The 72,089-nt window shown below is 33.0% G+C and overlaps 1 pseudogene; it reads right to left on the bottom strand.

Annotated features, from left to right (window-relative positions):
• Positions 1 to 34,319: 34,319 nt before the first annotated feature.
• LOC149572596 (BTB/POZ domain-containing protein At5g48130-like) lies at positions 34,320 to 70,837 on the bottom strand (annotated as a pseudogene).
• Positions 70,838 to 72,089: the final 1,252 nt, after the last annotated feature.

Here is a 72,089-nt window from a genome sequence, read left to right as displayed (position 1 = left end):
TCACATTAAAATTAATCAAAGTAATTTGCAATCTTGAATTTTACAACACATTTCTCACTTACCCATAACTTACTCTCATCCTTGATCCATGAAACATGAAACATGATAGGGTTTAGGGTGTCTCAACCTCTATAACTGTAACTTTGTACCCAACTCCTCTGATGCCAAATTCACTGAACTACCATTTTCAACAATCGCTTTGCAATATTTTTTTTTCCATCTTACATCTGCTCTTGAAAAGACTTCTCCTCAGGATAGGCTCTTCATCAATTGTTTTATTACACAATTTTTTTCTTACCTTTAGGTTTTCTCCAACCTTAGGTCCACTTCGTGAACCCTCAAGATCTCCTTGAATCACAATAGTTATGTTACCATTTTCACTCTCATGGGAGTCTTTACATTTAAAGGATCTATTCCCTTCTTTTCCATATCTAAAATAATTACCATGAAAACCACCACTAGGGTAATAATTACCTCTTCCTCGATAAGAACTAGTACCTCTTCAATAAGAATTACTACCTTTCCACTTGGTCTTGACTTTATCCTCACTATTCCATTCAGATTTCTCTTTATCTTTCATGGAGTTGTTAGATCTACCACTATCTCAATAAGATCTACCTCTAACTCTCTAGAATCTACCACCTCTACCTCTCTATTTTTGCTCATGATTATTTGTCAAGATATTCTCATCTCTCAAGGCATATTGATATTCTTCTTCCAATTATCCAATTTTAAAAACTTACTTCATCTTGAATTCCAAATCTCAATATGTTTTGTTAGCTTGCAACTTTCTCAACCTCATCATCCTCATGTCCAAATATGATGTCTAATATATGGAATTCCTTAATGTACTTCCTCACAGTCATTTTCTTTTGTCTCAAATTTTGTATCTTCCTTAACAAGATAACTTGGTAATCAGTAAGAAGGAACTTCTTCTTCACCTTGTTCACCATTTTCAACCATGTCATGATCTTTTCTTTGCCTCTTCTTTGTCTATTAGTTTTCAAATACTCCCACCATAGTGAGACATGGCATTTCAACCTAGTGACTACAATCTTCACCTTCCTATTGTCAAGAATCCTTGCAAACTCGATGAACTTCTCCATGTCAGAGATCCAATCCAAAACAAAATTAGTATCAAAATTTCCATCATAAGGAACAAATTCCATAATGGGATTTGAATGTTCCCTAGATAACACTCTAAAAAAACTTTCCTTATCTTGATCTTCCTTAAGTTCTAGATCAGGGTTTGGTGTCATTTCATCATCACTCACATCATCGAGATGTGCTCCTCTCCTTTGGGTTGTCTCCACAACATCTAATCTAGTTGCAATCTATGTCAAATGTCCAATATGGAATTTTCAACATTTCCTCTACCTTAAACCATTTTCAATAGTTCCTACAAGATCATAACCCCCTACAAGTTATAGGTCAAATCCATAGATCTATCATTCTACAACCAAAATCAATCAAGGTTCTACACAATTTAATCTCCTTAGGGATGAAGATCAAGCTTTCATACCATATAATGCAGGGATGGATGGAAAAATTAGGGCCAAAGGCACATTTAACAATCCAAATATCTTTTGCATGATTTGGTATGGTCTATAATATCTTGGAGATGACTTATTGAGATTTTTTTATAAAGCTACAATCTCAAGAAGACCTAGTCCCCAACTTCAAAATGTCTTTCACTATAGTGTTGGTTCACTTGTTGTTTCATTTGATTCTATGTCATAGCTAAATTATCCTTGAGTCCTGAAAGTACCTAGTGTTGATGAAGCAAGTGGTCCTCTACTAACTAAAATCTTGGTGATACCTTTAATGATGATGTGATGGAAGGAGGATGATATCCATAAAGTGCCAAAAATGGAGACATTTTTTTATGAGCTATGAAAATAAGTATTGTACCACCATTCTACAAGATGTAGCCAATCTACCCATTGAGATTGTTTTTCTAAAGTGAAACAATGTAGATATCCTTCCAAGCATTTATTAACAACCTCAATTTTTCCATCTGATTAAGGATGGTATGAATAACTATGAGCCAATTGAGTACCCAAACAGGAGAACAAATCTTTCCAAAAGTGACTTGTAAAGATAGGATCACCATCAGTAACAATAACCTTAGGTGTACCATGTAGCTTTTGGATATTCTCCAACAAAATTTTTGCCACTATACTTTCTATAAAAGGATGTGATAATGCAATGAAATATGCACATTTAGTGAGGCAATCAACTACTACCATGATGACATTATGATCTTTAGATTTTGGAAGCCCTATGATGAAGTCCATGGATACCTCTTCCCAATGTTGGATAGCAATAGATAATGGTTGCAACAGACCTAGCATCTTAATTGTTTCCTCCTTATTTCTTTGACAAACCCAACATTTAGCCACAAGTTTATTAACATCACCTTTTAGCCCTTCTCATAGAAAATCTTGCTTGACCCGATGATATGTCTTCAAAAATCTTGAATGACCATGAAATGGAGACTCGTGTAATTCTTTGAGAATCTTGTGTTTAAGAGTGGAATTCTTGTAGAGATACAATCACTCTTTATACCAAAGAATATCCCCCTTTAAACAAAACTTATCTGAAATACTAGGTTCACTTTTTCTTTGATGGATGAAATTACTTGTTGCACCATCATTTTTTCCACTCTTCTTTGGCTTCTAGCACCCAATTTTCTTGTAATATTGAAAGGGCACACAATAAAGCTTCATCTTTTTCATGCTTCTTGGAAAGTACATCAGCCACAACATTTTCCTTCCCTTTCTTGTAAAAAATTTCAAAGTCATATCCCAACATCTTAGCGACCCATTTTTGTTTCTCTTCTCATGATAGTCATTTTTTCAAAAAATATTTTAGGCTACCATGATTTGTCTTAACCTTGAAGTGTCGACCTATTAAATGAGGCTTCCTTTTTTTAATTGCATGAAGGATTACTAGCATTTCCTTCTCATAAATAGGTTTGAGTTTATTTTTACCTTTTAATTGATGACACTCAAAAGCAATTGGCCAACCTTCTTGCATGAGAAATTCTCCCATCCCATTTCCAAAAGCATCACATTCCGCAATGAATTCCTTGGTGAAATCTAGAGTGGGAAGCGATGGAGTTGTACACATAGTCTTCTTCAATTTCTTAAATGCTACATTAGTAGATTTATTCCAATGAAAGAATTCTTCAATAATAGAGTGGTAAGAGTTGTTGTTATACCACCATAATTCTTCACAAATCTTCTATAGTACCCTATCAATAGCAAGAAACCCCTCAATTTCTTAATGGTTTTTGGAATAGGCCATTCCATGATAGCCTTCATTTTTTTACGTTCTACCTTTAATCCTTCATGTAAAAATCTATGTCCCAAATACTCCACCTCCTTAAGACCAAAATCACACTTCAATGACATTGCATAGAGTTAATGATCTTTGAGTAATTTCAATGCTTGATCTACATGCTACAAATGTTCTTCACAAGTTTTTCTATAAATTAATATGTCATCAAAGAACACTAACACAAACTTTCTCAATAACTTCTAAAAAATGGAATTCATCAAACTTTGGAATGTAGATGGTGCATTGGTAAGACTGAATGGAATCACCAAAAAATCATAATGACCCTCACAAATTCAAAATGTTGTCTTGCAAAATATCTTCCTCCTTAATCAAAATTTGGTGATAACCTGATCTAAGATCTAACTTGGTGAAATACACACCTCCATTTAATTCATCTAGAAGATCATCAATGACTGGAATAGGAAATTTATCTTTAATTGTGTACATGTTGAGAACTCTATAATCTAGACACATGCACCAAGTTTCATCCTTCATATGCACCATCACAATAGGTGAGGAGTAAGCACTTTGGCTATGCCTGATAATTCTTGCCTCTAGAATTTCCTCAACAACTATTTCTATCTTACTTTTTGTATGTGTGGGTACCTATAAGGCCTAATGTTTGGTGGCTCACTCACTAGAGCTAGTTGTATGGCATGGTCATGATCTCTCTTCGAAGGAAGTTCTTTAGGAATATCTCCAACAATCACTAAGTGACAATTAATTATTTCTTGTAAATATGGATGAGTAAGAGTATTAGATTGAGAGATTTCTAATGAACATAGCTGGGCCACAAATCCATCTACTCCTTTCTATCATGCCAAAATTTTACCAAGGAAAAACACAACAAACAATTTTTTTTTTGAAAGCTAAACTAAAGATAATATGTATTGACCTACACTACATTATGAAAATTCTATTGAACTAAGGGGAGAGTATCAAAATATCAAAACTCATGTTTCTTGAGGATGTTAGAATGTTGCTAATTCCACTGTTGAATGGGAGATAATTAATTTTAGTTGATGTGGGAGGTTTTTGTTTTCTAACATTCACTGAAAATCTAAGTTTTATCATAAGGGCTAGAAGATGTTATCACTTCGAACTCCACATCTTATCCTTGAATTGAGACATTATATATATAAACGTGACATTCAATTTCTATATCAATGAGGTTATAATGATCCAATAGTTTTGGATGCGAATATGTTTATAATTGTTCTAGACATTCTGATTACAAGTTGCCTTACCATATATATGCATAACCTTAACTTGTCACATTCTAGGTCCAAATCTATTCTAGTTAATCATTATGTAGGTACATCTATTTTAAGGAATTTCTTACATTTATCCTGTATGAACTTCTACTAAGTTGATGTCTTTCTATTAGGTATTTTAAGTTGATTTTTTAATTATTTATTTTATTTCACATTGCTATAATGTATTTCTTTCTAATAACCCTTTTACCAATAATTGCTATGTTAATTTTAGTCATTTCTAGCATTGGAACCAACTAGGTGTACATGTGTCTAACAATCCTTTGATTACATCAGAAATAGCTTCTAATCAATCCATACTTACCAACTTATTTAATTATTTATCCATTAACAATTTATCATTTCTTACTATTTATATTCCAAGATTTAGATAACACATTGTATTAACAATAATACCTACTTATTTTTTAAAAATAACTAGGACTTAACTTGGTACTAACCATAACTTGATTTAAAATCTAATTATCATTATTATTTTTAGTAAGTCATCCTAACTATCTTATTATTATTTAAAAACTTTTCAACTACCCATTTCCCACCTAACACTAACTCCTCTACTAATTGAGATGTATTAACTAACCATTACCCAACTAAAAATCACATTTATTATTTAAAATAAAAAACTAAATGATAACTACCAATTTTTTTCCCTAAATTTTAGTCTTTTAATTATCCCTAAATCCTATCCTAACCTCCTCTACCTACTAACCTATCTCACTCCCCTCTTTCCTAACATTATTATGAAATAATAATTTCACATCATTTCTTACTACCCCTACCCACTAGCAATTACCCCTATTCACTTCTTAATACTTTACACTACCTCCAAAGTGCCTACACTTTCTAGGGTGGGTGCATTGTCTTGTCCCCAAGGATGAGGCACCTAAAGGGAGGAGGTTCTAACTCATGTCAAAATAAATTCAAGTCTCGTTTAACTCTTTTCATGCACCCAAAAGTTGTTCTTTAAAAAGGTGAAGCACCTAGGGTGGGTGGGGTACCACTGTCCCATCCCAAACTCAAAACATGACATGCACTTCCCTAAAAAGGTGGTGTGTGACTTATGTGCTTTCACCTTTAGGTAAATCTTTTTTAAAAAAAAAATTGAAGATGGGTATGGGGTGGTTGGCTAGGTAAGGACCTTTTTGGCATTTGGTTTAGTGTTTTATTAATATGCAATGGCTTTAATGTTTGAGGGGTCTTTTCCTAGGGTGGCTTAATCCACTTTCTTTATCATATATGTATATTTTTTTAAAAATAAGTACACTTAGGTCCCCTCAAGGGTCATGTGACCATCTAGAAACCTTTCCTTTATATTATTTTCTTTTGTAAGTTATCACCAACTATGTTTAATAAGTTCATTTAGGAGTAAAGATCCTAGGGAATATTCTCTAGGATTAGCTTATTGGTCTATAATGGGGAATGGAATATTTTTCTACTTCGCATACAATTTCTAGAGAATAATTTGCATCTACATATTTTTTTGCTCATGCATATTTACATTTAAAGCTTCTACTTAGTTATTTTTATTTATTTATTTTTGTTTCTTACTGAAGGTTTTGTGATAAAAACTTTAGTCTAGTCTTTATTTTGTAGCTGATACTAACTTTCTAAATGATTATATCCAATTTTTAGTTTCATTAAAGCCACTTGCAATTGTAGGTAAATAAACTTGAGAAGTAGAGCACTTGATCATGCTAATCACTTGGTTCAATATATAAATTTTATCACTTACATTTGGATAGGATCCTTCATGACATCTAGTACTGCAGTCCTTATAATGAGACTTTAAAGTGCTTATAAACTAAATACCATATGGAAATCCTTTGCATGAACAATCCCAATTGAATGTATTCTCCATCTATGATTCAATAATAAGCATTACTATTTCTTTACATGACACTCCATTTTTTTCTTTCATATTTGATTGTGATGATGGACAACTTTCTCTATTCCAATGCAAACTGAATACATGAGAATGGATTAGAATGTAACTACAAATGTCTATATTCCAATTTCTTCACTTCTTTTAGAAGACTAAATTCATAATAATATACATTTAAATGAACATCTTAATTTACAACACATTACACAATACACAATGGGGTCTTTTATCACACTCAATCCATAACAGATTGAAAGGGAAATGGGCCTTCCAGATAGACTACATATTATAACCTCTTTTGCTTTACCAATGCAAGAGAAAAATCCCTAATTCCTTCCATGAATCCAAAGCACAAAACCTACAACACAACACAAAACTTGGAACCATGGAGGCTCACCTCCCATCCTAGGCTTCCATGAAGCCACCCACTGAGTAGGGTAAACAAGACCCAAACTGAGTTTCATCCCAAACTTAAAAATGCATAAATATCACATTATGGCACTTGAACAATCCCATCCCAAGGGTATTTCACAAAGATTCACCAATGGAACCTTGAACATAGGGTAAAGGTGTGCTTTCAAAAAGGAGACTTGCCATATCATAACATATCTACAATAACCAATTTTCATGCCTTTTAGTGCTTTCACAAATTAACAAATTCCATGCCCTTTCAAGGCTTTCACAAATATCCTCCAACACATACTACCATCAACTATAGCATCATTGTGCAAACCATACTCTATAATCTTCCTTTCTACACCATCATTTCCCTTATCACCCCCAAAGAAACATATGAATGAATATGCCATACAATGGAGCCCATACTCCAAGGTTCTCAACTATATTTCAAGCCCAACTAAGCCCTTCACCCTGGAGTACTCTTACCTTCCCAAAGGGTGAGTGAAGCCCTCACACCCATAACAACATTTGAAACTCAAATCAAAATAAAAGATCAAGAAAGAGAGCCAAGAAAATTTACTTGAACACTATTGACATTAAGTCAAGTTTGTTATTAGTGACAACACTTATTCAGATTTTGTATGGCTACTGAGCTCATTGAATAGTCTACAATGTTTGTCATGTAATTCATTGGTTATCAAGCTTTATAGTTCATACCTAGTAGTTTAGTGGTTACCAAGCTTTACAATTTCTACTGAGTTATCAGTTCATGTGAAGTGAAGTTAGTGTTAATCGAGCGATGTGATGATTAGTGTTTACCGAGTGTAGTCATGGTAAACGAGTAATTTAGTTTCTACCAAGTTACATAGTATCTGCCGAGTCACCAGTGCAGATCGAGTTTGAGACTAATCTAAGATGATTAGTATGGACCAAGCTTCTACTTTTACCAAATGCATGATAATTTCGAGTAATGATAGTGGACATGGTGTATCAGAACTTCACCAAGTTAGTCTTTAGAACCTAAGTGTCTTCATTTGAGCCAACTTTGTAATATTTGTATTAACTTGTATATTGGTTGGCTTTTTAATTTTGAAAATTGGATTGATATATATATATATATATATATATATATATATATATATATGTATGTATGTATGTATGTATGTATGTATGTATGTATGTATGTATGTATGTATGTATGTATGTATATGTATATGTATATGTATATGTATATGTATATGTATATGTATATGTATTGTATCATATCCATATAGATGTATGTATGCATGAATGAAAAATGAGAGTGAAGAATATGTAAGAAGCTTGCGAATGTGAATCAGTAGCAAAGTGTATTATAAGGCCATATCAGCAAAGGAGTAGTAGAGTCATATCTATCACATAAAGATGATTAGTACTTCAAGGAATCTCTATCATCAAATTAGTTGTAAGTTAGAGATCTACTATTTCATTCTAGCAAGTGAACTAGCTCAAAATCCTCTAACAAGGCAAACTTAATAGTCTTTTGTCAAATCTCTTTATCAAGTACATACTTCATTGTATGTTTGTAAAACCTCTAACAAAGTGGGCCTAGCAATCCTAATTGCTCCTAATAGGGTAGAGCATTAGAAGTGATCATTGTAAGCCTTAACAGGCCAACTCTATAGTGTAGTATTGAAGTTTTGTGGGTATCATCCCCACCTTAATTTTACTTTCTATTTAGAAGGTTTTTGGGTCACCAAATTATTGTGTTCATGTGCCACGAATGTTTATGTTTTTAGTTTCTCTTGAATGCAGTTAGATCTAATTTAATGAATTAAATTATTATTGGATTATTGCAATTAAGATCTAAATTTGATAAAAAATTTAAGGTTACTAATTCACCCCTCCCCTCTCAGTAACCTAGCATAGTCTTGAATATTTCCAACAATTAATATTTGAGCTTTATGGTTCTCAAGATAAAGCTTGACAACTTGAGCAAAGATCAAGGACAATGGAAATATTCAAACTTGATAAAGCAATTGAAAATGAAAACCTAGATCTAGAAATGGCCATTGCACAACTCAAGAAAGATAGGGAACAACTTTCCCAACCCCTAAAAAGAAGGAACTTGCAAATCCAATGAATGATCACTAGTATATTGAAGAAAATATTGAAGATCTTTTCCCTTCAAGCAATTCAAATGAAGAAAATGATACAATCAAAGAACTCTTAGAGAAGAATGGTTCCCTACAAGAAGAAATAAGAAAGCTCAAAAGAGAACAAGAAATTCAGTCAGTAAGGCTATGTGAAATTTTGGAGCAAAGGAACAAGATGAAAGAAGAATTGGATGGAAGAAACAATGAGATCAAAAACCAATCCCTTCAACATGAAGATCTTATATATCAAATCTCCAATGAAAATGAAGAAATCATGAGTTAAAAATAGATCAATGAAAGATTGAGGAATGATCTAAATTTAGAAAGACAAATCAATGAAAGAATAAGAAGTGAGCTAAGATCTGAAAAGAAAATTAGTGAAAGATTGAAAAATGACCCAAACACTAAAAAACAAGTCAATGAGAGAATGATGAAATTCCAAGTAGACATGAATCAATTGAATCAACTAAATGAGTAGAATCTCTATAGACAAAAAGGTAAAGAAGGAATTGGATACAAAGAAGAAGGTGAATCCTCCAAACAAGGTGCTTAAAGGAATCAAAGACCTACTTGCAATCATTTTGGTAAGATAGGTCATACATCAAACAAATGTTGGAGTAATGGAAAAGAAAAATTCAATGGTTAATGTTACAATTTCAATCAACATGGTCACAAGGTTAATGAATGTAAAGAGAAACCAAAATTTGAAGGAAAATGTCACAAATGCAAGAAACAAGATCACAAGGTATCAAATTGCATAACCAAGTCACTCAATCTAGTAAAGAAAATTGTGAAAGCTTTGTTTGGTTGGGACTATAACACCTGCTGTAGATGTCATTATTGTGGAGAGTATGGACACATTGGCATGAACTATGTTAAACATCACACAAGGAAGAGAGATACCACGATAAGATGTTTCACTTGTACAAAATTTGGTCATCTAGCTAAAAATTACATGAATACAAGTAGAATTGAAGATGAAAAGAAAGAAAAAGTAGATAACATCAGAAAGAAAATGAGGCAGCAATGGATTCCTAAATCCATTAAAGAAGCCAGTCCAAGAAATGATGGTCATGTCACTCAAGAAGTGGGTGACTCCACCATTTTCAACTAAGTTCTTAAGTAAGAACTAGAACTACATTATCATGATCACATCTAAATAGTTCAAAAATTGAAAGGAATAAAAGATCCAAATCAGTATTCAAGATACAAGGGGATCACATAAGATCAGTATCAGTTATCACCGAGTAAGGTTAGGTCATGGACTCTACCAAGCAAGGTCAAGAGTAACTAGTCACACATGTTTGGTTACCGAGTTATGAAGTATTCATTGAGTGATTGCATAATGATGTCATCACATCTACTTTTGTACCAAGCATTAATGGAAAAATATATGAAAATTTAGGAAATTGAATTCATTTTTCACCAAAATTTTAAAGTGTTATTGCGATCAAGCGATTTTGAGTGAAATTCGTAGTAATTTATTTTTTTGAAAATTTCCATAACCTACCAATTAGCCATGGCAACATCAAGAAGTAGTAGCAAGGCAAAGAAATGGTCAAAAATGTTGGTCTAAGGAGTTAAATGGAAACCACAAGATTTCAAACTTGTACCAACAATTGTGAAAAGCCTCGATCCAAATGGAGCACAATCGCAGATCCCTCCTAAGGTACTACTCATTAATGATAAACGAACTCATTTTAAGTGTGAAATTCAAGAAATTGGAACCCTAGAGATGCATGATGCCCTAGGTGAATTGTGTGTGAATTGTGTTCTTAAACCTGAACATAAGCACTTGGAAGATAAGGGTTTAACCCGCATTCCCCACCTACCCTAAAGTTTCCAAATCAAATGGATTGGATACATCCTAAGCTAAGTTCATAGTGGTCAGTTATGGCTTGAGTAACCAGTTTTGATCATGAAGAAGATGATTCATTGTATCACCAATCTTCCCATGCTCTCTAAAGCCAAAGCTACTAAAACCCTAGGTTAGGCAGAGTTAGAGAAGAAAACCCTAGCTAAGTGGGATGGCAGAGGCATGAAGATTAGTAGTGTAATAGATGCATAACTAAAATTTGGCATACATGTGATAGCACACAAGATCTACAGTTCTAATCATCTAAATAGTGTGTCATGTGCAGTAGTAGACTTAGCATGCAAAGTCATGAAGAACAATTTGTCATATGATCTTGCAGACTTGTTGAAATAGTTCAACAAAAACATGGAAAGTATAAGGATATCCAAGAACAATCCTTGTAAATTTGGTTCATTGTTGACATGTCTATTTTTCTATGTTCAAAAGTTTTTCCCTTCTAAAGGTACAATTGTAGGGAGGAAGGATGTGCTAGTTTTGTATCAGATTAATGAGTATATTGTAAAATGGGTGAGAATTTTGTCAGCATAATGGATAACCACTTTGATGTCTTCAAGGAGAATTTTTATCTATATATTTCATACTTGTTTAATTTTGTTAAAATATATAGAGCATGTAGTCAAGAATGCTACAGTTATGTGGAAGGATATTTATCACTTGCATAAACAAAGTGACTTTCTAGTAGAAGTCAATGATGATGACAGTGTTGACGAGGAAGCATGAACAAACTTTGAGACAATACAGTTTGAAAATGAATAAGTTGAAGAAGATAAAGAGGAAGAAGCTAAGGAACTCAAAGAAGATGATTAGGAGACTAATCCTAAGAAGATAGAAGTAGTAGTGAAAGCCTCACTTCCTCATTCTCCAAGCAAATTAGTAGCTACATTAGGTTCAGAGTCAGTTTCAACAAGTTTGATCATGACCACAGTAGATACATCAAATGTCCAATCACTCTTTGCTCCCTCATAGCTCAATGCATCACCAATGGAAGTGTCTACCAGCTCATCTACTGAACTATAGCCTCCCTCTTCTTTAGTCATTGAGTCAACATCATCAACAGTGAGTATAGCATGTTCTACAATTTTGTGTTCTTCAATAGTAAGTACAGTTCTAGATCCTACAATTTTGTTTTCTATAGCTTTGGATACATCTAAAAGTACATCAATTTTGGATTTAATAAGCATTCTAGCCAGTATTCTATCTATTAGTACTATATCAATTTTTATAGCTAGTCCTACTATCTCTTCTATTGTTTCCATTCCAGATTCTAAGGCATTAAGTACAAAGGTAGTTGAACCTAAGGCTCAACCTAGTACAAGACTTTTGAGTGGAAATGAGATAGAGGAGGATATTGAACTAGATGAGGAGATCAACATTCCAAAGTGGGATTTTGATAATGTCACTACAGATCAAATGCAAATAACTAGTCAACTCCTCCAAAAGAAAGAAAAACAAAAGAAATTGAGAGAGGAAAGAGATAGAGAATATAAAATCATTGAAAGTGCTAAGAATATTTTGATTGAGGTAATGGGTGTTGAAGTTGATACTTCTCAACACATTTTGTTTCAATTAGAAGAGGAAATCTAAAAGTTTAATGAGGACTCTAGTGGTCAAGAAAAATTGATTGAGAAAGAAAAGAAGAAATTTGATAACAAAGTGCTTGAGCACATCGCTCAACAAATTGCTATTAAGAAAGTGGAGCTTTCCTTAATTTTGATCAATCTTGAAAACTCTTGCACAAATGTAACATCACTTTTTGGAAAATTATGCAATGTTACTAAGGTCACAAAGGAAATAAAGAGCAAACTAACAAAGATTGATGAAGTTCTAAAGGCTAGTGCATAGCAGTTGAAACTTGACCCTAGTTTAAGCTTTGCACATAATATGAAAATTAGATTCTTGTTAGATATGTAGGCAAAATTGTTGAGAGAAGAAGGAACGATCCAATCTTCACTGATAGATATTTAGAATATGATCCTTCCCATCATGGACATAATGTAGATGCACATTGTTTACTCAAAAACATTGATCCATGACAACAACTTCTCAATTGTAGATCACATGATAGGACTCTCTACAGAAGTCCAAATTACTCTACATACATGCAAATTTTTGGGAGATAATTGGGATAAGAATTTAGCACTCATACTTAAGGTATATTTAGAGTTTCTTTCTTATATTGGTGTCTTTGTGTAAATAAGTTTTGAATAAATCTTTGGCATTATTGTCAAAAAGGGGGAGAAACATTATATATATATATATGAGAGATAGTATGTATATTGTATGGGGGAGAGTCATGCAAAGAAAAGGAAAGGAATGTATATTGTATATACTTACAAAGATAATTTTTGAAAAATCTCAAGAATAGTATACTAGTACTAAGCTAATATCACGTTGTAATGTATATAAGTTTTGGCTGATAAGTGTTTTTGTCACTAATGCCAAAGGGGGAGATTGTTGAAACTAAGACAAGTTTGTTAATAGTGACAATGCTTATTCAGATTCTATATGGCTATTGAGCTCATTGAATAGTCTGCAATTTTTTCCACGTGATTTAGTGGTTACCAAGCTTTACAGTTTCTACTAAGCTATCAGTTCATGTGAAGAAAAGTTAGTGTTAACCAAGAGATGTGATGATTAGTGTTTACTTAGTGTAGTCATGGTAAACAAGTAATTCAATTTCTACCAAGTTACATAGTATCTACTGAGTCACTAGTGCAAACTGAGTTCAAGACTACTTTGAGATGATTAGTATGGACTGAGCTTCTACTTCTACCAAATGCATGATGATGTCGAGTAATGATAGTGGACATGGTGTATTCAAACTTCACCAAGTTAGTCTTTAGAAGCTGAGTGTCTTCATTTGAGCTGACTTTGTAATTTTGTAAATTGGATTGATATATGTATGTAATGTAATGTATCATATCCATATAGATGTATGTATGCATGAATGAAAGTGAGAGTGAAGAATATGTGAGAAGCATGTGAATGTGAATCAGCAATAAAATGTATTGTAAGGTCATATCAGCAAATTAGTTGTAAGTCAGAGATCTAATATTTCATTCTAACAGGTGAACTAGTCCAAAATACTCTAACAAGGTAGACTTAATAGTCTTTTGTCAAATCTCTTTACCAAGTACATACTTCATTGTATGTTTGTAAAACCTCTAACGAGGTGGACCTAGCAGTCCTAATTTCTCCTAACAAGGTAGATCATCAGAAGTGATCATTGTAAGCCTTAACAGGCCAACTTTATGTTGCAGTATTGAAGTTTTGTGGGTATCATCCCCACCCTAGTTTTACTTTATATTTTCAAGGTTTCTGGGTCACCAAATTATTGTGTTCATTGCATGAATGTTTATGTTTTCAGTTTCTTATGCATGTAGTTAGATCTAATTTAATGAATTAAATGATTATTGGATTATTACAACTAAGATATAAATTTGATAAAGTTTTTAAAGTTACTAATTCACCCCTCCCCTCTCAATAACCTAGCATAGTCTTGAATATTTCCAATAGAACACAATACACATTCTCACCATCACAACACAATATCAAAATCTACAATACCAAGATTCACTATACAATGCATGATCCCATAACAATTGCTCCATGCTTTTAGAGTCATTATGTAATGCTAAAAGAAATAGCATGTTTTTGAAACACTAACTTTGGTCCAAGCTAAAGGCAATGATAGTTGTTGTAGAGCTCCCTTAATCTCTCTCAAAAACCTAATTGTCTCTAAACTTAGAGAGTGGGTGGACACCCCACTGGTTTGTCCAAGACTCCCCAAAAAGTCCTTCCCACTAACTTTTTAAATCAAAAATACCAAGCCACTTCATCTTACAAACTTGTCTCCCTCTAAGTTTTTCTGCATTTGACTTAGTGGAAACATGGGAGAGAACACATGTGACAAATCCATTTTCGAATTGATGGAAGAATGCATGGCTAAAGGGCTGCCCTAGGCTATCTCGTCACTATCATGTTCAAAATTAGATCCCTAACATGTTATACTATCATATGGGTAACTCATTTTCACATAAAAGACACTTTTGGAGCACCTAATGACCACTCAAAACCCTAGCCAAGTCCAAATTCGAATTTCCTTTGATTGTGACCCATCCTACCCCTTGTTAAGTAGGTTTACTTACTCATTAACAAGGTAATTAGTTTTGGGGTAAAATGCCACCATGACCAAAACCCTAGATGACATGTCATTGCACCCAAAATCCACAAGTGTCAAGTGACACATAAAAGTAAATTCCACATCACCATGACATGTCCCTAATGCATCTTTATGATAAACATTTCCACACAAGAAAACTTACATTTACAAAATAAAATAAATCAAAACAAGGCTTTCAAATCTTCCAAAGAATCAACTTGGTTAAACTGTATTCACATAGGTTTGGATCTTGTTTCCCCACAAAATTTTCCATCGTTCTACTTCTTGCACATTAAACTCGAGCATCAATAGTCCAAGGAGGTCATATAAATATATATCATAAATGCATAAAATTTCAAATGTTACATAATCTTATTAACATAAATCAATTAAATTTTTTTTCCCTAATTATTTCAAATAAATCATTCAAAATGTCAAAATATCAAGATCTGCATATCATAAACCATCATAATCAAATCAACATTTATCTCCATATCACATTAAATAATAAATCATCATTATCAAATTAATATTTATCTGCATACAACATTCAATCATAAACGATCATAATCAAATCAACATTTACCTACATATCACATTAAATTATAAATCATCATAATCATCATATCATAATCTAATTCTATCATGTCATAAAGGTGCATCCATATGAATTTGATCATTCCATTCACAATATTAGGTTCAAAGTACATATCGTAGATCCTAAACACTACTATAAATGTCAAAATCAATAGATAGAATAAGTCATTGTCCTTCTAAGTCTCAAATAATGTTAAAATATCTAAAAAAAGAATATCAAAATGCAAGTAACATACCTCCACTTAAACATTACAATTTCACATTACAAGTAATTTTTGAAATTTAGCTTCTATCAAAGCAATTGAAAAATGTTAGAACATTAACGAAATCATTAATTATATCATTTAGGTCTTAATGCACAGACGTAAGTGTGGATCATCAAAATGTAGACATTAAAATAACATAACCCTATAGTCTCAAAAGTATATCAAAACATCAAATTAAGAGTATCATAATGCAAATATGCCATCTATAAGACTATTGGGTGAGGCCTCACACTTTCTTAAGAAACTTTTGCATTTGATGAGAGCTTACCATCTGTGGGGATTTTTCCTTCAATCCGCTTAGCTCCACTACTTTTCCTTTTGATTGAAATCACATGAATAGTTCTTGGAAGTTCATCTCAATTGTTCCCACTATAGTAAGCCATTGTACTCTTGAAACAATAAATGCCACACCCATGGATATCTCATACATTGGGGTATCAAGAAGATAATTTCCCATGGATAATTCGATGCTATGATAGTTCCTTGAAAAAATGACTATCCCCCCATCTACAATCAAAAACTAAAACTTGGGGCTAGATATATAAAAGAATTTAGAAGAGTTGGCAACTTTTCATTGATGCAATTATGAGTACTACCTGAGTCAATCAACATTTTTACTTTATGCTTCTTTAAGAAACACGCTACATTGAGAGTTTGTGGTGTACTAAAACCTAAAAGTGCATGAAAAGAAACTATTGGTTGAGAATCATGTGATTCAACACCTAACTCCCTATTCTCCTCTGATATGGGCTCATCCTCTTCTTCCTCACTTGAACCTTCAATATAGAACAATTTCTTTTCACTGCATTTATATCCTCAACTATATTTGCTATCACAATTGAAACACAATCCTTTTTCTCTTTTTTCCTCAATCTATTGTGGAGTTAACCTAGTAGGTTGAGGAAGATAAGGTGTTGAATAACCTTTTTCTCTTATCACATTAGCCCCTTGCTTTTGGGAATCAAGAACTTATCCTCTATGTTACATGCTAATATAAAAGACTCATTTATTGAGCTAGGACTAAACATGCATACCTCATGTTGAATGTGATAGATGAGACCACCTAAGAATAAATAATTCAAGTTCTCCTCTATAATTGTATCCACTCTCAAGGATAGATTTTAGAATTTTTGAATATAATTCTTAACTGATCTTGTTTATTAAAGCTTAGCAAGTTGGCTAAAGAAGTTTTCTGTCACACTATTGTTATATTGTGCTTGGAGTTCTTCTATAAAAATTGACCATGATATGATGAGACCCTTTTGACTCCTATGAGTACAAATCCAATGATACTAAATGAATTGATCTGGTTCTAGATATAAGGAAGCCATTGTGACCTTTTTTACATATGGAGTTTGATGCAGCTCAAAATTCTCCATTTGATTTATCCATGCTAGAGGAGCCTTGCCATCAAATTTTTGCATATCCACCTTTGGAAAAAAAATTCTAGATCTAATAAGAGTATATCTGAAATATACTTGATTTCTTGACAATTTCTTCCTTGTTCCATTCATATAGGTGCTTAACATGCTTCGTATATCTGAAATATCTCCTTGTAGTTCACACATATCCCTCTTAAACTCTTTCTTGAACTTACTTATTTCCTCGTTGGGATTACTATCCTCTATTGTTTCCCAATCTTGATCCAAAGATTTCTTGATGTGGTAAAATTCTTTTTGTCTCTTGTTGGAGGCCCTGTCATGATGGAAACCGATATTTTTGAAATAAATGACAAAAATGAAATATTAATTCACTAATTTATTTATTTATTTTTTACTATAACTTATTAGGTCCAAGATATCCTTACTTAGGAAAAATCCAAAAAATTGGTAAATTTGCTGCCTTGAAAGTGAATTTTCCTACTTTTGTAATAACTTGCTTTTTTTTGCTTCAATTTCTCCAAGACTTGAACTACATGCTCTTCTACTATGTACTCAAAACTCCAATACAAGTTATACTCCAATTTTATAGGACAAGAGAGATAGGTAGATCTCAATAAATTATGTAGAAATAGTAATTCTGCAATAATTTTCTCAAATTTGTTCCAATTCCTCTGAATTTTGGACTATAACTCCTTTAATATAGTCTTCAAAAACCCTTTAAAAATACTTTAGAAGGTTATGCTCTTCCCAAAATTTCCCCAATGTTGAGAAAAAACTTGCCTCTATGGTGTCAAGATCATGCTGTGATACCACTTGTAATAAAATAACTTGCACAATAGAAGAAGTAATATGAAATATCATATAAATACTTGATAATAACTCAGAGAAATAGGCCACTTTGAGCATGCAACCTCCAAATATCTCCAATGGGAACACACTTCACAATATGATCTTGAAATAAGACTCACAACCTCCTATATATACCTAATTATGCTTAGGTTGGATAGACACAACCCCACATAACAATTAGGTTGACCTACCTACCTAAATAATATTGTAATAATGATAACAAGAATATTTAAGGATTAAGATAGCCAAAAGTTGACTATTTGTAACCCTATATATACCAATATTAAGGGCATCACAAAATTTCTTTGTCATGATTACATCTTTACAATACAAAGATAATAGTATTCCCCTTAAGCCTATCACTCAATTTTTATAGAAATTCAAAGATTTTTCTTTACAATACAATATACAATACAAAATCTACATGACTCAAATAAGTTTGATTGTAACTTTTTCATACCTTGTCTTCTTTATATGTTTCAAATCTCAGAATCTCTTCATTCCCTTATGATCATGTATCCCCCTTGTTTTTGACACTTATGTGTTCTATTTTGTAGCTAGGGTTGTAAGGGTGGAATCAAACCATATTTTTCAATGAATAGTTTGTGAATTTGGTTGGTCATGGGAAGTGCATGATCCCATGTAGTTCTTGTTGATTCTAAAACAAAAATTTTCAACTCCAAATTTTCTACTAAGTCAATCAAGTTGTTAGTAATAAAAAGATTATGATCTCTTTGCACTAGATCATTTGTTGACATGATCTCTCATTGTATATTCTCCAAATGAGGTATCAAAATTGACTATATAGAGATCAATTTGGCTCTCATTTGACTATATCTTATATTTAGCTTAGCCAATCTTCCTTGTGCAAACATGAATCTATTATAATGCATGGAACTTGATTTAGGTAACTAAGAGATATAGCCTCCTGATTTCTTCCTATAATTTTGAATCCTCTATATGTTTCCCTGAAATTCATTTATGAATCTTGGCATGTCATGAAGTATGTTGTACATATTATGTAAAAGTATCTTCAACTCAACTTTTCTAACTACAATAATAGTAGAAACTTTCTCCAATACTCTCTTCTCAAAATTCTTCTTAGACAAGGCCATTAGTTTCTCATTTGCCTCAATATCTTTAGTGATGACCTTTTCAATAATTTGTACCAACTAAGAGATAATGGGGCCATGATCATCAATTGTACAAATATCAAAAGCATCAACAAAGATGTTTTTGATGTCATGCAACACTTTTCATGTTGGAGTTCTCTTTTCATTTCTTCTTGCTTCTTCTTCCTTACTAATATATCATGTAAGATGACATTTTTTTCATAAGTGAGATTGGCTAGATCCCATTTTGGCATATCAATTACTTCATCTAGACTGGTAGTAATATCTTGAAAACTATCCTTAACCTTCTTTCCTTTACTTTTCTTTGAAGTGTTGCTACTCGACACTACTAGAGTAAGAGTATGTGATGGGTTGTCACCACTCGATCCTGCTTGAACTTCAGTGCTCGAAACAAAAATGGTAGCACTTAGCATTATATTATCTATTTCCTCTTGTCTCTGTCTAGTCTCCTTATCTCCATCATCCTTAGGTCCTATGAAATTTTTTCCTTCTTCATCTATAGTAGAAGTTTCTACATTTGTTTCCTTGGCTAGTTCATTTTGCTCTTGCTTCCCCATTTCTTGTCCGTCGACTTCTATGGTCTTTTTCTATTCAACAATTAGAGTGTTAGGTGTGGTACCATAAGTTTCCTTGTGGAATTGGCACACATGAGCTTTCTGCATCAATGTTCATTTTTGCTACTAATTTATCTCGTTCAAATGCTCTTCCATAGGAATTCATTTTTCTATACAACAACCTCAATATTATTTACTAGAATCATGAATGTTCTAAATTTAGGAACAAATTGGTTCCTATGCTTCTCCAAATATGTTGACTTCTATTTATTTGATATTTTACACATAATTTTGGCTAATGTTCCTTCTCTTATTTGTTTCTCTACCTCTAATCCATATTCTCATCTTCTATCTAATCTACTATAGAAATCACTTGGTATCTTCTTTTCCAATTAAGTAGGAGATAGTTTATTATTAACCATCAAATCTATCATGGCCTCCTCTACCTTAATTGTATCAGTATTGCTCAATGTATCATACTTCACAAATCTAAAACTTAATAGATCTACCAAAAGATGTATTAGTACCTAATTGTTCAATTAGCACTTTTATGCTTGATTATAGATCTCCTCTTTCCACTATCTAATCTTCTCTCTGTTATGATATAACTTTTTTTCTACACTTCACTGCTCTACTTAGTCACTCTACCTTATATACTTTCACCATCATTCAAAAACAAAAATAGGTTTTGGATCCTTCTTCTAGAATCAACTAAAGAAGGTTCTAGATCAAGATCATGACCCAAATTTCTACCTTTTTTTGTTTAACCTTTCATTTTTCTAATTTGTTAAACACCTTGCATAGGGATTAATGATCCATTCCAAAATGCATGATCACCTCCTTAAATTACTAATTTTTCATTAAAATATGCATTAAGTTGGTAAAATATGGTTTACCTTAATGTTTGTGCAATTCCAAACAAATATTTCAACACTAGCTTACTAGGAACATGAACCTTTGATGCTTGGTCATGAATAATCTTCATGTTTTACCTCAAATTTTGAATTCTTGACACTCTCTATGCTTGAACTTTTGAATGTTTGTGCAATTCCAAACAAATATATCAACACTGGCTTGCTAGGAACATGAACCTCTGATGCTTGGTCATGACTAATCTTCATGTTTTACCTCAACTTTTGAATGCTTGACACTCTCTATATAGCATGTCTATATTGTGTTCTATCTCACTTGACATACATAAGAATACTCAATGACCACAAACTTTCTTAGCAATAACAATTTCTTGGCCTTGACTGAAATATGAATAAGTCTAAGTACATTGCTCAACCTTAGTGGGATGGTTTAGTTGCAGTGATGACTAATGAACTCTACCAAATAAATGACTAAGTGTTTGATAATAATAGACAACAAATTGTAGGCATTAACAATCTTCTCCTAACATTAGTGTTAAAAACACTTTGTCATGATTCCTCATTACATCCAAACTGAAAATAGTACACCCCATGGACTATGACTTGGTCTTCTTCAATATGTACAACATATACACATGACTACAAAAATTGAGTATCCAATACAAAATTTTCAAATAATCATACCTTTGATACCTATCTATGACATATGTTTTCCCTATAGATATACTCATTCCATATATTCATTCCCCATCATTTTTGTTGCTTATGGTTGCTAGAGTGAAGGGGTCAAACCATATTTGGCCAAAAAATGTTTGAATCTATATAGCCATGGCAAGTGCATTATCCCAACTTGTTCTTAAAAAATTCAAAACTGAAATTTCTAATTTCTAGCTAAGAAAGTAAATTAGACTTTCTATAGTAGAGTGATGATGATATCAATTTTCCATCTCTTTTGAAAATGCTAATTCTCTATTCATCATCTCCAAATGAAATGAATAGAGCTTTATATTGTGTCCATGCTCAAAGAATTTCATATAGTCTTTAGATCTAACTACAATTCTCAATTTGGTCCTGAATATCTTGTGGGAATCTTAGTACATCACATAATGTCTTATACAAAATTTGAATATTCTTCACTACATCTTCTATATTATTTACAATATGAGAAAGTTCAACTTGCCTTATAGCAATTTCTTTTGACACTTTCTCCAAAAATTTCTTCTCAAACTTCTTTTCAAACTAGTGCAATAACTTTTCATTTGCATCAATATCATCATAATTGATCTTCTCTACAACATTTACTAATTGGTTTATGATATGAAATTTCTTGTCAATACCCTTAGTATCACATGCATCAACAAAATTATCTTTTATTTCTTGAAGTACATGTTTCTGTTGATGTTCTCTTCTTAACTCTTATTATCTCATCTTCCTAGCTAGAAGGTTTTGTAATATTTTCATATGCTCATATGTTATGTTATCAGTGTCATATTTTGGAAGTACTATAACCTCATCTAATTTTTTTTATTAAAGAAAGTAGGATTTAATAGGGCCTAAAATGCATACAATATAAAGTTTAGACATAAAGAGAATGTTTAAAGTAGCTACAGAAACTAAAAACATACAAAAGAAACATCTCCCCACATAAAAAGATATGAACTACTAAAAAGCCAAGGAGAGAAGACAAAAATCTAGGCCATCCAAGAAAAACTAGGGTGATCAAGAGATCTCTCTTAGCATTTATGTTGCATTGATTTCAAGCTCCAACAGTCTACCTACCACCTTCTTCATGTCTAAGTGCTCCTTGTCAAGATCCAGGGTATCCTTCTTCTTCATGCTAGATCTAGTGTGCTTCCTTGAGCAGTCATAATGGGTCTTTTCCTTGGTGCTATTGGGGGTCAGGTCCTCTTCCTTTCTAGTTCTTTGCTCCTCCATATTGTTGATGAGAATCATGATATTCTCATTGTCTTCTTTAAGAATATTGTAGCTTTGTTCTACGATGATCCACATAGAGCTCTCCATTATTTGTACCCTATTTTTGGCCACCTCCACTCTTTCATCCTTGCTCTTTACTTTCTTTGATATCCTATTCTTTAGACTATTGTTCTCTCTTTCAAGACTTCACACCCTATACTTGAGGTCTTTGATTTCATGAAAAATCCATTTGGTAGTGCAGAAGCTATCGAAAGCGCTATTCTTAGCATTGTTGATGATGTCCATATCTGGGTGCTCCTTAGCTCTGTCACTAAAAATGATTAGGGCTAGGTCAATTAATTCCTCCATTTGTTTTTTACCTTCATCATCCTCTTTGACTTGTGTTCTAATTAATTATCTATTAATCCCCATCTTGGTAGACGTTGTGTCAAAGTTTCTGACACCACATTTTTGTCTCTTCCCATGATCGTGCATCTATATTGACTAGTTCTAAATTCCTCAAAGCCTTGGTCATGGTCATCCCTATCACATTGTTTGAGATCACCTTCCTCCCCTTCCACCTCAACCCCCTATTTCTCCTTCTTGGCCTTAGGATGTTTCCATTTTTGGTCCCTAGATATATTAATAGAGTCCTCTTTACTTTTTAGAATTTTGATGGTGATGGTTTTCTTTCCCATTTTTCTCTCCAAACCCTCCCCTTCCCTAATCTCCTCCTCACCTTCAACACTATTCTCCCATGTGTCCATGCCTTCAGCCTTTTCATTATAATCCCTCTCAGAGAAGGAATCAAGGTCATGCTTGGGATGACAGATGGTATTCCTTTTATTTTCTAGTCTGATGGTTTGTTTCCCAGAGCCTCTCTATGGAGAATCATCCTTCTCCAAATTAGTGTGCATATCAAGGCTATCTTCTATATCTGATGGCAAATAGTTCTCTTCTGACTCTTCAGAGTCCAATCTACCCTTCTTTCCCTCTATCATTAACTTAATTTGTTTCCCCATTGTCCTAGCTTTAAAGAACTCATAAATTAAAAGCAACAACTGCTCATTGAGAAAAAGATTCCTAGTATGCTTCTCTTGATATTTGTTGATGTTTTCATTCATGGAAGAGTAAAGATAGAAGGGGATAGAAATTTTGGCCATAAAAAAAACCTTCACAGCAGCTTGATGGAGATTGAGAGATAATGGGTTCCTTTCTTCACAAGTTCTTTTTCTCCTCTTGATCCTTAGTGAGTTCCACCACTGCTTGCCCTAAGATTTTTTGGTGTCTTTGAAATTTCATTCCCAGAATGGGAATGCCAGTGACCATGGAGATGACATCCTTAGTCATTGTGAACTCCACCCCATCAATTTTCACAATGTCCTCATTCCATCTTTTAACCATAGCCTTGGTAACCAATTAGGGTTTCCAGCCATGGAGCCTATTGGTGGAGGTCATAATTTGCCCTTTTTTTAGTATGTCCCAAACCTTGGACCACCTACACCATTTATGGGCTTCATCTTTTGGTTCTCACCTATGCCTTTCCCCAATTATGTTTTTCTCAATGCAAGCTAGAAAACCAATTTTGAATCCCTTCAAATCCAAAGAAAAAGAGGTGCTTCTCATTTTATTGAGCAAATTTTCTACCTTATGAACAAACTATCTAAAATCTATCATCAAATTTAGTAGATAGATATGTTCCATGTGAAGTATGAGTGAGATCATACTTCCACTTCACATTTCTACACATTCCCCATAAAGCACTAACTATCATAATAAATTTACACATCAAATATCTGACCACCCCTCGTATCATTTTAGCAATCATAATGTATTTTTAATTATACCCAATCTACCTAGGATCCTTTCTCGTTCAATCATATCATTAATATCTGAAATGAAATTATTACCTTCCATCCACTTAGCCATTTCATTGTACTTGGTTGGCCTCCTGGTACTCATGTGCCACATAGATTTCTTTGAAAGTCTTGGAAGTCACCCTAAAAATGGAAAGCACATGATATAGACATTTTTAGTAGTTGCAGATAGGACTGAGTGAGAAAGTGTATTGTTGGTAGTGTTTTGTTGTGACTAGATTAGTCTTTCATCTCCTGAAAGAACTTGCATTGCCATTGTGTTGTAACCTTTATGTTGAAGATAATACATTGTGTAGGTTTTGGAAGGGTGGGGCTATTTTGTAGAAAGGTTTTTCCCCACTAGCATATCCTTGTGTTTATGTGTTTTCTTTCTCTATCTATTTTCTATATTCATGGTTGACTACAATATTGTTGTTTACATAATATGAAATCTGAAATTGTAAGGATTTAAATAGAATTTGCACAATATTTTCCTTAAGTGATTAGTGGAGGAAGTTTTTTCCACACCTAATTTTCCTTACATTGACTATGGCTAATGGTGATGACTCAACTAAGATTCATAGATACTAGTACATTTGACCCCATTTTTAGACCAAAAATTTTGACCATCTATTAAAATGTTTTAGATTGGTTAGAATATGGAAGGAAAAATATCCTTTTTTATATATCCATGCCTGTGTTGGTCAAAATTTCAACCAAATTGAGCTTAACATGTTAAAATGAAAAAGTGTTTTGGCTTATTTCATTGTTATGTTTAACACAGAGTGTAGGCGGGAGCTGCACAAGCACACAAATTGGTGAATGTGATCGATTATTAATTGCAACATGATCAACTAAATACTTTAACAATATCAAGGTAGGAGCAGACGTGAGAATCAAGGAAGAGGCTTCGATCTTGGGATTATTTTAGACTTTTTCTACATACTGACATCTTGAGCCCTCTATCCCTGTGGGATGATCAAAACCACTAGTTGTTTTGCAAAGGGCATCTAGGTTCTCATTAGCACAAATGGCATTAACAGTTGGCTTCTTTACATGTTCTCTCCACATGTAGGGGAGCTATGTGCTAAGGTCCCCTTAAATCATTACCTTTTTATTTATTTTGGAAGCTTCTTGATAGATTACAAAGGTCATAGGTTGAGTGTTTTTATACAAACTATGCTTGTGGAAGCTAAGGAGACTATAGAGTGAGAAGCCCAGAAGATTAAGAGCATCCTCAACATCTTGTATGCATTCTCTAGCTATTTTAATATTATGGTTTGCAATTTGACTACCTCTCTCTATCTCTAGGGTTTATGGTTTCCCTGACTTATAAATTCTTTTGTACTTATCACATTTTTCTACCATTGTTGTTGTTAATTTAATGCAAGATTCACATAAAAGATATCCCACACTAACCTAGCAAAAAAAATTCTCCAAATTTAATCCTCTTCAACAACTATGTACAAGGAACTTTAGGTTTTCCAATCTCGCAATATTTCAAAAGAATTTTTATCAATGATCATAAACATCAATATGAATATCTAAGACTCTTAGTAAGTTACCAGAGACATACCTCACTCAAACATGATGTAGTAAGAGACAATGGTGAACTTTAAATTGCATCAAATAGAATCTTAAGTTCAAAGAAAATTATTACTTTTTGAAATCATTAAGAATTTCTACAACAAAAAATATTGTCTAAATTTTATGCATAAGGAGTTTGATAAAGAGAGTTAATTTTTTTCTACCAATATCTTTAGAGGAGGAATCTAATATTTATTTTATTAAACTATTTAAACTACCACAAATCATGCACTGATTCATGCATATTCCATCATTATCTCTACATGTTGTGTGATAGGGCTTGTCAGCATTTACTTTTAGCTTGTTTTTATTTGTGAACGTATTCTACTTATTTCTTATACCCATGAATACATGGTTAATCACTAATTCCATGTATAAATATATCTCATTATGCAAACTAATATGGTTAAATATCACTACTTTCATGTATAAATGTATCTCATTATGAAAACTAAGCCATTCAATTTCTCTACCAATACTCAATATGGTATTAGAGCAATGTAGATCTCATGCCTTGCTTGCTATCTTATGATGTGAAGAGATTATTGGCACTAATTGAGACACGAGGGAAGATGCAACATTTTTTTATATGTTACATGGCATAGTTAACCTCAATGCACCCCATTAGGCTTGGCCTTGCACTGAACTTATTGTGTTATTTTCATGTGATGTGATAGAAGGTTTTGTCATTCTAAATGTGGCCCCCACATTCTTCCAATGTGTAGCAAAGTAGTCACTACCCATCACAATAGATAGTTTAGAAATGAGAGACAAGGAATACTTTTGGCAGTATTCAATATGAATTGGCACACTAGCTTTCGTGTTGGCTCTTAGTAAGAGCATTGGAAGAGGTGGTTGCTATTGATTTCTCCTAGGTATCTAAATTTGATGCACCCAAAAAAACTTTATTAGATTCTCTGGCTTGTTCATGTACTCTAATAGAGAAACTACTTTGTACTTGGCTCTTGCTATGCCATTTTGGACCAAATTTTTTTAAGGTTCTAAAGCTCCATGGTCGTATATGTAAGCTTCCAAATCGCTCATTCATTTTTTATTTTTAATAGATTTAGATGTGATTTCTCTTAATGACATTAAATTGTTATGTTTAGTTGTCATCCTTTTCTAGGGCTTAAAGCCCTCAATTTCCCAAGGTGATTTTTTATTAGGCTTGCATTCTGCACCTACTCACAAATATTATTAGCTTTAGTTTATTCTCTCAACCAGTTATGTATGACATTTAAAAACTAGTATAACACCTGACCATAGCCTATGCACCTCTCATTGGGAACCCTGTCAAGTTAGCTTTTCACAAAGCTTGCATATTAGTAGGTCATTAAATTGGATTTTTTTCTTCAAAGTGCCTCAAGAATTTCCAATGGATTGATGATCCTATGTCAATGTCACCTTGAATTATACCTTTCCTCATTTAGTCATGAGAAGAATTCGACACAACCTTTCTCTCTAGGGCTTGGAATTTTTTCATTTCTAATGTTTACCTGTCAACTCTATATCATTTCATAATGATATAATCTATATGCATGTAGCTTTTTGAAAATAAATAAATTCTTTTATTGCAAAATTTGAAAATTATTTTTGTTTGTATTTTAGATTGAATTCATCATTATTACCTCTGAAAGTGTGCTTTCTCATTTTGGCTCGTATTAACTACAAAATTATAATAAATGTGAGTTTCCTTGTAAAATTTGAAATTTAAATAATTTCTACACTTTTTAATATTTATCTGAATGATTTTAACATGTTTAAATTGTGATTGCAAGGGGGAAGCCAAAAAACTTCCAGGATAGAAAACAAGGAGGCTAGGAGGAAGCCATTAAAAAGGTGTGAGTAGTAGGAGAGTTATTTTTATGCTGATTTTGTTTGTTGTCATTTTCTTGATTGTCAATAGTATCAAATTATTACATTTAAAATATCAGTTTCTACATTTTTGAGTTGATGATTATAAATATTGTTTAATCTCATTATAATAACTGTAACGCCCCGCCAAGGATCCCAAAAGAATAAACCTAAAGTTTTACAAATTTTGCCGAACATTTCTTTTTTCTTTCCTAATACATGAAAGATCAACCATTCACATCAAATCATGATAGCAGAAGCATTAACATTTAATCATGTAAAGCATACCTAACAGGTTACATTCCTTAAGGATCCCAAAACGTTGAGTCACATTTAATTAAATCAAACTAAATTTAACAACATCTACTTCTACATTCTTATAAATTATAGAAAGTCTAAGATCAATAATATTCTTTTGTTCTAAATGCATCTTGGCAAATCAATTCTGAATGCTCAATCATCTACTTAACATGTCAAAAGGATATAAAATTGCAAAGATAATGATTCATCAATCTTATTAAATCCATGATACAAGTACATTCAAGTAAATGTAAACAAATAACATGCATGATACATCCATTCATCACTAAGGATATAACAATCATCATAAAAGATAACCATCTATCATAAAAAAACAATTAATCTAAGTGTGTGGTTCCTCCCAACCATCAATAGCATCATTAGACCATTGTGGGCCCTAGCCATCCCTCCGCGCATAACATCCCAAGTCACCGAAGAGATCATCGGTATTACCAAAGTAGGAATGTCACTCCTAAAACATACTACATCATACGCAGAAAGAAATCTAACATGTTACAACATATGCATGAGAAATCTAATCATATTAAATAAAGCATAAGATGATTCTACAAAGTAGATAACATCATTTATCACATGCTAATCATCAATATAAGAAACATGTCATCAATTTACATCCATCATAAGATATAACATTCAAGAACAAAATGAAGGTAAATGCCAGCTAAGATAGCACTGAAGGAGATAAACTCAAGACGAAATCCAAATGTCAAGAGTACATCATCCAAAAATCACCAATTATCATCAATGAAAATCAATATTCACAATAAGCACATTCAACAATAAGTACACCATTAGAGGTACACACAAACTCTACAAAGGAGACTTAGGCTACATTCTAGGGAGTGTCATCACATGGCTACTTGAGTTACCCTGGACTGGTCTCTCAATAGACCCCAGACCCTCAAGCGTTGAGTTACCTTAGACTGGTTACTCTGAACCCCGGACCCTCAACATGGCACATGTGGAACCAAAAAGCCCTCTCATGAAGATGAGACAATCATCCCATCCTTAGTCTATACAAGCACTCAAGGCATGGGTGGTTCAAATATCTCTAACCAAAAAGCCCTCTCATGAAGACGAGGCAATCATCCCATCCTTAGTCTATACAAGCACTCAAGGCATGGGTGGTTCAAATATCTCTAACTTATCTTTTTAGTGTGTTCCCCCCCCCCCCCCCCCCCCCCCATAAATTTAATTACTAGATTATCACTTATTACATAACTTGCATTAGGTTACCTTGGTACTGACCACTTTGGGCCCCGGACCCCTTCTGCAAGCCACTCCCAATGACATGTACCTAGACATCCTCTCTTGGGGAACATAATACACAGTTGTGTCCCATACCACAACCTTCTCAATAATCAAACTCGGTTCCTTAGAAAGCAACTTGAAAATAAGTAGGTTCCTCTACCCAAGTAAACATAAATTCTTTGCAAGGTAAACCTCACAACTATAATTTCCAATATAAACCACATGACATACATAAAAATTATAAAAGATATCTCACAAATACCTCTAGTATATGCTGATGAAACCAAAGAATCATATAAAAGCACCTTAGTTGTATATAAGTGACTGGTAGCAACAAAAGATAACCCTAATGTTCACAATGAACAACTGAAAGGCAGTAAATATCCATCGACTCTTGAAAGTATCTCAAAATAATACTAATTAAGGTTTCCAACAAGATCAACTCAAGCATGTCACAATATGGCATCACCAAGAACGAATCACTCAAGGTGCCTTAGCTTCACACAAGGAACTAGAAACCAATCAATAATCAACATTAAATAATACTCTGTTAACTTCAAAAAGCATCTCCCATTATTCAAATAGTTGGAAAAGGACTTATCAATCTTTAATTAAATAATTTACATTTCTTTAACCTCGATACTATCAATTATCATTTTAGTTAAAACCCATTGCATAACTTACTTTTCAATTAGATTTAATTAATTTAACAATTACATGACTTTGTAATTCCACTTAACATCTAACAATCTACTCTATTCTGATGCATTAATACTCCAAATGGCATAGAGAGAGCTATTGTTTAAATTACTAAAACAATGACTCAATATCATTATCCAATGATTAGTTCAATCATATCATCCCATACAACCCAATATAATTCTTTCAAAATTATTGTATTAATTATCTTAATATAATTTATCATTCCTTACTCTTCAACTATTCTATTATTATGAATAATTCCACAACTTATTAATAAAGAGAATCGAGATTGTGAATAATTAAATGAATTCCCAATAAAATAGTTGTATTACCACTAAGTCAAACAATAAAAGATAGATGTCCTATTCAGCTAATGAAATAAATTGAATTAAATAACAAGAACTATCACTATACCACAAATTTATTTTAATAAAATAGTAACTTAACAAATTATATCAAAATTTACTATAAAGTGAATCATAATAAGTACTATATATTAAAAAAATCTTAAATTAAATTAATATAAAAAAACTACTTATAGGTCAACTTCCAAATGGCGTAGGTCCACCTTAAAACTAAATCACATTGGTGTTATGCTAAGAGTAGATGCCGCAGTTTGAGATAAGCAGGTAACGTGACATTATTCTGCATTGTATAATGGGGAAACTACTCTGTATGGAGACTAAGTCTCTCAGGTCCTTTCATGTGTATTGGAGTGCTTTACCTCTAATATTAGTAATTCATGTGACCCAATCAGTAGTGTTCAAGACTTCAATTTTGGCTTTTAAACCACATCAGATCTTATGGACCACTATGAACTTAGGAACTTCCCTTAATATAATGATGATGATCCAACACCATTCCCATGGTGATAGAGATCAATGATTTTAAATTTTAGTATAATTTCCAAATCAGATCTTACTATGAATTTTACTTACAAACTCCATGAAAATGATACAGCTGGCTGATCCAGCTAGTTCAGAAGTGTAGGGTTTAATGAAGATGCAATGGCTGGAAACTTGACTCCTTAGGATTCAATTAGCCTTCCAAACTACTGTGCCTTGAACCCTAGCACATGGAATGGTATGGAATCGATGTAGATGATTGACACTCCAAATGTTGATTTTTACTGACTAGCATATCTCTTTCTCATAAGGATGTTATTGAGAGAATAGCTATGGTTACATAGTCAATCAAAATCATCTAAGGATAGAACCTAAACCAATCATGCCTTTCAAATAATTTATAACTAAAAAGAAGACAACTAACAGTGGGGATATAGTCCATCGAAAACATCTTATCATATTTGCAGATATTAAAAGACAACAAGTAAACCACTAAAGGTGAGGAAACAGCTGATCAAAATTACATAGATCATCTAGGTTTTATCAATCATTCTTCAAATGATGATAGTGTCCAATATAAGAAGGTAAAATGACTTGATTCTGCATTTTGTATTGGGCCTGACTAGCTACCAAGAATTATCCAAATTTTGATAGATTTCCCACAGTCATGAAAATGCCCGATACTTTCTAAAACCGCTCTCATACCCAAATAGCATATAGATTTATAATAGTTGAAATCCACCTTATGGTTATATGTCGAGCTATTCTAAAACCAATTGCTAGTGTAATTTTTATTTTATTTTTTTGCATATTTGATAGTGAAATGTTATCAGACTGATGGCACATAGGAAGGATAAGGTAATTGAATTCATCCATGGGGAAACATAATGGGATCTTTCTATTTTGCTGAACAAATATCTGCTCAAGGTAACTGTAGGGCAATGAAGCTTCAATGGCTACTGTAGGTAACATATAGAATAAGATTTCCCACACTAGAATTACCTCCAGCCAAATCAAAAATATTTGGTGTACTAAATTTGTTTCATTTACACATTTACATGCTCCTTTCTCAATTCTTAATACAAATTCATATGCCCAGATCCCATTCTATGAACGTATTGTGCATAGGAGGTAGCATTAAATCTATAAACAATCCTAATGTGGAAGTTATAATACTAAGATTTGGCATTAGATTAGACACCAATAAAACCAAGCTTATCACAGATCATTGAAAAATGTGTGCAATATAGATTATGGATCTTCAACTCATGCTAACTCAAGTCGAATATGACTAACCCTGTGTGTGTAGGAAAAAAAACCCAGTGACGCGATGATGGAAAAATTAGGTTTTGAATCATCATTTTTGGCATATCAAAGAAAACAATGACCATAGTCCAACTAAATCGAAAGCTAACTGAATATTCTTATTATTACCCATTGAGATGAGTAACCAATGAAAAATGCAGCATGTCTTTTCAAATCCCAATTAAACTTCACCAATTGAAGGAGTAAAGCATAGCCCACAAAGGATGGGGGAAAAAGTAATAAGGTCATGGACAAGATTCTGGCTCTACCACGATGGAAGACCTGCAATACAAGGAACAAGACACGATCGAATATGGCTTGAAGTAGAGGATAAACAAGGATTAATGCGTTATAATACAAAGGGAGATCCCACTTTATCGAAAGAATTATCTGAAAAATACATTTTGTCAGCACCCAAAACTATGGATTCTTGTAATACATTTTTTTTTCTCTATTTCGAAGTTCACTAAATCCAATGGTATGATTACTTTCTCACACTCTCTATTGTTTTCCCTTAACAAAGAAGTTGGACAGACTATTTTGACTCCAAATTAGAGCCTCTACCACAAATCGATGGAATACATAAGGTATGAAATGAATGCTTTCTCAGGTACCGTAAACAAAGAAATGCCAACCGGTATTGTGAACTTATGGTGATAGTGATACTAATTATAAAATAATAAGCATTGTATCAGAGACACACATCAGACATTGCAAAATAACATGAGATGGAGGTGGAGAAAAACAAACCTGTGCTTGGTTATTACACTAGCAATTCGACCCGTTGTTGCCAGCAAAGAATTATCACCCATTCGACAGGGACTACAACAAACTTTGACTCATCTCCCCATGACAGTGTACGTGTGTATTATTCCTCGAGTGGCTTTCAAAAGGAATCTGGAATCAATCCCATGAATGGGCTTGTGCATTGACTGAGTGTGTCCCTTAAGCATCGAGATATTCTAGATCTACCCTCCACAGATCCCTTCCTAAAGTGACATAATATGCCATCCTTGCAAACCAAGTCTTTTCTTCTTCCTCTAACATTCACAGCTCCTTCAAGAATCAAATCGACCCCCAGCTACTAGGAGTGCTTGTAGAAGCATATGAGGATGTCCATAAACACTAGGAGAGTGTCTATATAAAGGCCTCTAAGATGCATCTAGAATGTGTCTAGAGAGAACAAAGAGATAAGCATTGACAACTCAACGCAAGCCTTATCCCACCTAGAATAAGAATAACAAGGTTGTAGACACCATGTGCTTAATCAGTGCACTAACTCTCGTGTCATAAACAACTCGTGCATAAAAGAGGTGAACATACTCTTAGGTGAATAATTATTAAAATAATTCACATTACTTTATTTAATATTTACTTGACCCTTTTATTAATTTTTTTTTTTTAAAGATCTTGTGCACTTATCATGCAATCATGACATTTAATAAATTAATTTATTTTCCCAATTTATTTTTGAAACTCAATTTAATAAAATATTCATTAACTTAAATAATATTATTTAACATTTATGTAAAAATGAACACTAATCATATTATTATTAAGTTAAATAATTATTATTGTGTTCCAACTTTGAACTTATAATTTTCATCTCCAAACTTAATTCTTTTATTTAATTAATTTCCCAATTAATAAAATAAAATAAAATAATAAAATATCATATTAATTTTCCATTTAATTAAGTCATTAATTAAATCTTTTAATTAGATCTAATTAATAGAAAATACACCAAGGTCTCACAAGGCAAAATATGAAAAGCAATCATAGCGAAATGCAACTAGGGTAGGCACTACAATAACTTTGAGAATGAAGCTCACATTCTATCATAAGGCCTTGTAAGATTTATGATGTTACTGAGCTATGTGGAATTTTATGATGTTACTCAGTTGTATGGAATTTTATGAGGTTACATGTATTTTAGGAATAGGTCACGACCACTCATTTACTTATGGCTTAAAGAAAACTTCTTTCAACAACATTTGGCAGTTAAGCATTTTGCATATGTTTGTCCTCTCAGTCTCTAATATCTGTGAATGCATCTACAAAAAGGCATCAAACCTAGATATATTACTGAAAATTTTCCTCTATGGATAGATTAAGAAGAGCTTGCTCTTCAATGGTATATAATATATATATATATATATATCAACTTATATATTACAAGGGAGGAACGTATATGCATTAGATTTTGTTTCTATTGCTTCAGCTTTTTTTGTAAATCCTATAGTTTCTAGTGGCTTGCTCCATAGAGGATATCCAAGCCAAGTAATGCAAGGACTACATGCAACATATAGTTTCCATCATCAAAGGCAATATATTGAAACCACTAGTTCATACACATAAAACCTTCTTTCAATAACTACATTCAAATCATTCATATAAATATAACTAAAATCTTAAAATATGTAGGCATGTAAAGAACTCTTCTTTGTTGACCTAAATGCAGACGACTCCAGTCTATTCATAATTTCTTGAAACAAAATATGAATCTCAATGATTGTACTTGAAATAGCATTATGGTAAATTAGCATGCATTCATCAATTTCAATCACCTTTGTAATCAAGAACATTATTTTGTTGCTTTAGACAAAAATATTTTATGATTTTCCCTTTCACTGCAATGCATTTGCAAAGAGGCTTTTCATATGATTATCAAACATTTGGGTAGTGTCATCAATGATGAATGTCCTAACAGTTACGATCTACTTTTTCAAATACTAAATTGGATGACATGCAAAGCAACAATATTACTTTTAACCTACCTATTTATTAGATGATCATAATTTATAAATTTCCTTGGATATTCTTATATTTAATGTGACTAGTTTACATGACTAGTGATATTGTGTTTAATAGTCATCATCTTCTCTAAAACAAGATGATACTCTAGTTATGGATTTCCTTCTTAGCTATGGATTTCCTTCTCCATGGGTTTGATTTCTTTTCAAAATCAAGACATTTGATACAAGTGACACCTTCCACAGTATCTTCCCATAGAATAAATCCATCTGCTATAGAGCTAGGAGTAAAATCAATGAATAGGTGAGACAAATTAAAAGTCATGAAAATACAAATAGAGAGTATGGTGAATTTATATATCATTCACAAGGTACTAGAAATTAGATTTCAAGATAACAAATTTTCCTCATGTTAGAAAATATGTTGGAGGCTATGATCCAGAAGCTCCCTAGTATGGGTAGAAATTAAACCATGGAGCATGGAACATCAATATGTAGTAAGGATAATGAACAATGGCCAAAATATAGTTTCAAATGAGATTACCATATATATCTATATTTCTATGTTCAGAGTATACTTGAAATGCCCTGCTAGGGAACCCAATTTACAAATACAAGATTACATCCACTAAATATAGCAATAAATCTCCATATGTTAAGAAAGGATAGAATAACTGTAGCTATGTTCCCTAGCAGGATGTTACAATACTATAGAATTCTTTGGTCACTAGTGCACTAGCATTCACACAACATCATTTGATGTTAATTACAGTCAGAAATTGCATAGAGACCATGACTAGCTACAATGGTTAATCATTATCTAGCTTCATCAAAGAACATTAGGTAAAACTAAAATATCAAATTAAAGAAAGTGTAGTAAACTTTATGTTGAGGTATAATTCAATAGCTTTATAGAGATACTCATTGGAATAGGTAGCAATTTCTATGAGATACTCATCTCACACTTTGGCCACATTACATACAAATAGATTGTTGCTAGTGGAGCTCTGAGAACTAACACTCCCTTTAGTAAAAGGGGTGTAATCAGACTCTTCCCCTACATCACTTTGTCGATACATGAACATGGAAACTATATGTTCCATGCTCTCTAGCTCCAAAATACCCAAATCGTCAATTACATCATCATCATTCTTCAATGGCAATAAGAAATCTGCTATCGTAGCCTAATACAACTAGCTTGAAATTCTATTTTCAAGCTTAAAGGTGCACTCTTTATCTACACTCCATGCAAGGGAATAAAAAAGGAGCTCAAACAGAAAGGTAATAGGTATGATTTTTTTTCCATAGGGAGAAACTTAACCACACAATCCACCTCCACTTTCATCTCACCACTTTTTTCCTTTATCATGTTTAAACCTTGTGTTGGCCTAATTTTTCACAATATAGAAAAAGGTTTGAAATTTTGGTGAAATATCAGTTAGATCATTGCATTTTTTTCAATTAGGGTTTCATTCCTCATAATTTTCATAATTTTAGGTTACCCTAGTCGTGCCCTAATTCATTTTTTGTTGAAATCTATTAAATTCTCAAGGTTTGTCTCTCAACATAGCCATTATAATACCCTAAGTAAACCCTAGGTATCCTTTTTTTATTTTAAACTCGAGCTGAACATTTAAAGTTTCTGAATATTCCCTTATGTTCTTTAGCTTTTGTGCCCTGCATCACTTTTCCTTTTAAGGAGCACTGCTCGATCATGACAAGATCAAGGGCTGTCACTTTTTCATTACGATAAGATGTGAGTGAAGTGACCATTGTGACAGTGTGGATAAATGGAGGCAGTGACCGAAAAATTTTCACGTTGGTTTTTTAATCACGTGTACCTTTTTTTCACTACTTGAGGTAGAAAAGTAACCAAGGATCCCAAAAATATTTCAGGCTCTGATGGTCACATCCTCGTTGTCTAGAAAATCAAGTTTCTTCTTAATAGTGAGGTAGAAACTAACCTGGAAAGCCATGTCATGGTAGTCATCAAACTTCTTGGTGGTCATTAAGAGTCCCAAGTGGCATAATAAATAATGATATCATTGCCATGTCAGAACCATGAAGTGGGTAATTTTGATGTGGCATACTTTTAGTTTCTGGCATCGAGTTTTGTTAAGTTACCAGAGCTCACTACCTCGCTATCAAAAAATCTAGGCATCCCACCATTAGCAACATAGTGAGTTGCTATGAAATGAGCATATGGTGGGACCCAAGCAAAGTGGAAAGGTGACTGGAATTAAAGTATGGTTTTTATTTTGTTAGATGTGCAAGATTTATCACGTCATTAGTCTTCTGGACCTAGGCCCCATTCATAAAATGCAAGAGGGATTCAAATCATTAAATCAAGCTAGGATCAATGATTCTCATTATCTTGCCATAAAAAGATGTGCATTGTTTACTCTATGTGACATAGTGAATATGGGACCCACCTTATCTAAAGAAGTTCATGCAGTTCCTGTACCCTTGGATCGATCTCAGATCAACGGTCATCACTATCTCACTATGAAGAGTTTCTCAGAGGATATGTACAATGAGATAGCAAATATTGGGCACACCACTATTCTTCTAAGCAATGTAGTAACATGCCATCCACAAGATCAGGATCAAATCAATAGTTGTCACTACTTTGCTATGGAAAAGTGCTTGTTCTTTATGTATAGAAAGGTAGCAACCTATGGACACGTGTCCTTAGTTGTGAATGGGTCCAAACGAAGCTTCCATTAGGGAGGGAGCCATATATGTGGTAAGTTCTCATTGGATTGATTGGCCAACTTGTCAAGTGGAATACTTGTAACCTTTTTTCGCATCCCTTGATCGCAGGATTTTTAAAGGTAGATGGCGTAGTTTTAAGCACAAAAGGTGGTGCCACTCTATGTATTTATTAGATATGAAAGCTCCACTTGTGTAAAAAATAGAGTATAACATAGAAGATTTTCTCAATCCCACCTTGTGCAAATAAAGATTTCAAGTCTTTTCTTTGAAGAAGTAATTAATGAGAAGATTGTATTGATTTTGGCAAGGGTGTGAAGTAGTTTGCTCGAGGAGAAGTTTTAAAATTATAGAAAGGAATAAGAAAGAACTTCAAGTAACTATACTATAATTTTTGTTGTGCTCCAGTCCTACAAGATAAAGTCAAAAAATGCCTCCAATGGACTCATCAAATCCTAAGTTGTGGATAGAAGAGGGGTTGCTTAATGAAGGTAATTGGGCCCATGATGCTAATACCTCACAAATTGGTTTAAATTTGTTCAAAAGATGGTTTTCAGAGAGGAAGTTGTTTGTTCTACATGCTAGTATATGTAATTTTGACCAAGGAAGACTAGTAGTCCCAAATATTTTTATGGATTATAATCTCCTTGAAACTATGGCAAAGAGTTGTGATCGAGCCACTAAGGTAGTAAAAAAAGCAAAGGGTGAACTTGGCAAAATTAGAACCCTGTTAGCAATAACATCATTCTCTAAAGAATTATTCAAGAAAGTATACTTCAATACTAGGGTAGTAGAGATATATATAGCCCCATGTAGAGTTTTTGGAGAGGGTGAAGAAGATTTTATACCCATGAGTTTCATGTGTATAATTACTCTTACATTTTGTTAACACATGTCTTTCTTTTCAAAAGGGGGACATATTTTGGTAGAAGAATGGTTTTGAATGAAAATACTATTGAGGAAGCAAAAAATGCCCATTTTGTTATATTTGATAGCCACATTAACTCCAAGCTCAGATGCTTCATACCAAGTGCCAATCCCATAACCCTAGGATACTGATATAAGCAAAAAATAGTGACAAGTAAAAGTGACTCTCACAGTAGAATATAATGATGATGAAACCCATGAGTTGAGGTTAGTTTGTAATCATCATGATAGATTTCATCATTGGTGGGCTTAACAGTTGCATACATGAAGGAATCAGAGTAACAGCCAAATCAGAATGAAGAAATGTAATAGAAAGGGACCCATAAAGGAATATTTGATCTGCATGTCTTTCTGTTATTTGCAACTTTGTCTTTTCTGATAGGTGTATTGAATCTCTTGTGTAAAGGACACCTTTAAATCACATTTTCCTTTTGCTTGTTGCAACTCATGCCTATATAAATGTGTTTTTAGGGCATTCTGAGGAACCAAAAATTTTGTACATTTTCAATTTCTCAAGAAAATACATTCGGTCCAGTCATATGTAGTTGTTTTGAGTTTATTTTTAGTGATGTATTTTTCTGATAACAAATAGAAATGTAGAATTAATATGATCTTCTGGGTTCTTTACTGAGTTTCTATTGGTTATTTTATTAGTTAGCAAAAAGGATAATACAAAGCGATACTTTCACCAAATTTGTGTCACTATTTTATGTCTCCTTTTCATGAGTTTATCAGTTTTGAGATCATTTGGATAATGTTCATTTGATTGAATGCATTCTAGATGGGGTGTATATTGGTTATATTATTGTTTTAATTCAATGAATTATGTAAATACTTCAATAGATCAGTAGAATTCATGAGTTTATGAAGAGGATATCATGTAAGAATAGAAATAGGTGATTATAGTTGATAGATTCAATTACAAGCTAATTGAACAAGGTCTCCTGCCAATAAGTAATTCTTTATGCCCAATGGATAAGTTACTGGTCTTATAAATTAGAGATGATTGAGAATAAATTTTTCCTCTACATGCTAAAACTAGTATAAATTCAAAATCATTCACATTCTATTTTTTTCAAGGTCATAATACTAGTCACCACTCATTTACATTTAGTTTTCTAAGTCATGGGTAGCTACTATTCCCAAAAACACTTGTAACCTCTAGGAGAATTGGGACTAGATTTTCTTATAGGGGATGCATATGGATTTGAAAGCATTAAAGAAATTGGTAAACTATGCATGTGCATGAGGATAGAAGATGAGCATCAAAATGAAATTAAGATAGTTGTAATACATCAGTTTGCATTTGAATCATCCCCAGGTATACCCACCTTGGTTTAGCAGAGCCTAAAGAGTAGGAAACCATCGTTGGTTTTGTTGAAGTTGGGTCTACATGATCTTCTTGTGTAATTTATTATAGGAATTGGCTAATCTTTAGATTATTTGAGTATTATCATTTTGGTATTGAGCATTCTTTTTTTGTTCGGTAGTTTTAAAACACCAAAAAAATGGTGAATCTGTTGGGGAATATACTTTACATGTCATAAAATACTGTATCATTTAAGATCTATGTTTCCCTTAGGTAGAGTCTAAGTTATATGTTTTATTGAGAGCTTTTCCGTGATCTCGAGGGTTATTCACATTTTGTTTGTGGAATTTAGTGAAAAATTTGTGATCCATTCAAAAAAAATCCCATTCTGATAGGGTGGGTGGTGACTCATAAGGTTTTAACTAGTGTCACTATTTAGAAGATTTTTTATCACAAAATCATGGAAAACAAAAGAAATACATGGGAAAATGTGAGGAAAAACCCGAGAATCAAATTACAAACTGATCTCCCTCCTAGGGGAAGATAGAATTAGGCTGTGAAAATATCTTAGATGTATAGAGAAGACCATCCTTGAGAGCAAAAAATAAGGGGAGAGAATGTTCATTTCTCTACTATGGAAAGGGAAACATCTTGACAAAGTTCTAGATCCCATCATGGACTATCTGGTGATGATTTTTTTAGCACACCCAAAGTGATATGCCAAGAAATTGTAGAGATGCATAATACACCTAGTTTAGACAAAAGGAATATCAATAATATTTTTTCAAAGAAGTACAAACCCATTCTTGTCTAACTATTCTCAAGGAGAAGTAGCACCAAAAAATCTAGATCCTGAAAGTTTCAATGATGAAAAAACTGCTAGTTCTAAGTTCACTATCCCAGATCCTAATGAGATTGAAGTCCTAAGAATGCAACTTGTTGAGAAAGAAGTCATAAATAAAAAATTACAAAAGGAAAGGGAGGAAAAGATTACAAAAGACTTTGAGGAAAAATAGACACTGCTGAGGAAAATTGCTACCCTAAAGAAGAAAAATGAAATAACAGCTAATGCATGGCAACCAGAGATTATAGGTCAAGTTGAACAGCTAAAGATGTAGGAACAAAAGCTATTGTAGGCTTAGAAATTAAAATTAGAAGGACCTATAATACAAAAAATTAAAAATTATAGTGCTCTAGAAGCTAACAACAACAAAGAAAAAGATGTGGGGCAAGTTGTTGAGGCTAGAGATAAGGGGAAACAAAATGAGATTGGTGCTAAGAATAATGAACCATCAAAGATTGTTTAGATCCATGATCCCATGTCACTTTCAGACATTGAGTTGGAGAAGAAAAGGAAGGAAAAGGATGCTGTAGTAAAGAGATGAGAAATTGCAAAAAATGAAGCAACCATAGCTGAGATAAACAATAAGATCAAATTCTTGGAGAATGCTAGAAGGCAATCTGCAGTAATGCCTAAAGATGATGGTAGATCTAATGATGCAAATCAAAATACGACCAAGGTACATGCTCCTTTCTCATCCTCATTTTCACATAAAGTATATCTTAACAAGTCTATTGGTGATGCTAGAACTAGTGATACTGTGGGTAACACTATACAAGATGTTGATCATCAACCTAAAATTGATTTGCAAAGAAGACCTATCCAGTTAGAAGGTTATAGGAAAAAATGTTTTGATGGAATCCCTAGTTACCCTAACCCCATCCCACAAGAAATAAGGAAAAGGTTGCCTAAATTTTTTGGGAACAATGCTATCACCTATGAAGACCATTTGAGGAGTTTTCTTGATATGATAAGTGATTATATGGTTGAGGTTGAAGATATTATTATGAAATTGTTTGTTCAATCATTAACTAAAGATGCTAGAGAATGGTTCAAAAGAATCCCTAAATTATCTATTATTGATTGGAAGGATATTGAATACTACTTCAAAGAGCAATATGGTGATAAGTAGAAATAGAGTTATATCCTAAGTGAATTTAGTAATATTAAGAGGTTACCTAATGAATCTTTCACTGAATTTAATAATAGGTTCCAAAAGAGAATGTATAAACTCATACAAACCATGCAAGTTGATGAAAAGATCTATTTGATTACTTATTTGAATGCTTTTGATGGTAAAATTGCATATCAACTTAGAGATAAAGAACCTAGGACTTTAAGGGATGCTTTCAGAATTGCTATAAATGTGGAAAATAATTTGAGGATTTTAGGAAGGCTAGAAAATAAACGAGATGATCCTAGGTTGTTTGGAAATAAGGGGAAAAAAAGGAGGATAACAAAGGTGTAAGTGGGAAGAAGCAAGAGCCTAGTGAGATAGATCAAATTCTAAATGCTATAAAGAATCTAAATATCGCTCAGGTAAAAAATGATAGGAATCCCACTAAAAACAAGGCCCCTTATTAGTCAAATTTCAATAGATAGAATAGATTGAAAAATTTCCCTTATAATACCACTTGGAAAGATGGTCAGCCTAATGTCCCTTCTCCCAAGAATACTAACAACAAGGTCACCCTTGATGCCTTTTCTAAAAATTCCATGAATGTAGTAGATGAACTTGAATTTACTATTGAACCTATATGGTGTTTTGTGTGTCAATTGCCCCATGCTCCTGAATCTTGTGCAGTAGCCTTGTCTTTCCCTGGAAATCAGAATGTAGTAGAAAAATGTCAAGAGCATGAAGAAAACCAAGAAGATGTAGGGTGTAACATGTTTGAGTCACATTATGATTATTCTAACTATGAGGATCATGACAGAGATGTAAATGAGCAAAGGTAGTTTCAAAATAATGTGCAACAACAAGTTTTCTCTTATGAGAGTGATGTTGAAGATATTGTGTGTAACATGGTAAGTGCCAAAGAAGAAATCACTTTAAGGAAGCCCTCTAGGGAAGAGATTTACCAAGTTACTACAAACATGATAGCTCAAGTATAGACTAGAAACATGGCTAAAAGAGGAGGAAATGATAAGGTGGCTAGTATATTTATAAAGGGAGTTAATCCTAAAAAGGAGGAAGCTATGAAACCTAAAGAGATTCCTACTGAGAAGGTTAAGATTACAAATAAAAGGTGGGAACCAAAGAAGGAAAATAATCCTAAAGTGATTCTTTTATAGATATGACTACAATGTTATCACAAATCACTATCAAAGTTCCTTTGTCTGAATTGTTAAGGATCCTCGAACATAGAAATAAAGCTTTAGTATGGTTGGGGAATACTAGTACAAATGTGAGACATGAATGTAATGAAAACCATAGTCCTAAAGAGAGCAGTAAAGAAAAGGTAAAGGACAATGAAGCTGAAGTAGTTGTGTCTCAAATTCCTCAAATGTTTTTGGATAATTCTATGAATCAGTGTTTGGGAAATGTTGAACCATTTTTCTTAAGCATTTTAGTAAATGGTAAAACATTAAAAAATTGTATGATTGATTCCGGTTCTTCCACTATTGTGATGCCTTTTGAAATAATGAAGGAATTAGGCTTAAAGGTGGATACTACTCAAGGAAGATATTGTGCTATGGATAAAAGAGAAGTTATAGTCATAGGCACTATAAAGTCTTTGCCATATAGATTAACAACCTATTCTAACAAAGAACTTACTATGAGTGTATTGGTTGTTAACATTCCACCTCAGTATGGCATGTTGTTATCAAGAAATTGGATTGTTTCCATGGGTGGGAGTCTACAGTGTGATTTGTCATTTGCTACTTTTAATATTGAGGGAAATTTGATAAAAGTCAATAGGGAGCCTAAAAGTATATACATGATAGAGGAAGATATAGAAGACAGTATGACAAATTTTATGAATACAGATATTAATGCATTCAGAGCTGAGGTTTTGACTTTGAAGAAGTCCAAGCATAAGTCTCAAATGGAAATGGCAGCTGACACAAAAATAGACAAGGGTGATCTATGGACTATGTTTTTTGATGGTGCATGCTGCAAAGATGGATCTGGTGCAGGCATTTTGCTGATATCTCTAGCCGGGGCAGCATAAAAATTCTCCTTTACTTTAAGTTTCCCTTGTACTAATAATATAGCAGATTATGAGGCTTTATTACTAGGTCTTAGACTAGTTCATAAGCAATGGATAAAGTGTTTACATGTTGGGGGAGATTTTGAATTGGTGGTATCCCAAGTAAGAAATGCTTATGTGTCAAAGAAAAATGTCAAGAGCATGAAGAAAACCAAGAAGATGTAGGGTGTAACATGTTTGAGTCACATTATGATTATTCTAACTATGAGGATCATGACAGAGATGTAAATGAGCAAAGGTAGTTTCAAAATAATGTGCAACAACAAGTTTTCTCTTATGAGAGTGATGTTGAAGATATTGTGTGTAACACGGTAAGTGCCAAAGAAGAAATCACTTTAAGGAAGCCCTCTAGGGAAGAGATTTACCAAATTACTACAAACATGATAGCTCAAGTATAGACTAGAAACATGGCTAAAAGAGGAGGAAATGATAAGGTGGCTAGTATATTTATAAAGGGAGTTCATCCTAAAAAGGAGGAAGCTATGAAACCTAAAGAGATTCCTACTAAGAAGGTTAAGATTACAAATAAAAGGTGGGAACCAAAGAAGGAAAATAATCCTAAAGTGATTCTTTTATAGATATGACTACAATGTTATCACAAATCACTATCAAAGTTCCTTTGTCTGAATTGTTAAGGATCCTCGAACATAGAAATAAAGCTTTAGTATGGTTGGGGAATACTGGTACAAATGTGAGACATGAATGTAATGAAAACCAGAGTCCTAAAGAGAGTAGTAAAGAAAAGGTAAAGGACAATGAAGCTGAAGTAGTTGTGTCTCAAATTCCTCAAATGTTTTTGGATAATTCTATGAATCAGTGTTTGGGAAATGTTGAACCATTTTTCTTAAGCATTTTAGTAAATGGTAAAACATTAAAAAATTGTATGATTGATTCTGGTGCTTCCACTATTGTGACGCCTTTTGAAATAATGAAGGAATTAGGTTTAAAAGTGGATACTACTCAAGGAAGATATTGTGCTATGGATAAAAGAGAAGTTATAGTCATAGGCACTATAAAGTCTTTGCCATATAGATTAACAACCTATTCTAACAAAGAACTTACTATGAGTGTATTGGTTGTTAACATTCCACCTCAGTATGGCATGTTGTTATCAAGAAATTGGATTGTTGCCATGGGTGGGAGTCTACAGTGTGATTTGTCATTTGCTACTTTTAATATTGAGGGAAATTTGATAAAAGTCAATAGGGAGCCTAAAAGTATATACATGATAGAGGAAGATATAGAAGACAATATGACAAATTTTATGAATACAAATATTAATGCATTCAGAGCTGAGGTTTTGACTTTGAAGAAGTCCAAGCATAAGTCTCAAATGGAAATGGCAGATGACACAAAAATAGACAAGGGTGATCTATGGACTATGTTTTTTGATGGTGCATGCTGCAAAGATGGATCTGGTGCAGGCATTTTGCTGATATCTCTAGTCGGGGCAGCATACAAATTCTCCTTTACTTTAAGTTTCCCTTGTACTAATAATATATCAGATTATGAGGCTTTATTACTAGGTCTTAGACTAGTTCATAAGCAATGGATAAAGTGTTTACATGTTGGGGGAGATTTTGAATTGGTGGTATCCCAAGTAAGAAATGCTTATGTGTCAAAGAAAAAAAGATTAAAACAATATAGAAATGTAGTATGGGACATGATTGAATGTTTTGATGCATTTGGGATAATTTGGAAAGATAGGACAAATAATAAAATGACAGACCTACTGGAAAACATAGCAATAAAACCTGATGATACCACATTTGTTGGTGTGTCTAAGATTGAGATTAAAATTAGACCTTCTATCCCTGATAATGTTTAGAATTGGCTAGTGTTTGAAGATGATAATGATATTTTGAGATTTTTGAATTGTGAGCATATGCTATCAGGACAAGAAATTGATTGTGCAGCTTATGTAGAGAATATAGATGGAAAAGATATTGTTTTTGGGTAGGAAGTTGTGCAATTGAAGACAAATAAAATCCCAAAGGGTCTAGTTGTTTTAGAAACTATTTTTGACAACTAGGATAGGTCACAAATGAATACTAATGAGTACAATGCCAAAAGTGTGGAGGAAGTTAACTTGGGAACTCAAGAAACACTTAAAAAGGTGTATATTGGTAAGAAATTGCCTCCTAAAATTAGGAAAGATTTGATAGAGCTGCTAAGGAAGCATAGGCATGTGTTTGCATGGCCATATGATGACCTAAAGGCATATAGGGAAGATCTTTTTTAGCATCGGATCCCTTTGAACCCAGATGCCAAACTTTTTAGGCAGAAGCAAAGACTAATAAATCCAACTTTGGCTTCCAAAATCCAAGAGGAACTAATCAAATTGTGAGATGTAGGAATCATAAAGCCTATTAGAAATTCTTCTTTGGTATCCAATTTAGTTCCTTTTAGGAATAAAAATGGAGATATAAGGTTATGTGTTGACTTTAGGAATCTTAATATATCTTCACTAAAAGATAATTATGGCCTACCAAACATGGAAGCTATGTTGCAAAGGGTTACTGGTTCTGAGCTTATGTCTATGATGGATGGATTTTCAAGCTATAATCAAGTGGTTGTTAAAGAATTAGAATAGTTCAAAACTACTTTTACTACTCCATGGGGTACTTATGTTTATGTCAAGATGCTTTTTGGGCTTACTAATGCTAGAGCTACTTTTAAAAGGGCTATGGATGTGGCTTTTGCTGATATTATTAACAAATTTATGGTTGTGTATTAGGATGACCTCACTACTTATTCCAAGGATGAAAATGATCATTGCATGCACCTAGGAAGGTATTTATTAGAGCCCTTAAATATGGAATATCTTTAAATCCAAGGAAATGTAACTTTAGTGTTACTGAAGGAAAGTTGTTAGGAAATTTAGTTGGCAAGCATGGAGTGAGGATTGACCATGAAAGGGTAGAAGCAATAGACAAGATTTAGAAACCCAAAGAGTGTTAAAGGCATTCAGTCATTCTTTGGACATATCAACTTTCTTAGGAGATTTGTGACAAATTTTGCATAAATTAGTAGGCCTATATCAAGGATGCTAAAGAAAGAATCTGAAATAAAATGGGATGGCAAACATAGTATTGCATTTCAAAAAATTAAGCCAGCTATTAAAGATGCCCCTATTCTTAGAGCTCCAAATTATGATTAACCAATGCATATATTTTCTTTTGCCTCATTTCACACTGTTACTATAGTATTGTTATAGAAAAATGAAGAAGGTTATGAGCAGCCCATTGCATTCTTTAACAATCTTTGCAAGTAGCTGAATTTAAGTATGACATCAATGAAAAATAAGCATATGCACTGGTGAGAGGAATCAAGGCTTTTAAATGTTACTTAATGGGGGTTACTTTCATTTCCTTTGTTCCTATTGCTACTATGAAGGACATTTTTTCACAACAAGAGGTACCTAGTAGGAGGTGTAGATGGATTAATAGGTTACAAGAGTTTAATATTGATATTCAGATTACCAAACTAGTTAGGGGTCAATTTTTGGCCAAATAAATGACAGAAGCCAATCTAGAGGCAAACCAAATTAATCAACTTGATGATGGTTGCAAGTATAATCTTTGTGATATGGATACTTCTAACTAGTACAAAGATGTAATTTATTATTTTCAAAACATGAAATCTCCATCAGAGCAAATAAATAACTAGAAGAGGTCTCTCAAATTGCAGGCCATAAGGTATGTTATAGTGTAGGGTCAATTTTGGTGGAGAAATATGGAAGGGGTACTTTTAAAGTGTGTGGATGAGATTGAGTCTAAAATAATTTTGAAAGATATGCATGAAGGTGTGTGTGGTGGTCATTATATGGCTAAAACCACAACTCATAAAATTTTTAGGGCTAGTTTTTGGTGGCCAACACTTTTTAGAGATACTCATGAGTTTGTAAAAGTTTGTGATGCTTGTCAAAGGTTTAGTGGAAAGTTAAAATTCACTAGGAATTTTCCATTGAGACTAGTTGAACTGCAGGCACAATTTCAACAATTGGGAATTGATTTTATAGGTGAGATCACAAATAAATCTAGTGGTGGACATTCATGGATCTTAGTAGCCACTGATTATTTCACCAAGTGGGTTGAGGAAGTCCCTAATAAGAATGCAACAAGTAAGGTGGTGATTAATTTCATTGTAAATAATATTGTGACTAGATTTGGATGCCCACAAAGGATTGTAACTCATAATGCTATGTGTTTCAGATCAGAGGAATTTTTTTTTTTGTAACAAGTATGGCATTACAGCATACACATCATCACCCTATCACCCCCAAGGAAATGGTTAGGTAGAATCAAGTAATAGGATTATATTACAAATCATCAAGAGAATTTTAGCATAAAATAAGAAAGCTTGGGATTCAAAATTTCCATTAGCCGTATGGGCTGATAGGGTTACTATGAAAAAGGCCATTGGACGTGCTCCATTTGCTCTAGTTTATGGTATACATGCTTGACTTCCATAGAATAACCTAAAAGAGATGTATACATTTTTTTAGTTGTATGAAGATGATATCATTGATGAAATGAAACTCAAAATGGATGATATATTACAACTAGAGGAAGCAAGGAGAGAGTCTTCTGTTCAAAATGCCAAGTTACAATCACAAATGAAGCATTTATATGACAAAAGAGCCATTGAGAGGAAATTTGAAATAGGTGACATGGTACTGATGTGGAATGCTAGAGTGGAAGATAAAGGAAAGCATGGTAAATTTGACCCAATCTAGCTTGGCCGATATAACATTTGTGATACAAAAGGAGAATATCCATATTTCTTGAGAAATCTAACTTTAGATATTTTGGAATTGCCAATTCATGGACAGTTCTTGAAGAGATACTTTTCTTAAGGTATCTTCTTTTCCATGAATAGTAGTTTAGGGTTTCTTTGTGTTCTTGTTCAGTGTGTATATTTTGTAGATCCTTGTAAATTTCATTGTATAGTTCGGTTTCCTATTTCTGTGTATTGCTCTATGCTCTCTAAAGAAATTGTCATTTAGAAAGTCAAGTATGTGGCTAGATCTTTTGAATTCTTGCATAGACTCAAGTAGTCTATCATCCCTAGATAGAGCCATTGTTGGTCTGATTTTTCATAGTATAGAAAAAGGTTTGAAATTTTGGTGAAAAATTAGTTAGGTCATTGTATTTTTGTAGATTAGGGTTTCATTCCTCATAATTTTCATAATTTTAGGTTACCCTAGTCATGCCCTAATTCATGCATTGTTGAACTTTATTAAATTCTCAAGGTTTGTCTCTCACCATAGTGATTATAATACCCTAAGTAAACCCTAGGTCTCCTTTTTTTATTTTAAACTCAGGCACAAATATTTTAAATTTTCTAAATATTCCCTTATGTTCTTTAGCTTCCGTTCCCTTCATCACTTTTCCTTTTAATGAGCACTACTTGATCATGACAAGATTGAGGGCTATCACTTTGTCATTATGATAAGATGTGAGTGAAGTGACCATCACGACATAGCGACTACTATTAAACTACGCTGTGGTGCCCAGATAAATGAAGGTAGTGACCAAAAAAATTTTGTGTTGGTTTTTTAATCATGTGTACCTTGTTTTTCCTACCTGAGCTGGAAAAGTAACTAGGGATCCCAAAAATATTCCAGGCTCTTGTAGTCACATCCTCGTTATAAGGAAAATCAAGTTTCTTTCCAATAACGAGGTAGCAACTAACCTAAAAACCCATGTCACAACAGTCTTCAAACTTCTCAGTGGTCATTAAGAGTCCCAAGTGGCATAATAAATGATGATATCATTGTCATGTCAGTTCCACAAAGTGAGTAATTGTGATGTGACATGCTTTTACTTTTTGGCACTAAGTTTTTTTAAGTCACCAGAGCTCGCTACCTCACTATTACAAAATCTAGGCATCTTGCCATTAGCGACATAGCGAGTTGCCATGAAATGAGCTTATGGTGAGACCCAAGCAAAGTGGAAAGGTGACTGGAATTAAAATATGGTTTTTATTTTGCCAGCTATGTAGGATTTATCATGTCATCAATCTTCTAGACCCATGCCCCATTCATAAAATATAAGAGGGATTATGATCATCAATTCAGGCTAAGATCAATGATTCTCATTATCTTGTCATAAAAATATGTGTGTTGTTTACTCTATGTTGCATAGTGAATATGGGACCCACCTCATCTTAAGAAGTTTGTGCAGTTCCTGTACGCTTGGATTGATCTCAGATCAACAGTCATCACTATCTCACTATGAAGAGCTTCTTAGAGGATATGTACAATGAGATAGAGAATATGGAGCCCACCACTATTCTTCTAAGTAATACAGTAATGTGTCATCCACAAGATCAAGATCAAATCAATGGCTATCACTATTTCGTTATGGAAAGGTGCTTGTTCTTTATGTATTGTGAGGTAGTGACCTGTGGACATGTGTCCTCAATTGCCAGTGGGTGCAAACAAAGATGCCATCAGGGAGGGAGTTGTATACATGGTCAATTCTTATTGGATTGACTGGCTAACTTGTCAAGTGGAATGCTTGTCACCTTTTTCAACATCCCTTGATCACAAGATTTTTAAAGATCGATGGCACAGTTTTAAGAACAAAAGGTGGTGCCACTCTGTGTATTTATTAGATATGAAAGCTTTGTGTGTGTAAAACATGGAGTATAACATAGAATATTTTATCAGTCCCACCTTTTCTAAATAAAGATTTCAAGCCTTTTCTAAGAAGAAGCAATTAATGAGAAGATTGTATTGATTTTGGCAAGTGTGTGAAGCAATTTGTTCAAGGAGAAGTTGTAGAATTATAGAAAGGAATAAGAAAGAACTTCAAGTAACTATACTATAATTTCTATTGTGCTCCAGTCCTACAAGATATAGTCAAAAAATGCCTCCAGTGGACTCATCAAATCCCAAGTTTTAGATAGCAGAGGGATTGCTTAATGAAGGTAATTGGGCCCGGAATGCTAATACCTTGCAAATTGGTTTAAATGTGTTCAAAAGATGGTTTGTAGAGAGGAGGTTGTTTTCTCAACATGCCAGTATATGGAATTTTGACCAAGGAAGACTAGTAGTCCCAAGTCTTTTTATGGATTATGATCTCCTTGAGACTATGGCAAAGAGCTATGATCGAGCCACTAAGGTAGTGAAAAGAGAAAAGGATGAACTTGGCAAAATTAGAACACTGTTAGCAATAACATGATTCTCTAAAGAATTTTTCAAGAAAGTATACTTCAATACTAGGGTAGTAGAGATATATAGAGCCCTGTGTAGAGTTTTTGGAGAGGGTGAAGAAGATTTTATACCCATAAGTTTCATGTGTATAATTACTCTTACTTTTTGTTAACACATGTCTTTCTTTTCAAAAGTGGGACATATTTTGGTAGAGGAATGGTTTTGAATTCAGATACGACTGAGGAAGTAGAAAATGCTCATTTTGTTATATTTGATAGCCACTTTACCTCCAAGCTTAGATGCTTCATATTAAGTGATAATCCCATAACCCTAGAATACTGATATAACCAAGGAATAGTGACAAGTAAAAGTGACTCTCATAGTATAGTATAATGAAGATGAAACCCATGGGTTGAGGTTAGTTTGCAATCATAAGAATAGATTTCATCATTGGTAGGCTTAGTAGTTTCATACATGAAGGAATCAGAGTAGCAACCAAATAAGAATGAAGAAATGTAATAGAAAGGGACCTGCAAAGGAATCTTTGATCTACATGTCTTTTTGTTATTTGCAATTTTGTCTTTTCTAATAGGTGTACTGAATCTCTTGTGTAAAGGACACCTATAAATTGTATTTTTCTTTTTCTTGTTACAACTCATGCCTATATAAATGAGCTTTCAGGGCATTGTGAGGGTCCAAAAGTTTTGTATGTTTTTAGTTTCTCAAGAAAATACATTTGGTCAAGTCATATGTAGTTTTTTTGAGTTTATTTTCAATGATGTATTTTTCTGATAACAAATAGAAATGCAAAACTAGTATGATCTTCTAGGTTCTTTACTGAGTTCCTATTGGTTATTATATTAGTCAGCAAAAAGGATAACACAAAGGGATACTTTCACCAAATCTATGTCACTATTTTCTTTCTCCTTTTCACGAGTTTATCATTTTTGAGATCATTTGGATAATGTTCATTTGATTGAATGCATTCTAGATGGGGTGTATATTGGTTATGTTGTTGCTTTTAATTCAATGAATTATGTAAATGTTTCAATAGATTAGTAGAATTCATGAGTTTATGAAGAGGATATCATGTAAGAATGGAAATAGGTGATTATAGTTGACAGATCCAATTACAAGCTAATTGAACAAGGTCTCCTAGCAATAAGTAATTCTTTATGCACAATGGATAAGGTACTGGTCTTATAAATTAGAGATGATTGAGAATAAATTCTACCTCTATATGCTTAAACTATTATAAATTCAAAATCATTCACATTCTATTTTTTTCAAGGTCATAATGCTGGTCACCTCTCATTTACATTTAGTTTTTTTGAGTCATAGGTAGCTACTATTCCTAGAAATACTTGTAAAATCTAGGAGAATTAGGACTAGATCTGCTTATAGGGGATGCATATGGATTTGAAAGCATTAAAGAAATTGGTAAACTATGCATGTGCATGAGGATAGAAGATGACAATTAGAATGAAATTAAGATAGTTGTAATACATTAGTTTACATTTGAATCATTGCCAGGTATACCCACCTTGGTTTAACAGAGCCTGAAGAGTAGGAAACCATCCTTGGTTTCATTGAAGTTGGGTCTAGATGATCTACTTGTCTAATTGATTATAGGAATTGGCTAATCTTTAGATTATTTGAGTATTATCATTCTGGTATTGAGCATTTTTTTTCTCAATAGTTTTAAAACACCAACACCTTAAAAGTCCACCCTATAAAATATACATATGTAACGATAAAGGATTGATTAGAATATGGCAAAATGAATCTAGAGGTAAATTAACTCAAATCATCAAAGGACTATAAAGCTCTATTCAAATTTCATTTTAAGTGTATTGGTTAGAGTTATAGATCTCCATTGAATTATTTTAAACAAATTTTCTCTCATTTCAAAGAAGCAATCTGGAAATGTAATCCATGAAGGACTTATTTTCCATTTAGCTTCCTTGAACAACAAGAGCCCATATAACTTCCTTAAAACAACAAGAGTATCCACCTGCTAGTGTACAAAAATAGTGCTCTATAGATAAATTTCTCACTAATGTCTTTCCTTCTAATTGACTCTATTATCTTCCTAAAATAGTCAAAAGGAAGGGTTATTAGGTCATTGATTAGATTCTCCATGTGGCCACCCCCAAATGTGATCTCCATGGGTGCCAATGGAAATAGTACAGGAGCTCATTTTTCAATTATAGAGTAGGTTAAAAGTGATATTACTTCAATACAAGAGTTGACTATCTTGAGCCCTTGGGCTATGGGATTAAGCTCCTCACAACATTGGAGGGATTCAATGGCATGGTCCTAGGTCTTCAATATTGTATCTTTGAAATATTGATCACTTCATTTGCAAATATTTCCTTTGGAGTAGTCCTCCATCATTTCAAAAAGATCTAATGCACACCTAATTGTTGAGATGGTGGACGGTTCCATGTATAGTATACAACCATAGAAATGGGCTACTATGAGCTCAAAAGTCTCTGCCCCACCTGGACAAGAATTAAAATGTATTTTGTTGGCTTCCTTCAACTTTTGATTCAAGTATCCACTCATGGACACCAAAGGTAATTGCATGAAGACACATACAAAAGTTGAAATGCATTCATAATTGATACAGAATATGAAAAATATAAGGGGGTCAAGATCAATTCGTTTACCTTGTGAAGATGGAAAGTGGAATCCTTAATGTGAACTAATGTATTGTATGAGAACCCTATAGCTTTAGACCTATACAGACCATACCAAATCAAAAAACACAAGAGCTATAAACATTTACCTTCATGAAATAGAAATGGAAGTAATAGCCAATTGCAAACAATTTTTTCTATTCAGTCTTGTAGTTCCACTCATGACTATTATAAGATATTTGATTTTTCTATTCACTAGTCTTGAATTTCCTTTCTGGTTGTTGTCTTCCAAGTTTTCCAATCTCCTTTTTTTCATATTATGCATTACCCATTGTTTACTCTTTCATTATGATTTCATGTTATTTTTTGTTTGGTTGACTTTAGTATCAACTTTACCATATCTAAACTCTTTTCTAGTTGTGACCTATATTATTTTTTCTATCCATGTTCCACATGTCTATCATTGTGTGTTTTGAGCCTAGAATCTAGGGATCAAAATAGGAAATTGCTTGAAAACATTCATTTCTATCAACAATTAAGATTTGGATACGATTTTCTAGATTGTGAACAACTTTGCCAATAAAAATATCCTTTTAGGTGGATGTGTTAGCTCTATGAATGAATTTACTTGTCTCTTCATTTTTTAGAGATTTATTAAACTGTAGGATAGGTGAGGGTTTGGACTTGTGTACATATTCATGTTGATCCAAGTATAAGTTCAATGTTTTCTATTTACCAAACCTCTATTTATGCACTGTCTTCTACTTGTTTAGTTTTGTACTCTCTTTCTTAATACATTTCTTATATAGTCTTTGTTAAAATCATATATGAAACCAACATTTGTGGTCTAGAAGAACTTATCTTTTACTCTGTATGAAAAGTGATATTTTAGAGCTTCTGTAGCATTTCTATTGAGAATAAGGACATTAAAGCAGATTGTGACATTTTCCTACCAATTTTAGAATTCTGGGAATGTGAGAATGTTTACTGCAACAATATTAGGGATCACAAATTCTAGGTCTAGGAATTCCTTTGTCACCTCCTCTCTACATTTATTGTGGTAGAAAATTGCATATACATAGCATCTTCTACCTTTGTTTCTCAAAATAGCATGGTATTGATACAAATTTTAGATTTCTACTTGCTATTTGATACAAATTTTTTATACAATTTTTTGTTTCTTTCTCAAATTTCACGTGTGTTGCTATTTAATGGTACATTTCTTCAACAAATCTTGTGTAAGTTTTTTGTTCTTACTTAGAAAATCCATCAAAGAGAAGTGTTGTTCCTAAGTTAAAGGGCCTTAAAACAAGTAGTACAATGTGTATAGTAAGAGTTAATGCATGCCATGACCATTCTTTCTTATATGAATTGTAGGATTGTATGCCTTCTTTGCAACCAAATCATTTGATGAAAACCAATGAAATAAATGTTCTGACTAGTAGCTAACTATAGGATCCATGTGCTATGAAGATGCATGTCATTAAGGCTCATGACTATTTGAAAAGGAAACTACTAAAGGGATCACCTAGATTAGTTAGATCATAGCCCTTGTCATGCTAGCTAAGATTTTTGTAAGATAGAATGTATGCATTTGAACTCCCAAAAGACTTTGGAGTATCATTTGTCTGGTTGTGAGATAGGGCTATTAAGTGACACTCATTTTTTGTTTATGGTTGCAAGAAAAAACCATTTCCATGATAGAATTTATGTTTGAGGCTCTCACACCCAAAATATTTTGGTGAATCATGTTTACAATTGCAAGATAGAACCACTAGATGAAACTTTAGTTATAATTGCACATATTGTTTCATCACACAATCACACATTTTTTTTGGAGTATCATGCTTATAGTTTAGTTTCAATTGGAAATATCATGCTTACAACTAATTGTTAGCATTGCCAAATATATATTCTTTGGGATTTCTTTCACATTGGATTTCTATTTTTAAATAGATTTCTCATTTAGTGATATCAAATTTCCACAATTCATATCAATGAATTATTTTTTCTAGGTTTGATTGTACAATGTTAATGTTTTAGAAGACACTATATGGTCCAAAATATGGCACTATATCACAATAGATTTTTGTATATAAATGCCAAGCATATTGAATTGTCTCGTTCCAAAATCCTATTCACAAAATGTTCCTAAAGCAGTTCCTATTCCTAGCTAGCCTCCTGGGATTGGTAAAACCATAGACAATGAAATGTCTGATTACACTTCGTTTGTAGTCCTTAGGATAATAATATTAAAAAACAATGATAACTATCTCTTACTCTAGTCTCAAACTATACAAACCTCTTAATAAATTGATCAAAATATGATGCCCCTATTGAACGATTTTCAAAAGGTAATGTCCATCTACTTGGAGCACACATAGATCACATCTAATTCATATTTCCTTTTATAACTTACTGAAGAGTATATATTTCCTCAAGAAAAACATTGCTATACATTAATATGCTTCAATCTTTTATTCATCTTCATTAGTTGATGCATTAGTCACATCAATCATTGCTATCAAGATTAGTCAAGGCATGTTGCTGATAGCACCTAAGTAACTTTCACTTTGTGACATCTTTTTGATGCATTTTGCAAATAATTAAGATACTTTTCCTATAACTCCAAAATTTGCAAATATCTAGGCCTTCTAGAAATTATAGGATCATTTTAGTTTGAAAGTGTTTTGATGTCTTTTAGTCTTTTAGCTATTCATTTTTTTTGGCTGGAATATACTGTGTACATGTAAATTTGTTTACTTGTCATTTGGTTGATTCTCTATTTCTTTTGTGTTGGTTCATTTTTATTTAAAACTGATGAAAGATTGTAGTAATGCAAAAATGAATACTATTCCTCATCTTATACTATTTTCACACTAATATCTTGTGGAGATTATATATTTTTTGGACTGTACAAGGTTTTCATAAGTAACCCAATATCTAATTGTTTTGCAAGAAGAAGTGACAGTGATTCAAAAGAATTTCTAAAGATGAAAGTGACAAGGATGCAAATCAAATGACACCCATGGTATGATGATGGATTGGAAGGTTTCCATTTGGGAAGGTATTATTCTATTTTTTTAATTCTAGCTTATGGCTCATTTAAGACCTTCTTGATGAAAGGTTGAGACTGCTAACAAGAAGAGGACTTTGTTGGAGTCATCTACAAACCTAAAATTACTATTGATAAAAAGGAAAAGACAATAGTAACTAGTGAAGCACAAAATTCAAGTTAGTGCTTAAATACTTTCTCATTAACAATGTGCTGATATTTTGAAAACTAATTTGATATTGAAACTTGTCTTAAATTATGAAATTGGTAACATGACTAGAGGGAAGTTTCAATTATTTGAAAAAAAATGGCTTACACTCAATTAATAATAAATCTAAGTGAAGATGAAGTTATTTTAGACTAAATTCTAGTTGATATGGTTGATCAACCTTATTTTTTTGTACTTGGTTACCTTCTACATCACTATTCTCTAGCAGATTTCATATTCATGGAGCATTTAAGGAATTTGTTAGATTTCTCCGATGTTACTGATTGAGTAAGTAGTTATAATTCCAATTGAATTATATTATAGGTTTTAGCATTTGTAAACAATCTTATGCATTCCATATGGATGATGGCTTTTCCTTTGTGCTTGGTTAAAACACAAGGAATACACTAGTGAATTTTCTGTCTATAATTGATATGAAATAGAAAAACAACGAGGATTTGTGTGTTTATTGTCATTCCTATTATGTTTAGTTTTTATGATGAAAAATAATTTCAAACAAGGAGGGACCCATAGTGGATACATTTACATCTTTTTTTCCCTTAGTCATTGATTAATTCTTTTTAAACATATATGCACTTGAAGTACTAATATTTTCAAACAAGAAAGAGAAATATGGAAGCAAATAATAGAGCTTTAACACTATCGCATTGTTAAGCAATTAAGATTCATGAAACCATCTACCAAGCTTGCTTCTGTTCACAGATTTGTCTCCAAAGATTCAAGGGAATGATGGGATGTCATATCTTTTTTGGTCTGAAATTGTTGCGACAGAAGACAAATGGAAACCTATGTAAGGGTTTCACTTTGGCTTGATTAAATCATTTTGCTGAGCTTACTGCACTGAATTGAGGATATCCAAATGAACTCAAAATCTTTATTGTTTTCATTTGTCTAAATGGAATGTATTTTATATATATATATAGTTTTCTTCTAGTGCTTGAGATTGACTCCACTAGTACATACATTTGGTGAACAATTATTTTCTGCATTCATATGCTAATCAATTGAAATTGTATAAGCTACTATGAACTTGGGAATATTTGATTGAGATTAGTCTTTATTGTAGTCATATCCTTCTAGGCTAGAAGAAGAAGCCAACAACCTATTTCCTCCTAGGGTTGTACAAGTAATAATTTGGGTGGATGCAATGCTGCCCCTAATTGTCAGACATTGAAGAATTGCTCAGTCCATAGCCCTTAAATAAACAATGTTGACCAAGTTGAGATTAGAAACCTTATTCAACATGCTTTCACTTATTTTTTCTACTTTGGCTTCAACATCAACACTCACATAAGGGATTGGAGCCCACAACAAAGATGAAGATTGTCAATCTGTGGTGCAAGTTAATCAATGAGGAGGAGTTCTTAAATCGTATTGTGTGATCAAAAAATATGAAATGCCTCACACCCTTGTAAGTATTTCAATATTCTTAGCTTCTTTGAGGCATTCTATAAAATAGTTCACATGCCTTGCCTATGATTTGACATTTTGCATGCATCTTGCACTCTCTCATCCTAATGATGGATTATAGAGAGTGATTTGAAATGATGATGCTAAAAAACACAAACAATAAAATCCAAAATGAACTTGCATTAAAAATGGATTGTGGAAATATGATATTGTTAATTTTGCATGCATGTCTACCAGGACAATCACAACTCAAACATATATAAATGATGTATATATGTTTAATTTGTGATTGTCTTGGTAGACATGCATGCAAAATTAACAATATTAGATTTCCACAATCCATTTATAATGCAAGTTTGTTTTGGATTTGATTGTGTGTGTTTTTTAGCATCATTGTTTTAAATCACTCTCCGTAATCCATCATCAGGATGAGAGAGTGCAAGATGCATGCAAAATGTCAAATCATAGGCAAGGTATCTGAACTATTTTATAGAATGCTTGAAAAAAAAATTTGACCAATGGTTGGCAGTTTTCTACCAATCCAATTTCAACCAAGCATTGGTCAAACTTTCGACCAATTCCAGGAAGTTTTGGACCAAGCATTGGTCGAAATGTCGACCAATGCTCGAAAGTTTTATACCAAAAATTGGTCAAACTTTCGACCAATGCTTGGTAATTTTCAACCAAGCATTAGTCAAAATTTTGACCAATTCTTGGTAGAAATTGCACCAGGGCTCTTGAAAGTTTTCAACCAACAAATTGGTCACCAACCAGTAAGATGGTTGAAATTTTGACAAGAAAAACTTTGACCAATTGGTTGGTCCAAATTTTGACCAATTTGAGTCAAATTTTTTACCAACATTGGTTGAAAAATGAGGTCAAATGTACTAGTGAGAGAAGAGGAGAAATGGAGAAGTAAATGGAAGCAGATATTAGCTAGTGAGGAAATATACTAGAAGCAAAGATCATGGGTGTAATGACTTATAGAGGGGCATGAAAATTATTCTTTATTTGGAAAATCATGTTCAAAACATTAAAAAAGGAATATTAGGGTAAAAACATGGATCTGTGTCACCTTTGGGGCTACATTTATTAATCTAGTGGGATTGAATCTAAATGGACTTCTTTTGAGGGGATCAAATCTGGCCAAAATCATGTGGCACTAACTAGATGCCAAGTGGCTTGTACACATCCATAGGGATCTGACCAAAATGAGGAAAATTATATTTAGTTGAGGTAAAGAAATAGTGAAAGCTAAAAGTAGTGGATAAATCAAAGTTGAGATCAACCAATCTAATGGATTAGGTGATCCCACCTCAACTAACTAAATGAAGAAGGTATGTAGGAACTGTATATTAAATGACATGTCTTACATTAGTTCCTAACATAGATGTGTTGAAAGTTCATATTTGCATAAGATAAGATGCATCAAGAATAGATTAATAGAAAGGAAAGTGAAAGATAATAATTTACTACATAGAATACTGAGCATCAATATACAATCTGTACTGATCAAGGATTATAGTATAGACTGAGTTGATGTGTTGACCGAATGAATTGGTGTTTTTGGAGTAACATAATGAAAAACAAGTGTTTATAAGTAAATATGGAGACCAAGACATCTATCATACACCTACCAAGTATGAAAATATTTATTGGAGACCTAAAGTGAAAAATTAAAGGTATTTAATGAATTTGGATATACTTTTATAAATTATCAAGCGATTTCAGGGTTCACAAGTGATTCAAAGGTGATTAAGTTGAATTCACAGATGAAGCAAGCCAATCATAATGAAGCATTGGTGAGTTTGATAAAGTGAGCAAGTGTTACTTTTGGTGTCAAGTTAATTATTTTCTAAGGATATATTAGAAGAGTTTGTTTTCAAAACCCTAGATTGAAATGACCTATCAACGAGCAAAATGTTGAAATATAGAAATGCTCAAATTGTGAGGAATAACCAATGTCCTCCACCAAACATGAAGGACGTTGTGGATTTTTAAAAGACCAAAGATGATATTGGTGCCCTGTCATCAATTCCACCTAGAGTTTTAACCATTCCAAATGTAATATCCTATTATCTATGCAAAGTAGGAAAAATCAAAGATTTCTAGATAAGGTTAGCTTATGAGAAGCTATGCAACAATAGATTATTGAAAGATGAAAAAAAAAAGCATTGCTAAGAAAGGGCTTATGTATGCCCTAGGTTTTCCCAAAGTCTTCAAAGTTGAATGGATACAAATCGTATTGAGCCACATTCATGATATGAATATATCATTAGAAGGAGGACCAATCCAAATGAAAAGGGCCACAATGCACTATATTACCATACACCTCACCTTGGCTACAAAATTGTCAAAAAGGATCATACTTATGACCTTGTGGAGCTGCAACTACAAAAAATGACAGAGAAGTTGGGAGCAATTAGAAAAGAAAAGAACACATGGTGTAAGTTTGGATCTTTCCAAGTTTGTATATTCTTTGATGTATAGAATTTTTTCCTACAATTGGTACTTTAGTATGGGATAGACATAAGAGAGATTTTGAATAGATAAATGAGATTATAAATCAGTTGGGAGAAAATTTTGAGGCCATAATGGATATCTATTTTGAAGAACTCAAAATTAAAATGAGAAATTGAATGATGATCCCAAAATTAGTCATGGATATATATTATGATGAGATATGTTTTGTATTAGATACATATTTTGCACATGCTCAGGCAGTGTTACCTAGAATTGCATGGATAAGGCCTATGCCTTATGAAGTCAATGTTGATGAAGTTACTATCGGTGTCTTAGTTTAACAAGTAGTGAAGAACCTAATATCAAGATGGTGAACATAAATTTAGTCTAAGGATTAGATATTTCTTATGCTCAACCAAGAAGTCTTCAAATCTAGACCCAACTTCAACAAAATCATAAAGATTTTCTACTCTTTAGGCTTTGCAAGACCAAGGCCAATGCACCTAAGGGATAAAAAGATTCAAAACATTGATATTATCCTCACACTTCATTCATTCAATGAGATCCTATAAAAATACACATCCCCTATAGCAGATTTTTTGTCATAATTCTTCTCATGTTTATAGGTAATTCTGGGTAATAACAGCTAACTAAAACTTAGAGATTAAATGCAAACAAGTATTGACCAGCTATGATGCTCTTCATACATTTAAACTAAAATTTATATTTGATTTTAATATTTTTGCTCGATTCTTATCCATGATCTCTTCATATGCAAACTCAAATAATTGATCAATGCCTCATCCATTGGGATTTTGAGTCTATCCAATTATTTTAATCTAATTGATTGTATTATAATTAATATTATCAACAATCTTCCCTAAAACTCCTTCTAATGCATATCCTTCTTATTTCTTGGAAATCCTATCATGCCACTAAAGCATTTACATAATTCATTGAATTAAAAGCAATAGTGAATTGAAATACAACCTATTCCAATTGCATTAAATTGAACATGCTTTTCTCATGCAACCTCGAGATAACCAGTAGAAAAGAAAGGAGAAAAGACTCAGAGAAAATAGATATGGTGGTTATTCATCTTTGTATTAATTTTCATTGCAAACCATATAACATTTGGAATAAAAACTCAAAAAAAGTCAAGACAAGACAACATAATCCTTGAATGTTAGTGTATTCTTAGACTTGTAGAGAAAATGCATCAAGGAAACTGGACAAAATAAAACTAAAAAAAACTAAACATTGCACAATAGTTTAGATCCTTTCTCTAGCCTTGGAATCTCATTTATATAGCATGAGATGCAACAAGCTTCAAGCCTAGAGAGTACTGGCAATTTTCCTTAAGATAGAAAGATATTTACAAAAGTTACTGTCATAAAAGACAAAAATTGGTGCAATAGAATGATTTGTATTATGAACATTCCTTTTGTTGGGATCACTTCTGATGCATTTCTTTGTTGTTGAGGAGTTTATAATTGGCTTTGTCATAATTGTCATTCCTTAGAGCATGTGGCTATTGGAATTTCTTGTAATGGACCCTGTTCTGATATTTGAAAGCTAAGCTAAACTTGAGGTTCTCTATCCATGTCATCTTGTACTAACAAACTGGTAATCACACTTGATTCTCCTATTTCCAAGTCATCAATTTGGGCCTCTATGCTTGTTACTATCATTGGTTGTTTATCTTTGTCTTCTTCTTCTTTAACTAAGGCATTAGTTTTTTGCAACTCATCTTGTTCCATTTCATCTTCATCCATTTCACCAAGTTCTAACTGATTTGCACATGTACAAAATTTTCCATCCACTTGTCAAAAAGTGTGTCATCTAGCCAATTAAAACTCAGAATCTCATGTTGTTTCTTCAACACATATTCTTCTACTTTATCTATTTCAATAAACTCTTCTCTTCAATAAGAACTTCTTTAGCTGTATTTTCCCACCATGCATGTCCCTTCTCATTTATGACCCTATTCATCCTAAGGCATAATAGATCATCAAATTCCTTGGCCCATTCCTCTTTATCTTTTAATTTATCATTTTTATTAAGGGCATGGGGGAAGATTTCAAAGTTTCTACACCTATATTTTCAAAGATAATTTATGATTCTCCTCTATAATGCAATTCTTTTACTATCAAACTCAGAGAGATCATTAGTCAAGTCAAAAGTCTTTTCTATTTTCTCATAAGACAAACTGATAACTGAAAAACATAAAAACATGACATCTTTATCCCTGTTGTTCCATTTATTGACAATTGGCTTTAGAGCATCCTCATTTCCTTTTAGCTCATTCCATATGTTTATTACCTTTTCCAATTGTTCATAGAATTTAGGCCAACCAATTTTATCTACCAAATACATAATTGCTTTCCCCAACTTGTCCTCATACTAGATATCTAGTTCCACATGCAATGCCCCGAGTTTTCTATTTACGTCTTCAAAATGTCTTTGTGGAATCTCTATCATTTCTATAAGAGGAGTTGATTTAAAAGGATCACTTGGAGGATGAGGATAAGTAATTATAGGTTTTCTATATCATCATGTCATCTTATTCTCAAGCTCCATTCTTTTTTGCACTTATTTATTGTAAGCCCCCAGAATCTATTCATATTTTTCTTGTAATTCTAATTTTTCCTTTTTTTCCCTCAAGGTTATAGCTAGGGTGAGGTTTTTTTTCCTCCAACATTTAGCTCTAAAGCCTCCTCATTTGGAGTATCCTCTACCCTTTTTACAATCAAGTTTCCTATCATGTCAGTATCATCAGGCTAAGAGGAACTGGCTCTAGATCCTCTTCTCAAGACCAAATCACTAAGGTAGCATGATCTTAATTGAACTTAGCACCTCTTAGCTCCTTTTTCACCTTTTCATATATAGTTTATGGCTTGGTAATAGTGTTAAAGACCATGGCACCTACAATGTCCCAATTTGATTAAAGCAAAACCACAGATGATTGTATCATTCTTCTTCCTTCTTCTAGGGTCAAACGTTTAAATTCTTGTATCATCTCATCCTTTATTTGATCTTCTATGGATGCCTCTTCCATTTTAGGATGCTCTTCCTTCCTCTTATTACACCTTTCTTCAAATAGTTCAATATTTTTTGTCCATGGAAACTGATAAAAAGCTCTTGTTTTAATAAAACTATCACCAGAAAGAGATTCATGACTAGCTTGTTCTACTACAGGGTCCAATTTCCTTCCTTTGTAATCAGCAATAGTTAGCTCAAGGGTAGGCATGGGAGGCTCTTGAGGATTTCCTTCTTCTAATTTTGTAATAGTAATAAAAACTCCCCCTTGGAATCCTAATTACTCCATTTGGTCCTCAATGAGTTGTTCATCTCCTACATGCAATGGGGATTGAGTGGGTGAGTATTCTTCTATTTGGGATACTTGTTTTTCTTCTATCTTTTTCCTCTTGGGCTTTGGCTCTTCCGGCCTCTCTTCCAAACTAGTACTAGTGGATCCAATTATCTGTTTACTCTTATCAACTACAAGCTCTTTATTCTTAATGATATTGTAGCCAGACCTCTTACGAATAAAAAATTTCCTTGATCCAACTATAGGGGTAAAAGATAATTTTTTCATTATGTCTTGGGCCTTGTCAGGATAAGAATTGATAAATAATGCCTTATTTTCATTCATTGCCTCCATAATCTTGGGAAAGGTGATCATTAACTTATTCAACTTATCTACTTCTAACTTAGCATCTTTTAAAGGCTTATAATCTTTGTCAAAACAATTTATAAACTCTAAAACCCTAGAATAAACTCTCCATTTCTTCTTTTTGATATTTGTTCCTAAAGAGAGAATTCATTTCTTATTACATCTTTAGGGAAGTAGGGTTGATGTTTTTTAGCACCAGTCTTAGCCCTCTATCTGAATATTTCAAAAAATCCTTCACTATCATTAAAATGATCAATGAGAGATGACCATTTTGTACAAGTCTAAGAATTTATATAGAAACAAACAACTAGCTTTTTTGATTATGAACTGATGAGCAACTATACAAGATGGGAAAATAAAGCCCCTAGACTAACCAATTAGTTGTTTTTCCTCCAAATAACGTATTTTCCATATCATCTTAGCTATTCCCACCTTAAGAGGCACCTGGTAGGGAAGCACATGTGGAGTTCCTTGGAATCCATATACTCTTAATACTGTTGACACAGGATATGGTATAATATTTTCCCAATTATGGAAATCCTTCAAACTAGTAGGGTTATCCATAGGCTTAATGAAATCCACTAATGTCTTACATATTCTGGGATTATCTTTTAATAAAAGGCTCCTCAACCTAGATGTAAAGTATCTATCAAATCTCACAAACATAGCCTCCTCAGCATCCTAGGTCATATCTGCACTCTACAATTGAACTAGTAGAGATTCTCCCTCATATTCGCTATTCAATACTATTTCTTTTTCAAAGAAAGTAACTCCTTTATACAAAAACATATGCATCAATAAATAATAGTAGCCAAAGATTTTCTTAATTTTTCTCTATGCAATTCCAATTAGACCTATGTGAATTTTTTCTGCTAGATAGGATGCAAAATCAAAAATAATATCCATACCAAAGGAAGAAACCTGTATCATCATATACATGATCTTTATTGGCATAAAATCTTGTTCATCTTTACAAAAGACATTGCACAAAGTCATGTAGATGTGTATGGCCCTAGAATTGAAAAATTGCTTCTTGAAAGCTCTTTAGTTGATGTTTTAACAAAAGTCAAATTAACAATTGTAGCCAAGTGTCCACTCACTGTCCTAACTTGATCTTTATGAGACAAATACTCCTTTTGTAATCCCAAAAAATCAGTAACCTCATGATAATCTACGGTTGGCTCCATTCCAAAAACTTCTTGAATTTCTTCTACAATGATTTTCATTAAACATTCCTTGTCTATTATCCTCACCATCCTAGCTACTAGGTCATAATTTTAAGCTACAAGTGTAAGAAGTTTCAAATGCATGAAAACCCTAGGAACTACTAACTTATCTAAATAAAAAATTCCAAATACTTTTGAGGGGATCAAACAATTTCCTCTCTGAGAACCATTTCTTAAACAATTGCAGCCCTATTTTAGAAGTTATGGCATCCCTAGTCCAATTTCCCTTATCAAATAAACCATCTACAATTGGGAGTCTAGGGTTTACAGGAACTATTTTATTTTTTTGGGTTGATTAATTTGTATATTCACTCAATTTTTTTCTAGAAAATCATCATGTATATGGGTGAATGCACAAAGTTGGGTCGCAATTCTGCGGAAGTCAAATCCACGAAATGAGACCTCTTAGAAACGGGTACCCGATTTTAAGAAACAGGCACCCGTTTTTAGCTCGGGTGCCCGACCCTAAATTTTAAAAATGGGCACCCATTATTTTTAAAAATCGGGTACCTATTTTTTATTTTCAAAAAATGGGTATCCGTTTCTCAAAAATAAAAAAATTGAATTTTTAAGAAACGGGCACCCGTTTTTTAAAAATCGGGTACCCGTTTTTTAAAAATCGGGTACCTATTTTTTAAAAGTAAAAAACGGGTACCCGTTTCTTAAAAATTTATTTTAAAAAGTTTTCAGCAGATTTTACATGCCACTTTTAGCTTTTCAAAACGGGTACCCATTTTTTGAAATTCAAATAACGGGTGGCCGTTTCTTACAACATGAGGTAGGATTTTTTTTCCTCCTTTGGATTTTGGTTTGGGATAGGCTTGGTGAGACCAAGCCTATGCCTTGGCCTCTCAAGATTTGGCTAAGGCATTGAACTGACAAATTCATGCCTTGCCATAATTTTTAGAGGGTCTTCTCGATCAATTTTTTTTATGAAACAAAAACCCATTAGAGCTCTCACTGTCCTGATTTCAGAAATATAAATTTTATAGAGTTATGATTTTATTTACTATTTTTTTGTTATTTTTTAATCAAAGATGGTACCTAAATGTAAAATAGCAATGTTCACTAAAACTTTAATAACTTTTTTATTTTATATTTTTTCTTAAATTAATTTATATGTCATCAATCTAAATTCAATTCTTTTGAAGTTTAAAAAGAAAAAATTGAAAAAAGTAAAATTTTGATCAAATTATGGTGTCTGTACATGAGAGGTTTTAAAATTTTCCTTTATAGCTAATTAAAAATTAATAAATAAAAAAATTCATTAAAAAATTCAAGAAAAATATTCCCATCAATCTGTGGTGTGTCAGGTAACTCAATTTAAAAGGATTCACAAAAATTCATTCATTTGTGTCAAATTATGGTGTCCATACACGAGCGTGGTATGGTCCTGAAACAGGCATTTTAAAAAAGTGGTTTTTAAAGATCCATACCAAAAAAATAATCTATCATATGGGTATACAAATAAATTACGTATTCAAAAAGAAGATTCCAGGCACTACAATTTTTATTTTTGAAGTTTTTTTATCTTTAATCTCTAAATGGCTCAAATTTTGGCATCAATTGACAAAATATTTCAAAAACAGGAAAAACACTTCCACTTTTTGGCCAAAAGTGAGACCCAACTTCTTGCACTGACCCATATTCCTACTATCATATTCTACTTTCCTAGAGAAACCCTTTTTTGGAGGCATATTGGATAATAATGAAGAGAAACCAAAATTCTTTGAATTATACATGAACTGTGATACTTACTTGGCTTTCTTGTTTCTTTTCTAAATGCTGCAATAAATTGTTGATATAGAAATTTATTTACAATTCAACCAGGTGAGAAAATAATCTTTTCAATAGGTTTTGGCTCTAGAAAATCAAAAATACATTTGCATGAAGAAATTTTTCCATTTCTACACTATATTCCTTGTTTTATTTTGCATGAGGAGCTTTAATTCTCATAAATGGATCGTAGAGAAATAGAGTGGCATTACCCTTCAAATTTGAAAATAGGCTATCCATTTTTTGAAAAATCTGATGATTAAGGAATAGAACATTTTATGACTTGGCTTCAACCTTCCTACTTGGCACTCAATCCAATTGAATCCTTCCATGTGATCTTTTTCTTTCCTGGGTGGCAACTTACCTAGGACCCATTTATGCCTCTGGACATGTGTCATGTTCTTGCCATATTGCCAAGAATAAAAGTTGAGAAACTTCCATTGGAGACAAAGCGACCATCATTGATCAAACTTGCATTGAACAATAGAAAACATGATAATTGCACAATATGGGCCCATGAAACTTCCTTTAGATCATTGTGTCACCAAGGGTAAAGATTTTGTAACTTCCTTTGGCAATAAAGTGAGCACTGTCAATCATGAGAAGATTTGATAGTGTGGACCAATGTCTTATTTCCTTCAAAATAAATCCCTCATAGGACTTAGAATCTAACATCCAAACCACCTATTGATGACATGGAAACCCATGAAACCTTTCACAAGGTTTGGTCCTACCACATATCCAAATGGTGGGTAGTCACTATGTCACCAAGGATAAAAATGAGCACAATTTCCATTAGCGACAAAGTGACCACCTTTGATTGTGAGAAGATATAACAGTGCAAACTTTATTCTTAAAACTTTGCCTCTTTTGATTGGGTCTCATGGATAAGTATTTCCAAGTTGTTATGCCACCGACAGTAAATACCTTGTAATTTGTTTTGGTGACAAAGCAACAACCCTTGATCTTAAGGAAGTTAAAGGGTTATCGTTACTCAATCTATTTTTCAAACAAAAACATGTAAACCTACAAAATATTAAGATAAAAGATTGGGTTAAAATTATTTTGGAGATTTAGGATAATGTTAGATAATGCCAACAACTTTTAAAAGGTACTTAGGAAGAAATAAAAGGGGTATTTAAAATATTTTTCTTGTGCATTCTTTTTTCCTAAAGGGCATGCTATGTAAACATAATCCAAAGGCTTTCTAGGGAAATACTTAGTGAAAGAAAAATTAGGGTTCTTCTAGAGTAACAAATTAAAAACATAAAACCCTAACTTTTACAAAGCGAATTGGAACATTCACTTAGAGTTGCACTAGTATAAAATTTAAGTGAAAACCAGACCAACAGTTACAATAGTTGTTACTTCTCTTTTCATTAAAGATATAGATGCAAATTTTGAGAAATTCAACACACATGAAATGATTATGGCTGATTTAATTAGAGAGACTAGTGTGCCCAAAAGGGAAAATAAAAGTAAGAAAAAAAGTCTTGAGGACAAGGATAATGAAGAAGGAGAAGGATCAGAAAAACCTACTAAGGATGATGAAGGGAATGGAAAAGAACTAACTGTTGTCAAGCCTAGGGAAACCAAGTAGAAGAAAATAGTAACAGTTGATCCTAAGGTTAAAGCTAACCTTGGGAAAGGTGTGCATGTTAGTATTAACCTCAGATAATAATAAAAATTACATGAAAACATAAACAATACCATAAAATAATAGATTGCACATAAGAGAACACAAGACACCAAGATTTAACATGGTTCAGCCAATCCCTGGGCTACGTCCACCAACAACGAGTCCAATATTATTATTATCAAGTGATTATAACCTAATTTCAATTTGTAATCCCTTACAGCTCAATACCACCACAAGAACCAATTTTTGCATCACATATTATGAAAATCCATAACCCTAAACCTTTTTTATACAAGATTTTTGCTGCTTACAAAAAATAGTGCTAAAATAATAGAAAAATACCAGCTGACGCCTTTTACAATATAAGGTCTTTTTTAGCTGTGGAGGTGCTTCCCTCAAAATCCCCGTAGGGGTATTTCTCATTGACCCCACCCTGTACTATGATAGGGAGCACATCTAGGGCATTGCCCCAAGACCCCATAGGGGTACTTCCCCTTGACCTTGTCCTAAGAGCACTACCCACAAACCCCCGTAGAAATAATTTGGAAGAGAAAATGTGTCGAATAAACCTTCAAGTTTGATTAGGCTCCACATCACAACAATCTCCCAGTTGGAGACTTATTAGACTTCACAACAATAACCTCCCAGTTGGGGACTAATCAGGCTCCACACTAGACAACAATCTCCCACTTGGAGATTGATCCTATAGCTATGCTGCTACTCCATGAGTCTCCCACTAGATCAAACAACCGTAGATTCTACTATTCTTTTATTATGCTTAGTCTAGAAGACCAACCAAAACTGAAAAGGAGTTCAATTTCTCCCTTGTTACTACCTTTGTAAACATATCTACTAGATTGGAATCTATATATATCTTCTCCAACTTTAACTTTCCATCATTCAAAAATGATTGATCGAAATGGTACCATAACTATATGTATTTTTTCTTTGAATGCGGAGCTAAATTCTTTGCAAAATGAATGGCACTCTATCTATCTATGAATAAATAATTAGCTCTTTGAGGGTGTCCCAATTATTCTTAGAAGAAGTGAAGCCATATCATCTCCTTGGTTGCCTCTATAGTAGCAACATACTCTGCCTCTATAGTGGATAAAGCATTGACCTTCTATAATCGAGAAACCCAAATCACTATTGCCCCACCAATAGTAAATACATAACCTATAGTATTCCACCTGGTATCAATATCCCCTACCAAATATGAGTCAACATATCCTTGTAAATCAATAGTAGAGCTCAAAAAATGTAGACACTTACTAGATATTCCTCTTAGATATCTGAGAATCCATTTAACTACATTCCAATTCTTAATTCTCTGATGACTCATATACCTGCTAGCAATTCCCACTACATGTGTACTATCTATCCTTGTACATACCATAGCATACTTCAAGCTTCCTCCAACTGAAGCACAAAGTACCTTAGACATCTTATCCTCCTCTTTTTGTGTCTTGGGACACATCTCCTTAGTCAACTTCAAATGACTAGGTAAAGGTGTGCTGATAGCTTTAGCATTCTCCATAGAAAAATGTTTCAACACCTTCACAATATAATCAGCCTAAGATAATGCCAATTTTATATTCTTCCTATCTCTGCAAATCTTCATACCAAGGAATTGTTTCACTACCCCCAAATCCTTCATAGCAAATGTATGTGCTAACTGACATTTCAGCCCCTTAATATGATCCATGTTAGACCTATATACAAGGATATAATCAACATTTAAACATAAAATAATGTAGTTGTCATCATCCAACCTCTTAAAGTAAACAAAATCATCAGAATGAAACCTACTATATCCATTCTGATGCATAAAAATATCAAATTTTAGATACCATTGTCAAGGTGCTTGCTTCTTGCCATATAAATTTTTCTTCAATCTGCACACTAAGTTCTCCTTGTCTTTAACCTCAAATCCCTTTAGCTAAGCCATATATATCTCTTCATTTAAATCACCATGAAGGAAGGTTTTTTTAACATCAAGCTACTATGAATGCAAATATTTAGTAGCCACAATACTTAAAATAAGACAAATAGAAGTCATTTTAACAATAGGAGAAAATATCTCATCAAAATCAATGTCTTTTATTTGTGCAAATCCTTTTACAACTAAGCTGGCTTTAAATCTTTTCTTACCTTTTTCCTCTTCTTTCAACCTATAAACCCATTTATTCTATAAAGCTTGTTTACCAATAGCCAACTTGCATAAATCCCAAGTCTTATTTTTTAGCAATGAGTCCATTTTGTCTTTCATTGCAAACTCCCACTGAATCTTCGTACCCACATGTACAACTTCATCATAAGATTCAGGTTCCCCAGGATCAATAAGTAAAATAGAATACAAGGAAGGAGAAAACCTTTCTGGAGGTCTACTTAGCCTTGTTGATTGTATATCATTCACTAGTGTGTGTGGTATTTCTCATTTTTATTGTTACACATCATGAGGACTTACTAGAACACCATCTGTAATAGATCTTTGTACAACACTTTCTCATTGAAAATGAGATCCTTACTTCTTACAATTTTACAATTTTTAAAATCCCAAAGCATATAATCAAATTCATTTTTGTCATATCCAACAAATACACATTTCTTTGACTTAGCTTCTAGCTTGGTTCTATTTTAAAAATGTATATGACCAAATGCTTCACAACCAAAGGTTTTGAGAGAAGAATAACTCA

This window comes from Cupressus sempervirens, chromosome 2 (genome assembly GCF_028749045.1).
Source record: "Cupressus sempervirens isolate cs-2001-9-10 chromosome 2, ASM2874904v1, whole genome shotgun sequence".
In the NCBI taxonomy this organism is placed as follows: Eukaryota; Viridiplantae; Streptophyta; class Pinopsida; order Cupressales; family Cupressaceae; genus Cupressus; species Cupressus sempervirens.
Note: the sequence above shows the minus strand (reverse complement) of the source record. Positions and strands in the feature narration are given on the sequence as shown.